The 71,081-nt window shown below is 42.3% G+C and overlaps 3 protein-coding genes across 4 annotated transcripts in view; 2 read left to right on the top strand and 1 right to left on the bottom strand.

Moving 5' to 3' along the window:
* Positions 1 to 18,742: 18,742 nt before the first annotated feature.
* LOC139412447 (ankyrin repeat and death domain containing 1A) lies at positions 18,743 to 37,502 on the top strand. The gene is made up of 15 exons (XM_071159236.1): positions 18,743 to 18,935; positions 19,942 to 20,045; positions 21,745 to 21,843; positions 28,034 to 28,132; positions 29,543 to 29,650; positions 30,335 to 30,433; positions 30,635 to 30,733; positions 31,058 to 31,156; positions 31,681 to 31,779; positions 32,870 to 32,968; positions 34,032 to 34,130; positions 35,427 to 35,522; positions 35,720 to 35,921; positions 36,322 to 36,453; positions 37,429 to 37,502. The coding sequence occupies exons 1-15, from the start codon at positions 18,743 to 18,745 to the stop codon at positions 37,488 to 37,490; spliced, it is 1,689 nt and encodes a 562-aa protein (XP_071015337.1). The 3' UTR covers positions 37,491 to 37,502.
* A 7,687-nt stretch (positions 37,503 to 45,189) lies between these two features.
* Positions 45,190 to 52,313, bottom strand: LOC139411664 (SPG21 abhydrolase domain containing, maspardin). Its single transcript, XM_071158283.1, has 9 exons — positions 52,181 to 52,313; positions 51,721 to 51,785; positions 51,248 to 51,409; positions 50,184 to 50,264; positions 49,558 to 49,703; positions 48,926 to 49,034; positions 48,549 to 48,656; positions 48,192 to 48,332; positions 45,190 to 45,974 (listed from the first exon to the last, which is right to left on the bottom strand). Exons 2-9 carry the CDS (start codon positions 51,781 to 51,783, stop codon positions 45,858 to 45,860), a joined length of 927 nt encoding a protein of 308 aa, XP_071014384.1. The 5' UTR covers positions 51,784 to 51,785; positions 52,181 to 52,313; the 3' UTR covers positions 45,190 to 45,857.
* A 5,927-nt stretch (positions 52,314 to 58,240) lies between these two features.
* LOC139411654 (caseinolytic mitochondrial matrix peptidase chaperone subunit Xa) overlaps positions 58,241 to 71,081 on the top strand; it is a 19,359-nt gene continuing 6,518 nt past the window's right edge. The window contains exons 1-11 of one of the 2 annotated variants that reach the window (XM_071158262.1): positions 58,241 to 58,522; positions 58,783 to 59,042; positions 59,568 to 59,722; positions 60,220 to 60,340; positions 61,021 to 61,175; positions 62,909 to 63,071; positions 64,820 to 64,993; positions 65,818 to 65,982; positions 66,811 to 66,899; positions 67,574 to 67,738; positions 70,904 to 71,081. The exon at positions 70,904 to 71,081 is cut by the window's right edge and continues 125 nt beyond it. In XM_071158262.1, coding sequence (XP_071014363.1) covers positions 58,991 to 59,042; positions 59,568 to 59,722; positions 60,220 to 60,340; positions 61,021 to 61,175; positions 62,909 to 63,071; positions 64,820 to 64,993; positions 65,818 to 65,982; positions 66,811 to 66,899; positions 67,574 to 67,738; positions 70,904 to 71,081 — 1,417 coding nt within the window. In that variant the 5' untranslated portion in view covers positions 58,241 to 58,522; positions 58,783 to 58,990. Of the gene's footprint in view, positions 58,632 to 58,707; positions 59,043 to 59,567; positions 59,723 to 60,219; positions 60,341 to 61,020; positions 61,176 to 62,908; positions 63,072 to 64,819; positions 64,994 to 65,817; positions 65,983 to 66,810; positions 66,900 to 67,573; positions 67,739 to 70,903 lie in introns of both variants that reach the window. The other variant, XM_071158263.1, reaches the window with a different exon arrangement.

Genomic DNA, 71,081 nt, shown 5'->3' with positions numbered 1-71,081 from the left:
TACACAAACAGCACATAGCGCAACAGAGAGAGCTGACCTCTACACAAACAGCACATAGCGCAACAGAGAGAGCTGACCTCTATACAAACAGCACATAGCGCAACAGAGAGAGCTGACCTCTATACAAACAGCACACAGCGCAACAGAGAGAGCTGACCTCTATACAAACAGCACACAGCGCAACAGAGAGAGCTGACCTCTACACAAACAGCACATAGCGCAACAGAGAGAGCTGACCTCTACACAAACAGCACATAGCGCAACAGAGAGAGCTGACCTCTACACAAACAGCACATAGCGCAACAGAGAGAGCTGACCTCTACACAAACAGCACATAGCGCAACAGAGAGAGCTGACCTCTACACAAACAGCACATAGCGCAACAGAGAGAGCTGACCTCTATACAAACAGCACATAGCGCAACAGAGAGAGCTGACCTCTATACAAACAGCACACAGCGCAACAGAGAGAGCTGACCTCTATACAAACAGCACATAGCGCAACAGAGAGAGCTGACCTCTACACAAACAGCACATAGCGCAACAGAGAGAGCTGACCTCTATACAAACAGCACACAGCGCAACAGAGAGAGCTGACCTCTATACAAACAGCACACAGCGCAACAGAGAGAGCTGACCTCTATACAAACAGCACATAGCGCAACAGAGAGAGCTGACCTCTATACAAACAGCACATAGCGCAACAGAGAGAGCTGACCTCTATACAAACAGCACACAGCGCAACAGAGAGAGCTGACCTCTATACAAACAGCACACAGCGCAACAGAGAGAGCTGACCTCTATACAAACAGCACACAGCGCAACAGAGAGAGCTGACCTCTATACAAACAGCACACAGCGCAACAGAGAGAGCTGACCTCTATACAAACAGCACACAGCGCAACAGAGAGAGCTGACCTCTACACAAACAGCACACAGCGCAACAGAGAGAGCTGACCTCTATACAAACAGCACACAGCGCAACAGAGAGAGCAAGAAGAAAAGGGACGTGTTTCATGGCTTGAATGGTAAAACATTACTTCATTATGTGGTTGAGAGATCTGGGGAATATATATCGTTTACTGCATGTCGTTCTGGTGGGGGAGTTTCTCCACACAGCTTTTATAGACATTTATCATGGGACTTCTAGTTTGCACAGCCTTGTATTCCAAATGTAATGCTCGCTAGTTCATATCTGTATACAGCTGTCCACTGACAGAACGTTAAACAACCAGCTTGAACTCATGAAAGGGATGAAGGCTCTCAGACTGAAACCTTACCTCTGGACTAGAGAGAATACTGACTGGGCTTGTGGTTTAGTTCCAGAGGAGGACAGTGATGTGACTCACAGTGTGTGTGTGTGTGTGTGTGTGTGTGTGTGTGTGTGTGTGTGTGTGTGTGTGTGTGTGTGTGTGTGTGTGTGTGTGTGTGTGTGTGTGTGTGTGTGTGTGTGTGTGTGTGTGTGTGTGTGTCCTGAGGAGAGGGGAGATAAACTCTTCAGGCCATATTTTGCTCACCTACATAATGTGTGATGATGTCATTTCATGATGTGTGCAGCAAATGTCTGATGTAAAGTTGGTTGTTTACTGTGTGAGTGTAAACAGAGGATGTCTGGTGTTTACTGTGTGAGTGTAAACAGAGGATGTCTGGTGTAAAGTTGGTTGTTTACTGTGTGAGTGTAAACAGAGGATGTCTGGTGTTTACTGTGTGAGTGTAAACAGAGGATGTCTGGTGTAAAGGTGGGGTGTTCACTGTGTGAGTGTAAACAGGATGTCTGGTGTTTACTGTGTGAGTGTAAACAGAGGATGTCTGGTGTAAAGTTGGTTGTTTACTGTGTGAGTGTAAACAGACGATGTCTGGTGTAAAGTTGGTTGTTTACTGTGTGAGTGTAAACAGAGGATGTCTGGTGTTTACTGTGTGAGTGTAAACTGAGGATGTCTGATGTTTACTGTGTGAGTTTAATTAAACAGAGGATGTCTGGTGTAAAGTTGGTTGTTTACTGTGTGAGTGTAAACAGAGGATGTCTGGTGTTTACTGTGTGAGTGTAAACAGAGGATGTCTGGTGTAAAGGTGGGGTGTTCACTGTGTGAGTGTAAACAGAGGATGTCTGGTGTTTACTGTGTGAGTGTAAACAGAGGATGTCTGGTGTAAAGTTGGTTGTTTACTGTGTGAGTGTAAACAGAGGATGTCTGGTGTTTACTGTGTGATTGTAAACAGAGGATGTCTGGTGTAAAGGTGGGGTGTTCACTGTGTGAGTGTAAACAGGATGCCTGGTGTTTACTGTGTGAGTGTAAACAGATGATGTCTGGTGTAAAGTTGGTTGTTTACTGTGTGAGTGTAAACAGAGGATGTCTGGTGGTACAGTAACCAGATTAAAGAGAACAGGGTACCAGAGAGACAGGGCTCTATATAGTACAGTAACTAGATTAAAGAGAACAGGGTACCAGAGAGACAGGGCTCTATATAGTACAGTAACTAGATTAAAGAGAACAGGGTACCAGAGAGACAGGGCTCTATATAGTACAGTAACCTGATTAAAGAGAACAGGGTACCAGAGAGACAGGGCTCTATATAGTACAGTAACCAGATTAAAGAGAACAGGGTACCAGAGAGACAGGGCTCTATATAGTACAGTAACCAGATTAAAGAGAACAGGGTACCAGAGAGACAGGGCTCTATATAGTACAGTAACTAGATTAAAGAGAACAGGGTACCAGAGAGACAGGGCTCTATATAGTACAGTAACTAGATTAAAGAGAACAGGGTACCAGAGAGACAGGGCTCTATATAGTACAGTAACAAGATTAAAGAGAACAGGGTACCAGAGAGACAGGGCTCTATATAGTACAGTAACCAGATTAAAGAGAACAGGGTACCAGAGAGACAGGGCTCTATATAGTACAGTAACCAGATTAAAGAGAACAGGGTACCAGAGAGACAGGGCTCTATATAGTACAGTAACTAGATAACAGGGTACCAGAGAGACAGGGCTATATAGTACAGTAACTAGATTGTAGAGAACAGGGTACCAGAGAGACAGGGCTCTATATAGTACAGTAACTAGATTGTAGAGAACAGGGTACCAGAGAGACAGGGCTCTATATAGTACAGTAACTAGATTAAAGAGAACAGGGTGCCAGAGAGACAGGGCTCTATATAGTACAGTAACTAGATTAAAGAGAACAGGGTACCAGAGAGACAGGGCTCTATATAGTACAGTAACTAGATTAAAGAGAACAGGGTACCAGAGAGACAGGGCTCTATATAGTACAGTAACTAGATTAAAGAGAACAGGGTACCAGAGAGACAGGGCTCTATATAGTACAGTAACCAGATTAAAGAGAACAGGGTACCAGAGAGACAGGGCTCTATATAGTACAGTAACTAGATTAAAGAGAACAGGGTACCAGAGAGACAGGGCTCTATATAGTACAGTAACCAGATTAAAGAGAACAGGGTACCAGAGAGACAGGGCTCTATATAGTACAGTAACTAGATTAAAGAGAACAGGGTACCAGAGAGACAGGGCTCTATATAGTACAGTAACTAGATTAAAGAGAACAGGGTACCAGAGAGACAGGGCTCTATATAGTACAGTAACTAGATTATAGAGAACAGGGTACCAGAGAGACAGGGCTCTATATAGTACAGTAACTAGATTATAGAGAACAGGGTACCAGAGAGACAGGGCTCTATATAGTACAGTAACTAGATTAGATTAGAGAACAGGGTACCAGAGAGACAGGGCTCTATATAGTACAGTAACCAGATTAAAGAGAACAGGGTACCAGAGAGACAGGGCTCTATATAGTACAGTAACCTGATTAAAGAGAACAGGGTACCAGAGAGACAGGGCTCTATATAGTACAGTAACTAGATTAAAGAGAACAGGGTACCAGAGAGACAGGGCTCTATATAGTACAGTAACCAGATTAAAGAGAACAGGGTACCAGAGAGACAGGGCTCTATATAGTACAGTAACCAGATTAAAGAGAACAGGGTACCAGAGAGACAGGGCTCTATATAGTACAGTAACTAGATTAAAGAGAACAGGGTACCAGAGAGACAGGGCTCTATATAGTACAGTAACTAGATTAAAGAGAACAGGGTACCAGAGAGACAGGGCTCTATATAGTACAGTAACCAGATTAAAGAGAACAGGGTACCAGAGAGACAGGGCTCTATATCGTACAGTAACCAGATTAAAGAGAACAGGGTACCAGAGAGACGGGGCTCTATATAGTACAGTAACTAGATTATAGAGAACAGGGTACCAGAGAGACAGGGCTCTATATAGTACAGTAACTAGATTAAAGAGAACAGGGTACCAGAGAGACAGGGCTCTATATAGTACAGTAACTAGATTAAAGAGAACAGGGTACCAGAGAGACAGGGCTCTATATAGTACAGTAACCAGATTAAAGAGAACAGGGTACCAGAGAGACAGGGCTCTATATAGTACAGTAACCAGATTAAAGAGAACAGGGTACCAGAGAGACAGGGCTCTATATAGTACAGTAACTAGATTAAAGAGAACAGGGTACCAGAGAGACAGGGCTCTAAATAGTACAGTAACTAGATTAAAGAGAACAGGGTACCAGAGAGACAGGGCTCTATATTGTACAGTAACCAGATTAAAGAGAACAGGGTACCAGAGAGACAGGGCTCTATATAGTACAGTAACTAGATTAAAGAGAACAGGGTACCAGAGAGACAGGGCTCTATATAGTACAGTAACTAGATTAAAGAGAACAGGGTACCAGAGAGACAGGGCTCTATATAATACAGTAACCTGATTAAAGAGAACAGGGTACCAGAGAGACAGGGCTCTATATAGTACAGTAACTAGATTAAAGAGAACAGGGTACCAGAGAGACAGGGCTCTATATAGTACAGTAACTAGATTAAAGAGAACAGGGTACCAGAGAGACAGGGCTCTATATAGTACAGTAACTAGATTAAAGAGAACAGGGTACCAGAGAGACAGGGCTCTATATAGTACAGTAACCAGATTAAAGAGAACAGGGTACCAGAGAGACAGGGCTCTATATAGTACAGTGACTAGATTAAAGAGAACAGGGTACCAGAGAGACAGGGCTCTAAATAGTACAGTAACTAGATTAAAGAGAACAGGGTACCAGAGAGACAGGGCTCTATATAGTACAGTAACCTGATTAAAGAGAACAGGGTACCAGAGAGACAGGGCTCTATATAGTACAGTAACCAGATTAAAGAGAACAGGGTACCAGAGAGACAGGGCTCTATATAGTACAGTAACTAGATTAATGAGAACAGGGTACCAGAGAGACAGGGCTCTATATAGTACAGTAACCAGATTAAAGAGAACAGGGTACCAGAGAGACAGGGCTCTATATAGTACAGTAACCAGATTAAAGAGAACAGGGTACCAGAGAGACAGGGCTCTATATAGTACAGTAACTAGATTAAAGAGAACAGGGTACCAGAGAGACAGGGCTCTATATAGTACAGTAACTAGATTAAAGAGAACAGGGTACCAGAGAGACAGGGCTCTATATAGTACAGTAACTAGATTAAAGAGAACAGGGTACCAGAGAGACAGGGCTCTATATAGTACAGTAACCAGATTAAAGAGAACAGGGTACCAGAGAGACAGGGCTCTATATAGTACAGTAACCAGATTAAAGAGAACAGGGTACCAGAGAGACAGGGCTCTATATAGTACAGTAACTAGATTATAGAGAACAGGGTACCAGAGAGACAGGGCTCTATATAGTACAGTAACCAGATTAAAGAGAACAGGGTACCAGAGAGACAGGGCTCTATATAGTACAGTAACTAGATTAAAGAGAACAGGGTACCAGAGAGACAGGGCTCTAAATAGTACAGTAACTAGATTAAAGAGAACAGGGTACCAGAGAGACAGGGCTCTAAATAGTACAGTAACTAGATTAAAGAGAACAGGGTACCAGAGAGACAGGGCTCTATATAGTACAGTAACCAGATTAAAGAGAACAGGGTACCAGAGAGACAGGGCTCTATATAGTACAGTAACTAGATTAAAGAGAACAGGGTACCAGAGAGACAGGGCTCTATATCGTACAGTAACCAGATTAAAGAGAACAGGGTACCAGAGAGACAGGGCTCTATATAGTACAGTAACCAGATTAAAGAGAACAGGGTACCAGAGAGACAGGGCTCTATATAGTACAGTAACCAGATTAAAGAGAACAGGGTACCAGAGAGACAGGGCTCTATATAGTACAGTAACCAGATTAAAGAGAACAGGGTACCAGAGAGACAGGGCTCTATATAGTACAGTAACTAGATTATAGAGAACAGGGTACCAGAGAGACAGGGCTCTATATAGTACAGTAACCAGATTAAAGAGAACAGGGTACCAGAGAGACAGGGCTCTATATAGTACAGTAACTAGATTAAAGAGAACAGGGTACCAGAGAGACAGGGCTCTATATAGTACAGTAACTAGATTAAAGAGAACAGGGTACCAGAGAGACAGGGCTCTATATTGTACAGTAACCAGATTAAAGAGAACAGGGTACCAGAGAGAGAGGAACTGATATCATCATGCTCAACAGCCCACTCATCGTATGGCCCCTCATCTCCTTCCCAACAAACCAATATTGAATACCAAATGTAAATCCCTAACAGCACCCTATTCCTTATGTCATGCACTCCTTCTAGTCAGAGGTAGTGCACTATATAGGGAATAGGGGGTCATTTGGGGCGCAGAACCAAGCCCAATGAGACTACTGGGAACAATCACTGCCCACTGCATAACAGTGATGTTACCGTACAGTCCGTGTGAAGTAAGACTTGGCACAGAGAAACCTAATTCTTGAGAGTTATGGCATGGAAGGGATTCAGAAAAAGTTTGTGAATTTAGAGAGAAAAAATTACCCTTACTGTCCTAAAATTACACATATCGTTTAATAGGTGACTGGCTGGTCATTAGACTACATGGGCTTGTGGTTTATTTACTGAGAAGGAGAGGTGTGTGTGTGTGTGTGTGTGTGTGTGTGTGTGTGTGTGTGTGTGTGTGTGTGTGTGTGTGTGTGTGTTTCTATCCAAACAAATCCCTGAAACTTAGCTCCTAGTCAGGTGTGAACCGTGCACTCTCAAACCACCATGACATACAGTTGAAGTCAGAAGTTTCCATACACTTAGGTTGGAGTCATTAAAACTCATTTTTCAACCACTCCACAAATTTCTTGTTAACAAACTATAGTTTTGGCAAGTCGGTTAGGACATCTACTTTGTGCATGACACAAGTAGTTTTTCCAACAATTGTTTACAGACAGATTATTTCACTTAATTTCCCTGTATCACAAATCCAGTGGGTCAGAAGTTTACATACACTAAGTTGACTGTGCCTTTAAACAGCTTGGAAATTCCAGAAAAGGATGTCATGGCTTTAGAAGTTCTGAAAGGCTAATTTACATAATTTGAGTAAATTGGAGGTGTACCTGTGGATGTATTTCAAGGCCTACCTTCAAACTCAGTGCCTCTTTGCTTGACATCATGGGAAAATCAAATGAAATCAGCCAAGACCTCAGTAAAAAATTGTAGACCTCCACAAGTCTGGTTCATCCTTGGGAGCAATTTCCAAACACCTGAAGGAACCACGTTCATCTGTACAAACAATAGGACGTAAGTATAAATACCATGGGACCAGGCAGCCGTCATACCGCTCAGGAAGGAGATGTATCTATATCCACAGTAAAACGAGTCCTGTAACAACATAACCTGAAAGGCCGCTCAGCAAGGAAGAAGCCACTGCTCCAAAACTGCCATAAAAAAGCCAGACTACGGTTTGCAATTGCACATGGGGACAAAGGTTGTACTTTTTGGAGAAATGTCCTCTGGTCTGATGAAACAAAAATAGAACTGTTTGGCCATAATGACCATCGTTATGTTTGGAGGAAAAAGGGGGAGGCTTGCAAGCCGAAGAACACCATCCCAACCGTGAAGCACGGGGGTGGCAGCATCATGTTGTGGGGGTGCTTTGCTGCAGGAGGGACTGGTGCACTTCACAAAATAGATGAAATCATGAGGATGGAAAATTATGTGGATATACTGAAGCAACATCTCAAGACATCAGTCAGGAAGTTAAAGCTTGGTCTCAAATGGGTCTTCCAAATGGACAATGACCCCAAGCATACTTCCAAAGTTGTGGCAAAATGGCTTAAGGACAACAAAGTCAAGGTATTGGAGTGGCCATCACAAAGCCCTGACCTCAATCCTATAGAACATTTGTGGGCAGAACTGAAAAAGAGTGTGGGAGCAAGGAGGCCTACAAACCTGACTCAGTTACACCAGCTCTGTCAGGAGGAATGGGCTAAAATTCACCCAACTTATTGTGGGAAGCTTGTGGAAGGCTACCCGAAACATTTGACCCAAATTAAACAATTTAAAGGGAATGCTACCAAATACTAATTGAGTGTATGTAAACTTCTAACCCACTGGAAATGTGAAAGAAATAAAAGCTGAAATCAATCATTCTCTCTACTATTATTCTGATATTTCATATTCTTACAATAAAGTGGTGATCCTAACTGACCTAAAATAGGGAATTTTTTAAATGTCAGGAATTGTGAGAAACTGAGTTCAAATGTATTTAGCTAAGATGTTAACTTCTGACTTCAACTGTATTTCTCTTCTAAGGGATGAGTATGGACATGGGGAATGTGTGAAGGGTTTTAGATTGATGATCAAACTAATGTGATGCTCTAGTGCTGTGTTGTAGTGATAGAAGAGGAGTCTATCTATGACACGGGGTGGTTACTGGTCTCTGTGTTGTAGTGATAGAAGAGGAGTCTATCTATGACACGGGGTGGTTACTGGTCTCTGTGTTGTAGTGATAGAAGAGGAGTCTATCTATGACACAGGGTGGTTACTGGTCTCTGTGTTGTAGTGATAGAAGATGAATCTATCTATGACACGGGGTGGTTACTGGTCTCTGTGTTGTAGTGATAGAAGAGGAGTCTATCTATGACACAGGGTGGTTACTGGTCTCTGTGTTGTAGTGATAGAAGAGGAGTCTATCTATGACACGGGGTGGTTACTGGTCTCTGTGTTGTAGTGATAGAAGAGGAGTCTATCTATGACACGGGGTGGTTACTGGTCTCTGTGTTGTAGTGATAGAAGAGGAGTCTATCTATGACACGGGGTGGTTACTGGTCTCTGTGTTGTAGTGATAGAAGAGGAGTCTATCTATGACACGGGGTGGTTACTGGTCTCTGTGTTGTAGTGATAGAAGAGGAGTCTATCTATGACACGGGGTGGTTACTGGTCTCTGTGTTGTAGTGATAGAAGAGGAGTCTATCTATGACACAGGGTGGTTACTGGTCTCTGTGTTGTAGTGATAGAAGAGGAGTCTATCTATGACACAGGGTGGTTACTGGTCTCTGTGTTGTAGTGATAGAAGAGGAATCTATCTATGACACGGGGTGGTTACTGGTCTCTGTGTTGTAGTGATAGAAGAGGAATCTATCTATGACACGGGGTGGTTACTGGTCTCTGTGTTGTAGTGATAGAAGAGGAATCTATCTATGACACGGGGTGGTTACTGGTCTCTGTGTTGTAGTGATAGAAGAGGAGTCTATCTATGACACAGGGTGGTTACTGGTCTCTGTGTTGTAGTGATAGAAGAGGAATCTATCTATGACACAGGGTGGTTACTGGTCTCTGTGTTGTAGTGATAGAAGAGGAATCTATCTATGACACAGGGTGGTTACTGGTCTCTGTGTTGTAGTGATAGAAGATGAATCTATCTATGACACGGTGTGGGTACTGGGCTCTCTGTGTTGATCATGTACTAGTCAACCTTTCTGTGTGTGTGTGTGTGTGTGTGTGTGTGTGTGTGTGTGTGTGTGTGTGTGTGTGTGTGTGTGTGTGTGTGTGTGTGTTATTTATAAACCAAACCCTCTTTCAGAAACTCAATCTACTCTGTACAAATGAATCTCACAGCAAAACAAAAATTATGAGGTGAACATTAAATGTGTTGGTTAATAAGGCCAACTTGTTTATTATTTTTCCTATAATTTCTCGCAGTGTGTGGTGGTGGGGAGACTTTATTATTGGAACCTGTATCTGCTTAGTTCCCATAGCAACAGTGTGCATTGGCCAACACCCATAACAGAACTACAGTCTGTCTGGCTAGGACTGAACACTGTTCATCTGTGTGACAGAAGGGAGCAAACTGTGAATACCTCTCACATCGCTTACAAGACGTAGGTGTTTCATCAGAAAACTCAATATTGTTAGTCATTTCAGCTCCAATTTACTGTTCTGTCACGCCTACCTCATGGCCATAAAAACGAATTCACACTATTTGACCAAAACGGACTTGCAGTGAAAGGGGAATGAGCATGGGGAACTCTTACAGGGACCCCTGGTGGCTGATATTAACAGTACACAGAGGACATACAAGAGACTTGTTAGGGGATGTTGGGTGCCAAACACGTATCCCATTAATGATGTGATTGCAGATCTTGGTTAAACACCATCACACAGGCTCCTTGAAGTACAGAGCCCTTGGTTAAACACCATCACACAGGCTCCCTGCAGTCCCTCCGATATAAGACCTTTAAACAGGTCAACATTCACAAGTCCGCAGGGCCAGACGGATTACCAGCATGTCCCTGATTGAGTCTGTAATACCAACATGCTTCAAGCAGACCACCATAGTCCCTGTGCCCAAGAACAGTAAGGCAACCTGCCTAAATGACTACAGGCCCGTAGCACTCACGTCCGTAGCCATGAAGTGCTTTGAAAGGTTGGTAATGGCTCACATCAACACCATTATCCCAGAAACCTTAGACCCACTCCAATTTGCATACCGCCCAAACAGATCCACAGAATATACAATCTCTATTGCACTCCACACTGCCCTTTCCCACCTGGACAAAAGGAACACTTATGTGAGAATGCTATTAATTGACTACAGCTCAGCGTTCAACACCATAGTACCCTCAAAGCTCATCACTAAGCTAAGGATCCTGGGACTAAACACATCCCTCTGCAACTGGATCCTGGACTTCCTGACGGGCCACCCCCAGGTGATGAGGGTAGGTAGCAACACATCCGCCACGGTGATCCTCAACACTGGAGCTCCCCAGGGGTGCGTACTCAGTCCCCTCCTGTACTCCCTGTTCACCCATAACTGCATGGCCAGGCATGACTCCAACACCATCATTAAGTTTGCAGACGACACAACAGTGGTAGGCCTGATCACCGACAACAACGAGACAGCCTATAGGGAGGTCAGAGACCTGGCTGTGTTGTGCCAGGACAACAACCTCTCCCTCAATGTGATCAAGACAAAGGAGATGATTGTGGACTACAGGAAAAAGAGGACTGAACACGCCCCCATTCTCATCGACAGTCATGAAGAGGGCACGACAAAATTGACTCTGTACCAGTACCCCCTGTATATAGCCTCCACATTGACTCTGTACCGGTACCCCTGTATATAGCCTCCACATTGACTCTGTACCGGTACCCCCTGTATACAGCCTCCACATTGACTCTGTACCGGTACCCCCTGTATATAGCCTCCACATTGACTCTGTACCAGTACCCCCTGTATATAGCCTCCACATTGACTCTGTACCAGTACCCCCTGTATATAGCCTCCACATTGACTCTGTACCAGTACCCCCTGTATATAGCCTCCACATTGACTCTGTACCAGTACCCCCTGTATATAGCCTCCACATTGACTCTGTACCAGTACCCCCTGTATATAGCCTCAACATTGACTCTGTACCAGTACCCCCTGTATATAGCCTCCACATTGACTCTGTACCAGTACCCCCTGTATATAGCCTCCACATTGACTCTGTACCAGTACCCCCTGTATATAGCCTCCACATTGACTCTGTACCAGTACCCCCTGTATATAGCCTCCACATTGACTCTGTACCAGTACCCCCTGTATATAGCCTCAACATTGACTCTGTACCAGTACCCCCTGTATATAGCCTCCACATTGACTCTGTACCGGTACCCCCTGTATATAGCCTCCACATTGACTCTGTACCGGTACCCCCTGTATATAGCCTCCACATTGACTCTGTACCAGTACCCCCTGTATATAGCCTCCACATTGACTCTGTACCAGTACCCCCTGTATATGGCCTCAACATTGACTCTGTACCAGTACCCCCTGTATATAGCCTCCACATTGACTCTGTACCAGTACCCCCTGTATATAGCCTCCACATTGACTCTGTACCAGTACCCCCTGTATATAGCCTCCACATTGACTCTGTACCAGTACTAGTACCTCGTTACTTTCTATTTTCTTCTTTATTTATTTGTATTATTTTTATTGTTTACTTCAGTTTATACTTTCTTAAAACGTTTTTAATTAAACCGGCATTGGTAGTTAAGGGCTTGTAAGTAAGCAGGTCTACCTGCATTCGGCGCATATGACAAATAACATTTGATTTGATTTGATTTGACCACACAGGCTCCCTACAGCACAGAGACCTTTGCAGCTTGTGCGCCATCATGCTCCCCATGAAACATCCTCTGAACCACTTCTGTCATACAGAAGTGGTTCAGTGTCCCACCGACTGAACCAAATGTTCCTCCAGCAAAAAACAGGCTTTAAAGGGATAGTTCATGCAAATGACAAAATTACACATTGGTTTTCTTACCCTTTAAGCAGTCTATGGACAATGTATTAAATAATGACAGGAATACATGCTTTTTCTTTACTTGGCCACAGTTTCAAAATGCCAACTTTTTAGCATTTGTGGCACATTCTAATGCAATTCAATGTTACCGATATCAGCATTTTAATTTGGGTGAACTATCCCTTTAACCTAACTCAAAAATAGCCTTTATTCACCAGTGGATCCTGATCACTCAGCTGTATTGGCTAGTGCAGAAATCTCTTAAGTTCCAGATCAAATGAAATGTTATGTTTTGATGCAGGCCTTCAGAATGCAAAACACACTTTCACCAACATACCTCACTTTATTGATACCTATCAAGTAATCTACGGATTCTGAGAGTCAGGGACCAAAATATGGGTTTGTTTACCGACCTTAAGCTTATGCTATAATTGTTTGGCTGCAAAATAAGTTTCAAAGTTTCAACGTTTATTCACCATGTGCCGAGGATACAACAGGTGTAGAACAATACAGTAACATTCTTACCTTGAGAGCTCTTTCCCAACAATGCAGTGATAATAATAATTATAACAATAATAATGACTAATAATAATAATTATTATTATTATTACAATGATAATAATAACAATAATAATAGAAAATATATACATTCCCAGTCCAAAATTCTGGACACACCTACTCATTCCAGGGTTTTACTTTATTTTCAATATTTTCTACTTTGTAGAATAATAGTGAAGACATAAAAATTATGAAATAGCACATGGAATTATGTAGTAATCAAAAAAGTGTTAAACAAATCAAAATATATTTTATATTTGAGATTCTTCAAAGTAGCCACCCTTTGCCTTGATGACAGCTTTGCACACTCTTGGCATCCTCTCAACCAGCTTCACCTCAAATGCTTTTCCAACAGTCTTGAAGGAGTTCCCACATATGCTGAGCACTTGTTGGCTGCTTTTCCTTCACTCTGCGGTCCAACTGGGTTGAGGTCGGGTGATTGTGGAGACAAGGTCATCTGATGCAGCACTCCATCACTCTCCTTCTTGGTCAAATAGCCCTAACACAGCCTGGAGGTGTGTTGGGCCATTGTCCTGTTGAAAAACAAATGATAGTCCCAATAAGTGCAAACCAGATGGGATGGCGTATCGCTGCAGAATGCTGTGGTAGCCATATTGTTTAAGTGTGCCTTGAATTCTAAATAAATCACAGACAGTGTCACCAGCAAAGCACCCCCACACCATCACACCTCCTCCTCCGAGCTTCACGGTGGGAACCACACATGCGGCGATCATACGTTCACCTACTCTGCATCTCACAAAGACACAGAGGTTGGAACCAAAAATATTAAATTTGGACTCATCAGACCAAAGGACAGATTTCCACCAGTCTAATGTCGATTGCTCATGTTTCTTGGCCAAAGCAAGTCTCTTCATCTTATTGGTGTCCTTTAGTAGTGGTTTCTTTGCAGCAATTCAACCATGAAGGCCTGATTCACACAGTCTCCTCTGAACAGTTAATGTTGAGATGTGTCTGTTTCTTGAACTCTGTGAAGCATTTATTTGGGTTGCAATTTCTGAGGCTGGTAACTCTAATGAACTTATCCTCTGCAGCAGAGGTAACTCTGGGTCTTTCTTTCCTGTGGCGGTCCTCATGAGAGCCAGTTTCATCATAGCGCTTGATGGTTTTTGTGACTGCACTTGAAGAAAGTTCAAAGTTCTTCAAATTTTCTGTATTGATTAACCTTCATGTCTTAAAGTAATGATGGAATGTCATTTCTCTTTGCTTATTTGAGCTGTTCTTGCCATAATATGGACTTGGTTTTTTACCAAATAGGGTCATCTTCTCTTTACTAACCCTACCTTGTCACAACACAACTGATTGGCTCAAACGCATTAAGAAGGAAAGAAATTCCACAAATTAACTTTTGACAAGGCACACCTGTTAATTAAAATGCATTCCAAATGACTACCTCATGAAGCTGGTTGAGAGAATGCCAAGAGTGTGCAAAGCTGTCATCAAGGCAAAGGGTGGCTACTTTGAAGAATCAAATGTAAAATATATTTTGATTTGTTTAATACTTGTTTTACTAAATGATTCCATATGTGTTATTTCATAGTTTAGATGCCTTTACTATTATTCTACAATGTACAATACAAAACAATAAAGAAAAAACCCTGGAATGAGTAACTGTGTCCAAACTTTTGACTGGTACTGTATATAAACATTAGAATACAAAAACACAGTCATGGGAAGCACAAATAAAACATCACAAATCAGGTGTCTATACTTCAACACCAAAGTTAGATGAGATGATACAAGATGCAGTAATGAGTATCAAAACTGTTACCTGTAATGAAACGAAGGGCACTATGGTAGATGGCATCCAAAGGTTTAAGAGTAGTAGCAGTTGCACTTTGATAAATACTATCACCATAATCAACAACAGATAAATACGATGGGAGTTAAAGAAACATGAGAATGCAAGTATAGTGTGATAAGAGATACATACTGGCTACTTCAAACGGCAGATACCTACATCGTAAGGAATTGCTTAGAGATGTCTCCCTCTTGTGGAATACATGATGACTGGCAAAGATTTTTCTTTAGTTTCAGTATTGTCAGCTATGAGCAAACAGTCTGGGGTTTCTTATTGACTGTTCTCTCTCTCTGGCCCCATTGATACAGAAGGCGGAGATGTGTTTGCCATAAGATGAGAGAGTAGATTTCCCAAGAAATGTGATTGTGTCAGCTATGAGCAAACAGTGCAGGGTTTCAACATTTTTTCTCAATTAAATTATATTCGGTTAAACTTTCTATGAAGTACCTACCTATAATGCTTTATCATAACATACTTTATGTGTTAAGACACTGACTATATGCGTCCATAACCACTCATAAGTGGTTATTAAAGTCTGTATGATGTTTTATAGATCATGAACTATAATGACTTGTAAGAATATATACTGCGTAATAAATAACAACCAAGCTGGTTTAAAACACAAAAAAATATAGTTATTGGGCTACACACATTAGGCGCCATAATACAGTATTATAAGGCTTTATGTGAGGCAGAAAGCCTAGTTTACATCTATGCGCAGCATTACAGGCTAAATATTATTGCGATCTGAGATGATAGATCGTTCCAGTTGTTCTCTCTCATATCTAAATGATAGGCAATGAATGTGGGCTGGTCCCTCTGCGCTCAACACTCAACACCCGGATGTGTGCGGCACTTTGACTGCATAGTAGAATCGCTGGATCCAGATAATCGACTATTTGATGGGAATCAGATCGCGGATTACGACAAAAAAATGAAATCAACTGAATCAGTGCCGTTTTGGAATCACTGACAGAATGGAGGACGATCTGGTTTCAGAGGATGATATCTGTAAGAATTTGTAATTCTCTCATTACTAACGGAATAGCTGTATGTATTGGTTTTTGTTATGCCTACTCTGCTCATCTGGCCTATATACTGTACTAGTCTAGGCAGCCTGCCTTTAGCAGGTTATTGCACGCGCGGACACTGTATCAGAACAGATTTAGTCAGAATTACTGATTAATTGATAAGAGCTACCATGAACTGAAGAAAGTTCAAATACTAGGCTATGTTATATTGCAATGTGATGGTTGTCGGCCTGCATGACAGGGCTCATATGGTTCCTCCTTATAGGATGAAACCATAGCCTTTTGATTTGCATTACTTCTGAAATATTATATTGTAGTAGTGCTTGACTTGGGCATCAGATCGCTGGAGCTGAATACCAGCACCTCAAATGTTCTACTGCTTGAGCTCCTGCACCACTTATAGAATATTAGCAGGACCTAGTTTGGGAACCCTGGTCTAGTGGTGAGGTGTTTAGCTGTTGTTTTTGCGCTAGTTTATCATTGCACTTATAAGAGGTTGGTGGAGCATTAATTGGGGAGGACAGACTCGTGATGGCTGGAGCGGAATGGGTGGAATGGTACCAAATACATCCAACACATTGTTTCCATGTGTTTAGTGCCGTTCCATTTACTCCGTTTCAGCCATTTTTATGAGCCGTCCTCTCCTCAGCAGCCTCCACTGGTTGCACTAGTTTTCTGACTTGTAATGCTCAATGTACCGTTTGATGTAGGCCTGGCAATGTTGTCCATAGTACAAGCATATAACCTCCGGGATAGACCGATCTAGGTCAGTCTCAACCAGTCTGTCAATGTTGTCTCATAAGAGAAACCAGCGTCTGTAGTCATAAAGAGTCTCAGAGTAAGAGTTCTGATCTAGGACCAGTTCCCCCCTTTCCATATAATCATATTAATTGTGATTAAAGGACTAAACTGATTCTAGATCAGCACTAAGCCACTTCATGAATACAGTAGGAAGACTACACAGACCAAATCACAGTTATCAATATAGAAACAGTTCAGTTGCCCTCACATGTTTGCCATATCCAGTATGTTGTGTAGGCAAAGTGGGAATGTAGTGAGAGTTCTACATTGATGTTTTCCCCAATGTTGATTTAACCATTAAAAAGTTCCTGGGAGGTGAAACGACGGGCAGCTATGGCTCTTATAGGCACATACATACTGCAGTTGTACCAGTGATGGACAACCCATCGGGCACAACGCTGATGCAACAACATAGAGTCTTTTCTGCGCCCTAAAAAATTATGGCACAATGGTTGTATGAACGTTTTTGTGTAGACAAACTGTCTGTTGTATCACAAAATAAATATCATCTGTATCACAACCACTGTGTCAAATGTGTTTCAGGCTACATCAGTTGCCAACCTGAGTGAGAACAGGGCCTTAGGGACCTGCTGATGGCCGTTCATTCATCCAGGCTATGGCTGCTTCTCAAATGTCACCCGTATAGTGCATTACTTATAGGCCCTGGTCAAAGGTAGTGCACTACGTAGAGAATAGGGTTCAATTTGGAATTCAGCCTATGATTGGAATTCAATCTGTTGGCCCTACAGTATTACCACAGTCTATAGAAAGACAGACATCAGGCCTCCCGAGTGGTGCTGTCACGCCCTGACCTTAGTTATCTTTGTTTTCTTTATATTTATTATTTATTATTATTATGGTTAGGTCAGGGTGTGACGAGGGTGGTTTGTTTAGTTTTTGTATTGTCTAGGGTTTTTTGTATGTCTAGGGTTTTTTGTATTGTCTAGGGTTTTTTGTATGTCTAGGGTTTTTTGTATGTCTAGGGTTTTTTGTATGTCTAGGGTTTTTTGTAAGTCTAGGTGTTTATATGTCTGTGGTTACCTAGATTGGTTCTCAATCAGAGGCAGCTATTTATCGTTGTCTCTGATTGGGGACCATATTTAGGTAGCCATATTCCTTGGGTAGTTTGTGGGTTCTTAGTCTATGTTTAGTTGCCTGTCTGCACTAGCCATATCAGCTTCACGGTTCGTTTTTGTTGTTTTGTTCAGTGTTTGTTCTTCCATTAAAATAAGTATGTACGCTTACCACACTGCGCCTTGGTCTCCTCCATACAATGAGTGTGACAGAAGAACCCACCAAAAAAGGACCAAGCAGTGTGCTAAAGAGGAGTGGACATCCTGGACCCGGGAGAAAGAGGAGTGGAAGACATGGTCCTGGGAGGAAGTAATGGCTGGGGACAAGACTCTGCCATGGAAGCAGGTGGAGATAGCACAGGAGGAACGACGACGATACGAGGGGACACGGCTAGCACGGAAGCCCGAGAGGCAGCCCCAAGATTTTATTGGGTGGGGCACACGAGGAGATTGCCTAAGTCAGGTTGGAGACCTGAGCCAACTCCTCGTGCTTACTGTGGGGAGCATGAGACTGGTCACGTACCGTGTTATGCAGAGATGCGCACGGTGTCTCCATTTCGCGTTCATAGCCCTGTGCGCTCTATTCCAGCTCCTCGCATTGGCCGGGCTAGAATGGGCATCCAGCCAGGAAGGAAGGTGCCGGCACAGCGCTCCTGGTCTCCAGTATACCTCCTTGGACCAGGATATCCTGTGCCGGCTCTGCGCACTATGTCTCTGGTGAGTCTGCACAGACCAGTGCACCCTGTGCCAGCGCCCTGTGCCAGCGCCCTGTGCCAGCGCCCTGCATTTTCAGGCTGAAAATAAACATCCAACCAGGATGGGTTGTCAGCTCTACACTCCAGACCTCCAGTGCGCCTGCACAGTCCAGTACGTCCTGTTCCTCCTCCCCGCACTCGCCCTGAGGTGCGTGTCCCCAGCCCGGTACCACCAGTGCCGGCACCAGGCCTACAGTGCGCCTTGGCAGTGCAGAGCGTCCGATGACAGTACCCAGTCCGGAGCGTCCGGCGACGGTACCCAGTCCGGAGCCTCCGGCAACGGTCCCCAGTCCACGCTGATCCACGCAGCGAGGGTCCGTTTAGTTTTTGTATTGTCTAGGGGTTTTTGTAAGTCTAGGTGTTTATATGTCTGTGGTTGCCTAGATTGGTTCTCAATCAGAGGCAGCTGTTTATCGTTGTCTCTGATTGGGGACCATATTTAGGGAGCCATATTCCTTGGGTAGTTTGTGGGTTATTAGTCTATGTTTAGTTGCCTGTCTGCTCTAGCCATAACAGCTTCACGGTTTGTTTTTGTTGTTTTGTATTAGTTTTGTTCAGTGTTTGTTCTTCCATTAAAATAAGTATGTACGCTTACCACACTGCGCCTTGGTCTCCTCCATACAACGACCGTGACAGGTGCAGTGCTAGAGGCGTCACTACAGACCTGGGTTCGATCCCAGGTCCAGCGTCGTCCGGGTTAGGGGAGGGTTTTGGCTGTGGGGGGGGGGCTTTACTTGGCTCATCGCGCTCTAGCGACTCCTGCAGGCTGACCTCGGTCGTCAGTTGAACGGTGTTTCCTCTGACACATTGGTGTGGCTGGCTTCTGGGTTAAGCGTGTGGGTGTTAAGAAGTGCGGTTGATTTGGAGGACGCGTGACTCTGAGGTTTAGAGGACGCAAGGGGAAGAAAAGGGGGGGTAAGAAAAAAGACAGGCATCAACATGAAAGCAAATAAATACATTTGACAGATCAATCCATGGCTGAGGCAGTGATCCATACATCACAAAATCCATTGGATAGATATTTAAGAGATAAGATTTACAATGGCAGCCTGGGATCAGTATGTTAACTACCTTGTTCAGGGACAGAATGACAGATATTTGCCTTGTCACCTCTTGGATTTGATATCGCAACCTTTCGGTTACTGGCCCCCCCCAACGCTCTAACCACTAGGCTACCTGCCCCCTCCTTGTGAACAGAGAGAGCCTGACGCTTGTTCCTGTTTCTCCCATCCTCCTTTCCATGGCCCATGTCTGTTCACAGTGCTCCGGTCGGAGAAGGAGTTCCACGATGCAGCAAAGAGGAATGACACGGACAAAATGCGGGAGCTGATGAAGAAAGGAGTGGACATCAAGGCCAAAAACAAAGTGAGTGCATGTACGGGATTGGAGAGCATACACACACAGTCACAGTCGTTGGCAGATACACACACATATGCACGCATGCACACACACTTACACACAATAGTTTACCACTGTCAATTGAATACGGGATGCTATGCATGTTTTTCATGATAATGACTATTGTTGTCTTGAAACCTGACTGAAAGTGAGTTCACAAGAACTTCTACTAATTCCACAAAACGTATACTAAGCTGTACTAATTCCCATTAGTAAACCACAGTGCAAATACCCAGGAAGGATTTGATCTGACAGAGTCAATGCCAGTCAGTCAGTGCCACACTGCCACTGCCAACGCTTTAGCAGCTGTAGCTTTGTTCCTGCCGTTTGTGCTTTGAAGAAAAGGAAACCAGCATCTTGTTGTCCCGGGAAAAGGATATGACCCGGATTTCACCTCACTGTGGTGAAATAACACCATCCGACTTGTTTCTCTTGGCTAGCATGGCCCAAGGTTTCACCGCTAGGTCGTTAACTGTTTCTCACTCAATGTTCTTGCAAATAAGTTGCATAATAAAAGTGTTTGGGGTTTTTTGCAGTAAAATATAGCATGCAACTTATGTTTTCTTCTCTGTGTTGTGATGAACTGAATTACCCTGCAGGGATCATGAAAGTATGAAGCTGTCTATGTGGTTATATAGTGGAAGTATCTTAACCTAGACTTTACATAACCTTTCAGAGCTGTTACTGTATCTGTTCCAGTGGAAAGGGAGAGAGCTTCTGTCTACCTCAAGCTTCTTTATCTGCATGCTCACGTCCACTGCAGATAAACCACCTTTCATGCCTACATTATTGTTGTGTTTTATTTCATTCTGATTCAGAACACTTTATTGTCCTACATTGGGCGATTTGGTTTGCGGCTGTAAAACAATAATATGAAAGAACAGCTACACACTAAAAACACATCAAAAGCATTTCACATTCAAATGTATTTCGCCATCCCCTCGATATGTTCTGCTGTTGTTACTCTCTCCTCTCTATCGTGTTTCTCTCCTCTATCGTGTTGTTTCTCTCTCCTCTCTCTCTCCTCTCTATCGTGTTGTTTCTCTCTCCTCTCTATCGTGTTGTTTCTCTCTCCTCTCTATCGTGTTGTTTCTCTCTCCTCGCTATCGTGTTGTTTCTCTCTCCTCTCTATCGTGTTGTTTCTCTCTCCTCTCTATCGTGTTGTTTCTCTCTCCTCTCTATCGTGTTGTTTCTCTCTCCTCTCTATCATGTTGTTTCTCTCTCCTCTCTATCGTGTTGTTTCTCTCTCCTCTCTATCGTGTTGTTTCTCTCTCCTCTCTATCGTGCTGTTTCTCTCTCCTCTCTATCGTGCTGTTTCTCTCTCCTCTCTATCGTGTTGTTACTCTCTCCTCTCTATCGTGTTGTTTCTCTCTCCTCTCTATCGTGTTGTTTCTCTATCGTGTTGTTTCTCTCTCCTCTCTATCGTGTTGTTTCTCTCTCCTCTCTATCGTGTTTCTCTATCGTGTTGTTTCTCTCTCCTCTTTATCGCGTTGTTTCTCTCTCCTCTCTATCACGTTGTTTCTCTCTCTCTCTCTATCGCGTTGTTTCTCTCTCTCTCTCCTCTATCGTGTTGTTTCTCTCTCCTCTCTATCGTGTTGTTTCTCTCTCCTCCTCTCTCACCATTCTCATTATGTTTTCTCTCTCTTCCTCCTCTCGCTCTCCACAGAAAGGCCGTACAGCGCTGCACTGGGCGGCAGGGGCTGGGAACGAGCAGGCTCTACGTCTGTTACTAGACCATAATAATGAGGTGGATGTGGAGGACAGTGTAGGTACACACACACGCTCACACTCACACTCATGCTTACACTCACACTCACAAACACACACTCATACAGACAGTATTTTATTGTGGGCTATGGCCTCACAAAGTTTATTGCAGTTACTCAGCCATGATCTGCATTTTCTAATGAACTGTGCATAAAATTGCTCATAACATCCCACCTTTGTTTATGAGCCCTTGAGACAACTCTGTCTCTGTAATGCAGTTAATTTGGGTGTATAATGAGGTAACAGTTAGAGACCCCTTCATATTCATCAGCGTAGATGTGGGGGGTCGTAGAAATGACCTTACTCAGTGTTTCTTGTCTGGTTCTCTGCACAGACACACACAAAAGTGCATGCTCGCACACACCCGCACACACACACACACACACGTATGCGCGCACACACACACGTATGCACACACACAGTAAACACCCTTTGTCTCAGGACACTGGCATTATAATGACTGTGATGAATATTTCACCAAACACAAGTAAGACACAGACAGGCAGTCTAAATGGTGATTTCATGTGTTTTGCCACTGCAATGTGTTGACTGTGTCCTGCTTGTGCTGCTGCAATGTTCTTAATTACAACAGACAAGGTTGTAGCCTACATTCTAAATGAACCTACAAAATATTCAGACCCGTTGACTTTTTAAACATTTCATTACGTTACTGCCTTATTCTAAAATGGATGAAACTGTTTTAATTCCTTTTCAATCTACACAAAATAGCCTGTAATAACAAAGAATAAACAGGTTTCTTTACATTTTGAAATAAACTGAAATATCACATTTACATAAGTATTCAGACCCTTTACTCAGTACTTTGTTGGAGCACATTTGGCAGCGATTACAGCCTTGAGACTTCTTGGGTAGGACGCTACAAGCTCGGCACACCTATATTTGGGGAGTTTCTCCCATTTTTCTCTGCAGATCCTCTCAATATCTGTAAGGTTGGATGGGGAGCGTCGCTGCACAGCTATTTTCAGGTCTCTCCAGAGATGTTAGATTAGGTTCAAGCCTAAGCTCTGGCTTGGCCACCCAAGGACATTCAGAGATTTGCCCGAAGCCACTCCTGCGTTGTCTTGACTATGTGCTTGGAGTCGATGACCTGTTGGAAGGTGAACCTTCACCCCAGTCTGAGGTCCTGAGCGCTCTAGAGCGCTCTTCATCAAGGATCTCTCTGTACTTTGCTCCGTTATTCTTTCTCTTGATCCTGACTAGTCTCCCAGTCCCTGCCGCTGAAAACATCCCCACAGCATGATGCTGCCTCCACCATGCTTCACCGTAGGGATGGTGCCATGTTTCCTCCAGACGTGAAGCTTGGCATTCAGGTCAAAGAGTTCAATCTTGTTTTCATCAGACCACAGAATCTTGTTTCTCATGGTCTGAGAGTCCTTTAGGTGCCTTTTTGCAAACTCTAAGTTAACTGTCTTGTGCCTTCTATTGAGGAGTGGCTTCCGTCTGGCCACTCTACCGTAAAGGCCAGATTGTTGGAGTGCTGCAGAGATGTCCTTCTGGAAGGTTCTCCCATCTCTACAGAGCAACTCTGAAGCTCTGTCAGTGACCATCGGGTTCTTGGTCACCTCCCTGACCAAGGCCCTTCTCCCCCGATTGCTCAGTTTGGCTGGGTGGCCAGCTCTAGGAAGAGTCTTGGTGGTTCCAAACTTCTTCCATTTAAGGATGATGGAGGCCACCTTGTTGTTGGGGACCTTCAATGCTGCAGAATTTTTTTGGTGTACCCTTACCCAGATCCGTGCCTCAACACAATCCTGTCTCGGAGGGCTATGGAAAATTTTTGCTCTGACATGCACTGTCAACTGTGGGACCTTACATAGACAGGTGTGTGCCTTTCCAAATCATGTCCAATAAGTTGAATTTACCACAGGTGGACTCCAATCAAGTTGTATGGAAACGGGATGCACCTGAGCTCAATATCGAGTCTCATAGCTTGAAAACAATTCTAAAGCCCATTTTTTTCTTTGTCATTATGGGATATTGTGTGTAGATTGATGAGGGAAAAAGTATTTCATCCATTTTAGAATAAGGCTGTAACATAACAACATTTGGAAAAAGTAAAGTGGTCTGAATACTTTCCGATTGCACTGTATACATTACATTCAAAAGGTATTCCCACCCCTTGACTTTTTCCAAATGTTGTTGTGTTACGGCCTGAATTTAAAATGTATTCAATTGAGATTGTGTCACTGGCCTACTACACACAATACCTCATAATGTCAATGTGTAATTATGTTTTTAGTAGTGTTTACAAATTAATTAAAAAAAATAAAAGCTGAAATGTATTGAGTCAATAAGTATTCAACCGCCAAGCCTAAATAAATTCAGGAGTAAAAATGTGCTGAACAAGTCACATAATCAATTGCATGGTGCAATAATAGTGTTTAACATGATTTCTGAATGACTACCTTCTCTCTTTACCCCACACATACAATTATATGTAAGGTCCCTCAGTCGAGCGGTGAATTTCCAACACAGATTCAATGACAAAGACCAAGGACATGTTCTAATGCCTAGCAAAGAAGGGCTTTGAGAAATAAAATAAAAAAAGCAGACATTGAATATCCTTTTGAGCAGATACAGGCATCTTTCCTAACTCAGTTGCCGAAGAGGATGGAAACCACTCAGGGATTTCACCATGAGGCCAATGGTGACTATAAAACAGTTAGAGTTTAATACCTGCGATAGGAGTAAACTGAGGATGGATCAACAACATTGTAGTTACTCCACAATACTAACCTACATGACAGAGTGAACACAACACAACATGCCTACCACTTTTAAGCTGCAAAATATTTTTTATTGTGAGACAAACAAGAAATAAGACAAAAAAACAGAACTTGAGCGTGCATAACTATTCCCCCTCAAGTCAAAACTTTGTAGAGCCACCTTTTTGCAGAAATTACAGATGCAAGTCTCTTGGGATATGTCTTTATAAGCTTGGCACATCTTGCCACTGGGAGTTTTGCAAAACTGCTCCATCTCCTTCAATTTGGTTGTGTTCCGTTGGTATACAGCAATCTTTAAGTCATACCACAGATTCTCAATTGGATTGAGGTCTGGGCTCTGACTAGGCCATTCCAAGACAATTAAATGTTTCCCCTTAAACCACTCGAGTGTTGCTTTAGCAGTATGCTTAGGGCCATTGTCCTGCTGGATGGTGAACCTCTCAAATCTCTGGAAGACTGAAACAGGTTTCCCTCAAGAATTTCCCTGTATTTAGTGCCATCCATCATTCCTTCAATTCTGACAAGTTTCCCAGTCCCTGCCGATAAAAAAACATGGTTATTTAAAAAATGTTTTAACCAGGTAGGCCAGTTGAGAACAAGTTCTCATTTACAACTGCAACCTGGCCAAGATAAAGCAAAGCAGTGCAACAAAAAATAAGAGTTACACATGGGATAAACAAAAGTACAATCAATAACACAATAGAAATATATATATACAGTGTGTGCAAATGGAGTAAGGAGGTAATGCAATAAATAGGCCATAGTAGTGAAGTAATTACAATTTAGCAAATTAACACTGGAGTGATAGATGTGCAGATGATGATGTGCAAGTAGACATACTGGTGTGCAAAAGAGGTAGTTAGTTGGATTGGCTATTACAGATGGGCTGTGTACAGCTGCAGTGATTGGTAAGCTGCTCAGATAGCTGATGCTTAAAATTATTGAGGGAGACATAAGTTTCCAACTTCAGCGATTTTTGCAATTCGTTCCAGTCATTGGCAGCAGAGACCTGGAAGGAAAGGCGGCCAAAGGAGTTGTTGGCTTTGGGGATGACCAGTGAGATACACCTGCTGGAGCGTGTGCTACGGGTGGGTGTTGTTATGGTGACCAGTGAGCTGAGATGAGGCAGAGCTTTACCTAGCAAAGACTTATAGATGACCTGGAGCCAGTGGGTCAGCCGAATATGTAGCGAGGGCCAGCCGATGAGAGCATACAGGACGCAGTGATGGGTGGTATATGGGGCTTGGTGACAAAACGGATGGCACTGTGATAGACTGCATCCTGTTTGCTGAGTTGGTGTGTTGGAGACTATTTTGTAGATGACATCGCCAAAGTCGAGGATCGGTAGGATAGTCAGTTTTACGAGGGTATGTTTAGCAGCGTGAGTGAAGGAGGCTTTGTTGTGAAATAGATTCTAGATTTAATTTTGGATTGGAGATGCTTAATGAGTCTGGAAGGAGAGTTTACAGTCTAGCCATACACCTAGGTATTTGTAGTTGTCCACATATTCTAAGTCAGAACTGTCCATAGTAATGACGCAAGTCGGGCGAGCGGGTGCGAGCAGCGATCGGTTGAAGAGCATGTATTTAGTTTTACTAGCGTTTAAGAGCAGTTGGAGGCCACAGAAGGAGTGTTGTATGGCATTGAAGCTCGTTTGGAGGTTTGTTAACACAGTGTCCAAAGAAGGGCTAGAAGTATACAGAATGGTGTCGTCTGCGTAGAGGTGGATCAAGGAATCACCCGCAGCAAGAGCGACATCATTGATATATACAGAGAAAAGAGTCGGCCCGAGAATTGAACCCTGTGGTACCCCCATAGACTGCCAGAGGTCTGGACCACAGGCCTTCCGATTTGACACACTGAATTATATCTGAGAAGTAGTTGGTGAACCAGGTGAGGCAGTCATTTGAGAAACCAAGGCTGTTGAGTCTACCGATGAGAATACGGTGAGTGACAGAGTCGAAAGCCTTGGCCAGGGCGATGAAGACGGCTGCACAGTACTGTCTTTTATCGATGGCGGTTATGATATCGTTTAGTATCTCAGAGTGATGAGAGGTGTTGGGTTTGCGCCAGATATAGCGTTTTCCTTGATGGCCAAAAAGCTCAATTTTAGTCTCATCTGACCAGAGTACCTTCTTCCATATGTTTGGGGAGTCGCCCACGTGCCTTTTGGCAAACACCAAACGTGTTTGCTTATTTTTGTTCTTTAAGCAATGGCTTTTTTTGCCAGTTCTGTGGAGTGTACTGCTTGAAGTGGTCCTATGGACAGATACTCCTATCGCCGCTGTGGAGCTTTGCAGCTCCTTCCTATCTTTGTTCTCTTTGTTGCCTGTCTGACTAATGCCCTCCTTGCCTGGTCCATGAGTTTTGGTGGGCAGCCCTCTCTTGGCAGGTTTGTTGTGGTGACATATTCTTTCCATTTTTTAATAATGGATTTAATGGTGCTCTGTGGGATGTTCAAAGTTTCAGATAGTTTTGTATAACCCAACCTTGATCTATACTTCTCCACAACTTTGTCCCTGACCTGTTTGGCGAGCTCCTTGGTCTTCATGGTGCCGCTTGCTTAGTGTAGTTGCAGACTCTGGGGTCTTTCAGAACAGGTGTATATATACTGAGATCACGTGACAGATCATGTGACACTTAGATTGCACACAGGTGGACTTTATTTAACTAGTTATGTGACTTCTGAAGGTAATTGGTTGCACCAGATCATATTTACGACACGCAGGTGCGCGTAACGATGGTGACAGGTGTGCGCCATAACGAGCAGCCTGATGACCTAGAGGCCTGAGAGGGAGCACACTTGACACAGAGACAAATTCCCCTTTCAGCAGGACAATAACCTAAAACACAAGGCCAAATATACACTGGAGTTGCTTCCCAAGACAACATTGAATGTTCCTGAGTGGCCTACTGTAGTTACAGCTTTGACTTAAAACGGCTTGAAAATCTATGGAAAGACTTGAAACTGGCTGTCTAGCAATGATCAACAATCAACTTGACAGAGCTTGAAGAATCTTTCAAATAATAATGTGCAAATATTGTACAATCCATGTGTTCTCAGGTGTGATTCTAACATGTATTGACTCATGGGTGTGAACACCTATGTACATTTGATATTTTTGTATTTAATTAACAATAAATTAGCAACACTTTCTAAAAACATGTTTTCACTTTGTCGTTATGGGGTATTGTGTTAAGATGGGTGAAAAAAGCAACAATTTTATCCATGTTGAATATCAGGCTTTAAAACAACATTTGGAATAAGTCAAGGGGAAAATACTTTCTGAAGGCACATATTATATATGAGGCAGAGATGTAGGCTACATAATCATGGAGATCAAATCGGCTGCGAGTCCAGAAGAGGGTGAGTAAAGTGAACAGCAGCAGATACTTAGAAAATGTGTGTTCATTCTATTTCTACAACATGCTGTCCCTTCTCAGTTTGGTATGAATCCTCTGCTGCTGGCAGCCTGGTTCGGTCGCCTCAAGATCCTACAGATCCTCGTGGCCTCTGGCGCAAAGCTCAACTGTGAAAACAAAGTAAGTTATACAATTAATTACATGAATTGACCCAATTCAATGGAACGGATCCTACCCCCAATGATGTAAAAACGCGGATAGAACTACATCATGCAATTACCTTCATGTTTTAGTCTTTTAATTGTGTCTATTCTACAATTGTGTCTAATTGTAACTAGTCATAGCTTGTGTAATTCAGGCAAACAATATGCTGTTTGTATTCACACCTATGCACACAAAAGAAAAGCCAACTTAACCAATTGCTTAATCAGGGGTACTCTGTGTTGGCTGGACTTCAAAATGACAAGAAGTTGAGCTGATGTGTTCAAGTTTGTTCACTCAACAAATACTGCTCGAAGTTAGCTGAATTTGAACAAGCTTGTTGAGTAAAATTACAAATTCATGTTTGCTCAAAACCAATCATCTTCATATTTCCCTGCAGGTTTGTTCTCAGAATTGTTGATTAATCTTATGCTACATTTTTCTGAACTAACCCAATCTGTTAGTAGTTGGACTTATTGCACCAGTTACTGAGATGGCTGTTCCAGTTTAGATGATTTAGGTCTCATTAATCAAACTTCTCTACCCCAGCAGTCAATTTTGGACATCCTTACTCTGGCTGGATTCTTCAAAAAATTACACATCACTTTGCAAGCCAGCATACTGTGTTTTGCAGGGTTGTGTCAGACCAGTGTGTTATGGTGTAATTAGACCCTCAAAGAATGATACATTGTCATAAAGAGTTTAATTTGAAAAATAACATTCACAAACATTTTAGCATCCAGGCAATGGCGGAACAATTTCTACATATTACGCCTTTAAAGCTTGCAAATATAGTGCTCTGTAAGTTAATTTATGTCATAATAATTTACTGACTGACTTGACTTAAGCCTTTGGCTCCTATGAGGAGCATAGGCCATTGACAAATGTACTCCATCTTACTAGGTTTGGGGCAAGTGTCACGTCCTGACCTTAGAGACGTTTTATTTCTCTATTTGGTTAGGTCAGGGTGTGATTTGGGTGGGCATTCTATGTTTTCTATTTCTTTGTTTTTGGCCAAGTGTGGTTCCCAATCAGAGGCAGCTGTCTATCATTGTCTCTGATAGGGAATCATACTTAGGCAGCCTTTTCCCACTTAATGTTGTGGGTAATTATTTATTTTCTGTGTGTGTTTGTGTGCTCCACGGTTGCGTCACGTTCGGTTTCTGTTTACCTGTTTTTTGTTGTGAAGGTTTCACTTTATTAAAGATGTGGAATTACATGCACGCTGCTCCTTGGCTCATCTATGACAGGGAGTTTGAAGACAGTGAACGTGACAGCAAGTCTTCCAGATCACACCACTTGAGGCGGCTTTCAGTCATTTCTGTCTTACAATTCATTTTTGTATTATAATAAGACTTATAATATGTTATGTATCCGTCTCTCTGTCAGAATGGTCTGGGCCTGCTGCACTGTGCCGCCCAGCGGGGTCATAGCAGAGTGCTGGAGTTCATCATGGAGGACCTAGTAGAGGATGTACTGCTGGACAGGGTGGACAATGTGACTGCCCCACACCACATTACCGGTTCTTCACTAGCACGCTTTCTGCACTTTCCTAGTTCTTCCAAAGACCTTTCATAGCAAATTCCTTGAACTTGTATTTTCCTGGGAGTGCTTTCCTTTCCCAGTACTTTCCCAGTACTGTCCTAGGGCTTTCCTTATACTCTCCCTGTGTGTGCTTTAGTCTCAACCCTGCCTGGTTACAGGATTTACAAGGGAAATTGATGACACAATTTAAAAAATCTTGTTTACTTTAAGAATTTGATTGATGCAGTATCACCACCCTCTGTGCACAACAGATACCTTGAGGGTTTACTATGCTTCCTATTATTTATCCTGTGCCATGTTGGATGTGTTTACTAGGATGTCAAACCTGCTTGTCGCATGTTGGCTGGACATCAGTGACATCAAGCCCCACCCCCAACAGCCAACTGTCGCTTACAGAGTGACAGACTAGTCCCTTGCTCTGTTGGCTAAAACAGTTGGCTTGTGTGTTTGTGCAGGAGGTTATTAGTTTGAGCCCTGCTTGGGGCAGAACAGAAGACACTGTTATTCCATACTGTCAATACTTTCATACTGTAATTTGGTCATATTGTCATTAGTGTCATTTGGTCATGCTGTGATGTTGTCATTACTGTTACTGTCTTCTTCTAGTTAATCCCTCACTCCCTGTTTTACTGTCAGTCTGGGAAGACAGCGTTTCACCTGGCTGCAGAACATGGACAACTAGAGGTGGTTGAGTTCCTCATCGGTATGGGCTGCACTCACGGCCTCAAGGATAAGGTAGGTTCAGACGTTGACACACGTGCACACATACACACTTATAGGTTAATACATGATTAGGCTAGTGTTACAGTAGTGAGAGAGTAAACATCAACTTTAAACACCTTTGGAAAATGCGTTTACATTACTTTTCGTGTGTGTTTGTAACATGTTATCATGTAAATATAGCATGATGTCTTTGTGTTTTTATATATTGTATAGGATGAAAACATGGCCATCCATCTAGCAGCCAAGCATGGACATAACGAGGTCCTGCAGAAGTTAGTTGAGACAGGAGTGGACATTGACGAGAGAAACATAGTGAGTAAAGAACATATTGTCACTGTCAGGTGTGGTGTAGGGTTAAAAGCAGCCCAGAAACTACATTTTATATTCAATGCCTTTTAGCTGTCGTGGTTCCTGCTTCACTTTATATGGATAATGATGAGAAAAAATAGTTTACTATTAATTTATGTTTTGCTTCTAAACCTTTATTTTGCCAGGAAATAACTAATTCTATTTCACTATAATAACAATTAGGGTTACTGCTACTTGTTCTATTTTATATGGTTGATTATTCCCTATTCTGTTGATAGAATGTAAAGCTGATGGAGGCCTGTTGTGACGTGATATTTGGTTCTCCAGGACGGACTGACACCTCTGCACCTGTCCTCTGATGGAGGTCACTATGAATGTGTCAAACTACTGCTGGAGGCCTGCTGTAATGTCAACGCGCTGACAAACGTAAGGGTCAACTTTCAATTAACTATAACTCATAAAGGCTTTATAGAGCATTCATCTATATATTCATATAGCTGTAAACGTATGGACAGAGGACCACCTAGAAGTGTGTGCTTCCTATGCACTGACTGGGACCTTCTCTTCCAAGACAATGATGTTAAAACCCTTGCAGAGACAGGCATGGATGATAATACATGATTTCTAAAGCATCTAAATATGTCAAAGAGTTTATAAAGACTTTAAGTCAATTGTAATTAGTTTAAAGTAGTACCTGATTATCACACTTACATTTAAGACTGAATCTGAGATGGATGGATAGATAATTGGATGGATAGATAATTGGATGGATAGATAATTGGATGGATAGATAATTGGATGGATAGATAATTGGATGGATAGATAATTGGATAGATAGATAATTGGATGGATAGATGTATAATGTCAAAGTGCCAACTAATGTGTAAGACTGAGAGGTACGTTAGTGAGTCTGAACTGTGACCTGTCCCACTATGTTGTTGTCTGTGCAGAAGAATATGAATGCCCTCCACTACGTGGCCCAGCACGGCTTTGAGAGGGAAACCAGTCTGCTGCTGGAGGCGGGCGTCAACACAGACACGGTGGATGGCGTGAGTATGCAACCAACCTTTAACCATACTGTACATGCTACACTAGTTTGTGCATCGGTTAGCTCCCCTGTAGGAATAGTTGGTAGCACTTATTGCAACTTGGTTAGCTCCTCTTTCAAATTACAATAGTGAACAGCCAGGTCTTTTAGTTAAGCCCAACAGCTCAGAATACACCAGTAGGGTTCAGCATCTGCACCATGTCTTCTCCACTTTCTCTTTTTCCTAACTTTTTCCTACTCAGAGAATTGGTGCCACATTTGTTGTATAATTTAGTGCATGTCCTATATTGATGTTTTCAGTAAGTGTTTTATTTATTTTATTTTTTAAGGAGTAGGACAGTCCCACTCGTCTCATATGTTTGTTGTATTGGATAGAGAGAGTCAATAAACAGGTGTTCTGACATGCTAGTTGTAAACCCATGCTGCAGCAGTAGGGTCCTGGAGGCAGCAGCTTAGACCACTGGATCCGCCCAAGACACAAAAGGTGTTTTTTCAGTGCCTCAGTGCAGAATAGGTTCTCTCCATAGATCTTTGTTTTAGTTTGTGTCTGAAACAAGACCACAAGCTACAGTACAACAGGCCTTTTCCTCCCACGTACCACTAATCAAAAGAGAACCATCGCACTCCCCCAGAAGCTTGGCTGGTGTGTAAAACCTGCCAATTCAGACAAACAAAGAGGTGTAATGGGTTCTTACTGAATACCTGTCTGTGTAAGTTATCCCTGATGCAGTGACCATTATAAAACACAGTGAATAATGAAATAAGATTTATGCAACGTCTTTTTGAGTGCGAACTCATTACACCTCCTTGTTCCTCAGACTGTTGGTGCATTTAAAGCAGGCCTTAAGACTCATCTCTGTCGGCTGGACTAGCCTCGTTCCTAGACTCCTATTGTTGTTTTCATGATATTGTTATATATTTTTTAAATGTCTTTACTGTATTTCCTAGTTTATATTTCATTTTATGCACTTTGAGATTATTCTTGCATAATGAAAAGCGCTCTACAAGTATAACTTATTATTATTATTTACGTGGCATCTGTATGTGGTAACCATCAATGTGTATCTAATTTTACCTTGTGTTTTGAACAGCAACACACATCCCCTCTTCACACCGCCGTGCTCCACAATCACACCGAGGTGGTACGGCTGCTAATAGACGCTGAATGTGATCTGGACATATCTGACAATGTGAGTAATGTTTCCACTCTCTGGGCGTTACAGTAAACACCTTACTGTATGGAAACATTCTATACAATGCATTCAATGATTTGTTAGGTCAATGGTGCATCGTGTACCTTAGTGTCTGTATCGATTCTGAGTCATCGTGTACCTTAGTGTCTGTATCGATTCTGAGTCATCGTGTACCTTAGTGTCTGTATCGATTCTGAGTCATCGTGTACCTTAGTGTCTGTATCGATTCTGAGTCATCGTGTACCTTAGTGTCTGTATCGATTCTGAGTCATCGTGTACCTTAGTGTCTGTATCGATTCTGAGTCATCGTGTACCTTAGTGTCTGTATCGATTCTGAGTCATCGTGTACCTTAGTGTCTGTATCGATTCTGAGTCATCGTGTACCTTAGTGTCTGTATCGATTCTGAGTCATCGTGTACCTTAGTGTCTGTATCGATTCTGAGTCATCGTGTACCTTAGTGTCTGTATCGATTCTGAGTCATCGTGTACCTTAGTGTCTGTATCGATTCTGAGTCATCGTGTACCTTAGTGTCTGTATCGATTCTGAGTCATCGTGTACCTTAGTGTCTGTATCGATTCTGAGTCATCGTGTACCTTAGTGTCTGTATCGATTCTGAGTCATCGTGTACCTTAGTGTCTGTATCGATTCTGAGTCATCGTGTACCTTAGTGTCTGTATCGATTCTGAGTCATCGTGTACCTTAGTGTCTGTATCGATTCTGAGTCATCGTGTACCTTAGTGTCTGTATCGATTCTGAGTCATCGTGTACCTTAGTGTCTGTATCGATTCTGAGTCATCGTGTACCTTAGTGTCTGTATCGATTCTGAGTCATCGTGTTGCTTAGTGTCTGTATCGATTCTGAGTCATCGTGTTGCGTGATCTGTGTTTGAAGTTGTGCACATTATCATTGAGGTAAAGACCATAGAACAGAAGGCTTCTGTACAGTATACTGCCATAACACTTGTAACACTAATGACCTAATTCATCTCTTTTTTTCCCCTCTTTTTCTGTCTCACTCTCTCGTTCTTTCTCCCTTCCCTCTCTACCTCCTTCATTACAGAGGCTCCAGACAGCCCTGCACATCGCAGCAGAGCATGGAAGACAGGACATCGCTGAGATGATCCTCATAGCTGGGGTTAACCTCAAACTACTGGATAAGGTATTTGATTTAATCTAATTTTAAAGGGTAATTTTTTTATCTGGTTTTTTATTTACCTTTAGAAGTGAAGTGATCCATTAAAACATGGCGCAGCAAACAAGAACGCCTGTATGTGGGAGTTGTAATGGATTGTTAATAACGCGTGGATAAAACGCATTTCAAGAGGTTATCTAAATTCCAATGTGGTTGGACAACTCATTGAGGGTATCAATCACTGAAGATATGGTATCTAAATCGTATCAATACAGATAACGTGTTTCACTGACAGTCACACTTGCAATAAAAATTCAATAATGTCAACTTTATTTTCCTTGATGGTAAAATTGCATTGGAAACAATGCTGTGTATTAAAATAACTCATATCATATAATACAAACATTTAACATCAGAATTCCCAACACACTTAAACACAATTTCTAAGAAAGCTTCCATTTTCATATCTCATCAGTCTGGCACAGCAGATGCTTCCTCCTGTGAGTAATAGTCCTGAGACTAGGTTAACATCTCATGGGCTCACTGGATTAATGAAATAATTTCCCCTATTCCCGTTAAAGTGTGTTTAAAGGGCTCAAGCATTATTTAATTCCAGTCTGAAGACTATGCCAGGATCCTGTTAATCAGAGCACACCGGAGAAAAGCATTTTGCAACAGAAAACAACAACAAGTATTGCTTATTAGATACGTTTAGGTAGTACCTCTCATTTCACTGTTTCTCCCCGAATTAGTGCTAATGAACTGGACCCACGACCCAGGTGAATTGGTGCTAATGAACTGGACCCGGGTGAAGTAGTGCTAATGAACTGGACCCGGGTGAAGTAGTGCTAATGAACTGGACCCGGGTGAATTAGTGCTAATGAACTGGACCCGGGTGAAGTAGTGCTAATGAACTGGACCCAGGTGAAGTAGTGCTAATGAACTGGACCCAGGTGAATTAGTGCTAATGAACTGGACCCGGGTGAATTAGTGCTAATGAACTGGACCCGGGTGAAGTAGTGCTAATGAACTGGACCCAGGTGAAGTAGTGCTAACGGACAGGACCCAGGTGAATTAGTGCTAACGGACAGGACCCAGGTGAACTGGACCCAGGTGAATTAGTGCTAATGAACTGGACCCAGGTGAAGTAGTGCTAATGATCTGGACCCAGGTGAAGTAGTGCTAATGAACTGGACCCAGGTGAAGTAGTGCTAATGATCTGGACCCAGGTGAAGTAGTGCTAATGAACTGGACACACGGCCCAGGTGATGTACTGTATGTCATATTGAATCCAGTGTTGTGGCTGTGTGTTGGTACTCTCAGCAGGGGAAGACTTCTCTGGAGGTGGCAGCCAGAGGAAACCATGTCATCTTAGTGGACATGATCATCAAAGCAGACCGGTTTTACAAGTGGGAAAAGGTAGGTTCATATTTAAACGCGCCTGCAGCTCTACTTTGTTCATGTTGAGATCGACTACTTTAGGTCTTCGCAGCTGTACCAGATCATCACGATTCCGGAATGAGTGTTTTGGAATTTCAGAATTAAATATCAGTCTGCTTCGCAGCTCAACTGCAATGCAGTCAATCTCAAACACACACCCTTTATTTGTGTACCAGGACAACGTGATCAGCGATGATGATTCGTGGCTGGGGAAGCAGCTGAGCTTTAAGCAGGACCACCAGGTGGAGACCCAGCACCTGCGCTCTGTCACGTGGAGGCTGGCCACCAAAGACCTGTCCCGCGGGGAGTGGAAGAGTCTCGCACAACACTGGGGCTTCACGGATGCCCACATACGCTCCATAGAGCAGCAGTGGACAGGTGAAGTGTTGGCTTGGTCTAGAAATAACCCCCAGAGCCTAGCTCGTTGTTTTCAGATCTGAAGCAATCACATAGGTCTAAGTGAAAATTCAACTTTCCATCTAGCTTTCTATCTGATTTTAAGGGCGTTTCCGCCATATTGCTTACATTCATATGATTCCTTCAGATCTGTAAACACCAAAGAGCCTAAGGAGTTAGCAGCCTGGGCGGACAGGTAGCCTTTAGGTGAGAGGCTGACCAGTAGCCAGAGGGTTGCTGGTTCAACCTAGAGGGTTAATTGACAGATCCCAGGTACCATATCCTGCCCTTGTGCCCTTGAGCAAGGCACTTAAGCCCAGAACTGTCCTTATTGTAGCCCACCTATTTTATATAAGTCTCTTATGACATTCACATATGTTAGGTACAAAGAGCTTCAAGGAGCATGGGCACCGTATGTTGCTGATCTGGCTGCATGGAGTAGTCATCGCAGGGGAGAACCCAATCAAAGGCTTGTATGAGGGACTGACGGGGATCTCCAGGACCGACCTAGCTGGTGAGTCAATGGAACGGGGGACGGGAGTCAACACCCATCAGGTATTCGAACCTGAGCACCAGGGCACAATGGGCGAATAGCATTTTTTTAAATAAAAACAACAATGGATGTTCTTATCGGACTGTACTGTCCAATCATTGTCAGTCATTTCATGCCTACTGAACACTGCCCAGCTTCCCTCTAGACCACACTGCTGTCTAGCCTGGGGGAGGTAGTTGTCCAAAAGCTTTGAGCATATTATGTAGTGGTGTAAAGTAACTAAGTAAAAATACTTAGAGTAGTTTAAGTAGTACTTCAATCTTTTGGTATTTGTTTCATTAGCCCATTGTTGATATAGTCCAAAAATGTTTTGCATGTCAGCAATGAAGTTTTCATGATATATAAGTAGAGAAATACAGCCGGTAAGATGCATTTTGCATCATAAGAGGATGCATCACACTGGCTGTATTTCTGTACTTTGAAAGGGTATCTGAACTTTACTTTATTATTTATATTGTTGACAACTTTTAGTTTTATTCTAAAACAGTCCTAAAGCAAATATGTACTTTTTACTCCCATACATTTCCCTGTCACCCAAAAGCACTGGTCACATTTTGAGTGCTCAGGTAGGACAGCAATATAATCCAATTCAATTACCAATATAACAGGTTTTCATCCCTACTGCCACTTTTCTGGCGAACTCACTATTATGTCTGAGTTTTGGAGTGTGCCCCTGGCTCTCCGTAAATTTAAAAAACAAGGAAATTGTATCGTGTGGTTTGCTTAATATAAGGAATTTGATGTATAGTATTTACTTGTACTTTTCTCAAGAATGACAATTTAGTACTTTTTCCACCACTGATATTGTGCTTATTAATTACATAAGTACATTAAATGCTGGTTTGACCATCTTTTATCATCTCTACCAGTAATGGTCCGTAGCCCGTAGGTCAACTTGAATGAACAAAGAAGTTTCCTTTTTCTTTCTTTCAACAGAAAGCATCAGACAGAAGGCAAATGCAGACACAAGCTCTCCCAAGAAATGCACCGCCATGTGAACAAGTCCATCCTGAAACACACTGTTGTACTGCAGGAATAAATGCCCATTTCAGGGTTCAAAACTAAAAATAGTGTCTGAATAAAGTTAACACACTGAACAAAATATAAATGCAACATGTAAAGTGTTGGTCCCATGTTTCATGACCTGAAATAAATGATCTCAAATGGTGCATTTGCACAAAAAGATTATTTCTCTCAAATTTTGTGCACAAATTTGTTTACATCCCTGTTAGTGAGCATATCTCTTTTGCCAAGATAATCCATCTGCCTGACAGGTGTGGCATATCAAGAAGCTGATTTAACAGCATGATCATTATACAGGTGTACCTTGTGCTGGGAACGATAGAAGGCAACTCCAAAATGTACAGATTTGTCACACAACACAATGCAACAGATGTCTCATGTTTTGAGGGAGCATGAAATTGGAATGCTGACTGCATGAATTTCCACCAGAGCTGTTGCCAGAGAATTTAATGTCCATAAGCCTCAAGTCATTTGAGAGAATTTGGCAGTACGTCCAACCGGCCTCACAACCACAGACCACAGGTATGGCGTTATGTGAGCGAGCGGTTTGCTGCTGTCAACGTTGTGGACAGAAAGCCCCATGGTGGCGGTGGGGTTATGGTATGGGCAGGCATAAGCTACAGACAACGAACACAACTGCATTTTATCGATGGCAATTTGAATGCACAGAGATACCGTGACAAGATTCTGAGGCACATTGTCATGCCATTCATCCGTCGCCATCACCTCATGTTTCATCATGATAATGTACGGCCCCCATGTCGCAAGGATCTGTACACAATTCCTGGAGGCTGAACATTTCCCAGTTCTTTCATGTCCTGCGTACTCACCAGACATGTCACCTGTTGAGCATGTTTGGGATGCTCTGGATCTACGTGTATGACAGTGTGTTCCAGTTCCTGCCAATATCCAGCAACTTTGCACAGCCATTGAAGAGGAGTGGGACAACATTCCATAGCCTTATCAACTCTATGTGAAGGAGATGTGTCGCGCTGCATGAGGCAAATGGTGGTGAAACCAGAGACTGACTGGTTTTCTGATCCAAGGTATCTGTGACCAACAGATGCATATCTGTATTCCCAGTCATGTGAAATCCATAGATTAGGACCTAATTCATTCATTTCAATTGACTGCTGTCCTGATATAAACTGTAACTCAGTAAAATCTTAGAAATTGTTGCATGTTGTGTTTATATTTTTGATCTGTATATATTTAATGCTTATGGAGGCACCCATGTAAATATATCTAATATGTTATGGTGCCCCGCAACCTGTAATTCGACCCCTGGATCAGTCAAGGATCCATGTATGTCTGTCATACAGAGAACTATAGCAGTCAGTGTTTTTCTCTAAGTTCAACTGAATTAAATGTTAAGAGTTTTTTTGTGTGTGGGTGGTGCACTGTAAATGTGAAAAATATTTGCTCTACTGGTGCAGGTGCAATGAAAATAAATGTTCTACTGAGCCATTATATTTCCATATTCAAGGCACGGCCGAACTATCTAGGCACCATGCATTTAAGACCACTTGTTGTTTAGCCTAAAAGGCAGAGGGCATAATAAATTAACAATCACCATCTTTTTCATGCCTGAAAATAAAACAAACATTCTACCATTTAATGTTTTCATACCTGAGAAATAAAACATGTTTTCTCTCTACATCTGCCATATTAATAGAATGCTTTTTTCAATGTTTTACTAGCGAGACCACTTGTTTTATACTGCTTTCAGCTGTGTGGTGAAGTATTCCACATTGCTCTCTTCTGTACCGGACTGCAATGCCAACTCAGTCTACTAAATTACAACTGTTCATGACTATGCAGCTCAATAACTAAAATAGGTGGTGGTTCTACCACATGGTAGATTTTTACCATAAAATGCCATACATATTGTGTAAAGATCAGTTTTTAACAAATTCTTAATTGTTTTCTATTTTCTTGTATTGATGGACAATGCACTGGGATGGACTGTTATTTAGTTGATCACTGTTTGGCTTGTACATTTAGGTCAATTAAACAATTGATGATCAACAACTGATGAGGTATGAATTTGTTAATTGACTTTCTATACAGAAACATTTTAGTGAAACTTTCTTTAAAAGTATATATTTTAAGTGTATTTTGAAGATATATTGACGTATTAAAACAGATGAAATAGATGACAGGGATATAGTGGAGAGTGAGTGGTGGAACAGGGGATCAAACTGCTGCCTTCACTGTCATGTGATCCAGGGGGCAGCAGAACTACCACTAGACCAAGGTTCCCCAACTGGCAGCCTGCGGGCCAAATTCTGTGCTTTTCTTTGGCATCCCAAGTTTTCTGAACACCAAGAAATCAGCTTCAATTCATTTTAATTTGGTAAATCTGTTCCCAATTATTTCCACGAATAATAGAGACATGTGATAAGCAAGGTTTGAAAGTACGTTATATTCCAATATATCTGTTTGGGCTTCTTGCAGTTCATTTGCAGTTGACAAATTATTTGTAAATACACTACCGTTCAAAAGTTTGGGGTCGCTTAGAAATGTCCTTGTTTTTGAAAGAAAAGCACATTTTTTTTGTCCATTTAAAATAGCATCAAATTGATCAGAAATACAGTGTAGACATTGTTAATGAGGCGACTCCGGAATGCTGAACTTTTAGGCAGAGTTGCAAAGGAAAAGCCATATCTCAGACTGGCCAATAAAAAATTAAACAAATATTAAGATGGGCAAAAGAACACAGACACTGGACAGAAGAACTCTGCCTAGAAGGCCAGCATCCCAGAGTCGCCTCTTCACTGTTGACGTTGAGACTAGTGTTTTGAGGGTACTATTTAATGAAGCTGCCAGTTGAGGACTTGTGAGGCGTCTGTTTCTCAAACTAGACACTAATGTACTTGTCCTCTTGCTCAGTTGTGCACCGGGGCCCCCCACTCTTCTTTCTATTCTGGTTAGAGCCAGTTTGCGCTGTTCTGTGAAGGGAGTAGTACACAGCGTTGTACCAGCTCTTCAGTTCCTTGGCAATTTCTCGCATGGAATAGCCTTAATTTCTTAGAATAGACTGACAAGTTTCAGAAGAAAGTTCTTTGTTTCTGGCCATTTTGAGCCTGTAATCGAACCCACAAATGCTGATGCTCCAGACACTCAACTAGTCTAAAGGGCAGTTTTATTGCTTCTTAAATCAGAACAACAGTTTTCAACTGTGCTAACATAATTGCAAAAGGGTTTTCTAATGATCAATTAGCCTTTTAAAATTATAAACTTGGATTAGCTAACAGGAGGAACACAGGAGTGATGGTTGCTGATAATGGGCCTCTGTACACCTATGTAGATAAAAACATTAAAATAAAAAAAATCAGCAGTTTCCAGCTACAAAAGTCATTTACAACATTAACAATGTCTACAGTGTATTTCTGATCAATTTGATGTTATTTTAATGGACACAAAAAAAGTGCTTTTTTCAAAAACATGGACATTTCTAATTTTTATTTTTTAATTTTTTATTTCAACTGTATTTAACCAGGTAGGCTAGCTGAACAAGTTCTCATTTGCAACTGCGACCTGGCCAAGATAAAGCAAAGCAGTGTGACACAGACAACAACACAGAGTTACACATGGAGTAAACAATAAACAAGCCAATAACACAAACAAATCAATGACACAGTAGAAAAAAGAAAGTCTATATACAGTGTGTGCAAAAGGCATGAGGAGGTAGGCAATAAATAGGCCATAGGAGTGAATAATTACAATTTATAAGATTAACACTGGAGTGATAAATGAGCAGACGATGATGTGCAAGTAGAGATACTGGTGTGCAAAAGAGCAGAAAAGTAAATCAAATAAAAACAGTATGGGGATGAGGTAGGTAGATTGGGTGGGCTATTTAGAGATGGACTATGTACAGCTGCAGCGATCGGTTAGCTGCTCAGTCAGATAGTTGATGTTTAAAGTTGGTGAGGGAAATAAAAGTCTCCAACTTCAGCGATTTTTGCAAATCATTCCAGTCAATGGCAGCAGAGAACTGGAAGGAAAGGCAGCCAAATGAGGTGTTGGCTTTGGGGATGATCAGTGAGATATACAGTGCCTTGCGAAAGTATTCGGCCCCCTTGAACTTTGCGACCTTTTGCCACATTTCAGGCTTCAAACATAAATATATAAAACTGTATTTTTTTGTGAAGAATCAACAACAAGTGGGACACAATCATGAAGTGGAACGACATTTATTGGATATTTCAAACTTTTTTAACAAATCAAAAACTGAAAAATTGGGCGTGCAAAATTATTCAGCCCCCTTAAGTGAATACTTTGTAGCGCCACCTTTTGCTGCGATTACAGCTGTAAGTCACTTGGGGTATGTCTCTATCAGTTTTGCACATCGAGAGACTGAAATTTTTCCCATTCCTCCTTGCAAAACAGCTCGAGCTCAGTGAGGTTGGATGGAGAGCATTTGTGAACAGCAGTTTTCAGTTCTTTCCACAGATTCTCGATTGGATTCAGGTCTGGACTTTGACTTGGCCATTCTAACACCTGGATATGTTTATTTTTGAACCATTCCATTGTAGATTTTGCTTTATGTTTTGGATCATTGTCTTGTTGGAAGACAAATCTCCGTCCCAGTCTCAGGTCTTTTGCAGACTCCATCAGGTTTTCTTCCAGAATGGTCCTGTATTTGGCTCCATCCATCTTCCCATCAATTTTAACCATCTTCCCTGTCCCTGGTGAAGAAAAGCAGGCCCAAACCATGATGCTGCCACCACCATGTTTGACAGTGGGGATGGTGTGTTCAGCTGTGTTGCTTTTACGCCAAACATAACGTTTTGCATTGTTGCCAAAAAGTTCAATTTTGGTTTCATCTGACCAGAGCACCTTCTTCCACATGTTTGGTGTGTCTCCCAGGTGGCTTGTGGCAAACTTGAAACAACACTTTTTATGGATATCTTTAAGAAATGGCTTTCTTCTTGCCACTCTTCCATAAAGGCCAGATTTGTGCAATATACGACTGATTGTTGTCCTATGGACAGAGTCTCCCACCTCAGCTGTAGATCTCTGCAGTTCATCCAGAGTGATCATGGGCCTCTTGGCTGCATCTCTGATCAGTCTTCTCCTTGTATGAGCTGAAAGTTTAGAGGGACGGCCAGGTCTTGGTAGATTTGCAGTGGTCTGATACTCCTTCCATTTCAATATTATCGCTTGCACAGTGCTCCTTGGGATGTTTAAAGCTTGGGAAATCTTTTTGTATCCAAATCCGGCTTTAAACTTCTTCACAACAGTATCTCGGACCTGCCTGGTGTGTTCCTTGTTCTTCGTGATGCTCTCTGCGCTTTTAACGGACCTCTGAGACTATCACAGTGCAGGTGCATTTATACGGAGAATTGATTACACACAGATGGATTGTATTTATCATCATTAGTCATTTAGGTCAACATTGGATCATTCAGAGATCCTCACTGAACTTCTGGAGAGAGTTTGCTGCACTGAAAGTAAAGGGGCTGAATAATTTAGCACGCCCAATTTTTCAGTTTTTGATTTGTTAAAAAAGTTTGAAATATCCAATAAATGTCGTTCCACTTCATGATTGTGTCCCACTTGTTGTTGATTCTTCACAAAAAAATACAGTTTTATATCTTTATGTTTGAAGCCTGAAATGTGGCAAAAGGTCGCAAAGTTCAAGGGGGCCGAATACTTTCGCAAGGCACTGTACCTGCTGGAACGTGTGCTACGGGTGGGTGTTGTTATCGTGACCAGTGAACTGAGATAAGGCGGAGCTTTACCTACCATAGACTTATAGATGACCTGGAACCAGTGGGTCTGGCCACGAATATGTAGCGAGGGCCAGCCAACTAGAGCTTACAGGTCACAGTGGTGGGTGGTATAAGGTGATTTGGTAACAAAACGGATGGCACTGTGATAGACTGCATCCAGTTTGCTGAGTAGAGTGTTGGAAGCTATTTTGTAGATGACATAGTCGAGGATCGGTAGGATAGTCAGTTTTACGAGGGTGAGTTTGGCGGTGTGAGTGAAGGAGGCTTTGTTGCGAAATAGAAAGCTGATTCTAGATTTGATTTTTGATTGGAGATGTTTAATATGAGTCTGGAAGGAGAGTTTACAGTCTAGCCAGACACCTAGGTATTTATAGTTGTCCACATATTCTAGGTCGGAACCATTCAGGGTGGTGATGCTAGTCGGGCTGGCGGGTGCGGGCAGCGAACGGTTGAAAAGCATGCATTTGGTTTTACTAGCGTTTAAGAGCAGTTGGAGGCCACGGAAGGAGTGTTGTATGGCATTGAAGCTCGTTTGGAGGTTAGTTAGCACAGTGTCCAAGGAAGGGCCAGAAGTATAAAGAATGGTGTCATCTGACACACTGAACTCTGTCTGCAAAGTAGTTGGTGAAACAGGCAAGGCAGTCATTTGAGAAACCATGGCTATTGAGTCTGCCGATAAGAATACGGTGATTGACAGAGTCGAAAGCCTTGGCCAGGTCGATGAAGACGGCTGCACAGTACTGTCTTTTATCGATGGCGGTTATGATATCGTTTAGTACCTTGAGCGTGGCTGAGGTGCACCCATGACCGGCTCGGAAGCCGGAAGTTACGGTGGGATTCGAAATGGTCAGTGATCTGTTTTTTAACTTGGCTTTCGAAGACTTTAGATAGGCAGGGCAGGATGGATATAGGTCTGTAACAGTTTGGGTCTAGGGTGTCACCCCATTTGAAGAGGGGGATGACCGCAGCAGCTTTCCAATCTTTAGGGATCTCGGACGATACGAAAAAGAGGTTGAACAGGCTGGTAATAGGGGTTGCAACAATGGCGGCGGATCGTTTTAGAAAGACAGGGTCCAGATTGTCTAGCCCAGCTTATTTGTACGGGTCCAGGTTTTGCAGCTCTTTCAGAACATCTGGATTTGGGTGAAGGAGAAGCTGGGAAGTTTGGGCGAGTAGCTGCGGGGGGGGGGGCTGTTGGCTGGGGTTGGAGTAGCCAGGAGGAAGGCATGTTGAGAAATGCTTATTGAAATTTTTGATTATCATGGATTTATCAGTGGTGACAGTGTTTCCTCGTCTCAGTGCAGTGGGCAGCTGGGAGGAGGTGCTCTTATTCTCCATGGACTTTACAGTGTCCAAAACTTTTTGGAGTTAGAGCTACAGGATGCGAATTTCTGCTTGAAAAAGCTAGACTTTGCTTTCCTGACTGACTGCGTGTATTGGTTCCTGACTTCCCTGAACAGTTGCATATCGTGGGGACTATTTGATGCTATTGCAGTCCACAATAAAAAAGTGGCCCCAAACCTTTGAACAGTAGTGTATGTTCCGACCCCATGACCATCCGCTCGAGAAAAATAAAAACCATCCCATGGCTGATTGTAGTTGATGATCCCTGCAATAGGCCATGGCTGATTGTAGTTGATGATCCCTGCAATAGGCCATGGCTGAATGTAGTTGATGATCCCTGCAATAGGCCATGGCTGATTGTAGTTGATGATCCCTGCAATAGGCCATGGCTGAATGTAGTTAATGATCCCTGCAATAGACCAACCCCCAGCATTATGGAAAATGTTCTATCAACATGACATCTTGCATTTATTGTGCTTTACATCATTCCAGCACAAATAGGATTTAGGCATTCATAACAGTGTATAACAACCTATGGAAATGCATAGAAAGTTGGTTGAAATTACACAAAACCCCACATGGCAGGGCATGTTTTCAAGAAGGCTTTATTAAATTACAAATTAAATTTAACATTATACATCATTTCTTCCGACTAACATCCTCAGCTGTATATCTAATCAGTGCAGGTTTTCTAGCTTAACAAGTATCGCCACGGTTGGCAGAGTTAACCATGAACATAGAAGGAAAAACATGGAATTCAAAAGTGCAACATCAATTAAATGCATGAGATTTATATCACATAAGGCAAAAGGTTCATAACATGGCATCGTATGGCGTTTCTTCTCTCAAAGCAACGTAGCCAATTACGCTCTATTTACAGTAACAGTGATAATTTAAATATATATTTTTAACTGTAAAGTAAAAATAGTATCAGTTCAACTTGTGGATTGATTGTATTCAATATCGTAGAAAAAACAGAAAGAAGATCAGGTGAAGAGATGACCTTTTTTAACAAGTGGATCCATAGATCCGTGTGACCAGTCGTGGTGACTGGGTGATGATGGTTGAGATCATAGAAATACAGAAATAGAATTGAGTCATTCTAATTTCTATGGTTGACATTTTCTTGGCTGTTTTGCTGGTCAGGGAAACGTAGTTCCCATAGTTCTGCCCCACAGAATCAGCCAATCCGGTTCTATGGTTCTGGCCTGTCGGTCAGAGCTGGGAGAGAGGAGAAGGTGCTGGGTAACAGTCTCGTCATTGGTCGTTGGCGCTATTCACCAGGTGGCTCTTCTGCACCTCCAGCTCCTCGGCGCTCACCATGTCCGAGTTGATGGCGGCGTACCGCGTCCCGTGGAACTGCCGCAGGTGAATCTGAGGAGAGGGGTCGAGACAGAGGGAACATGTTCAGAAATAGTCTATATGAAGTTACATGCAGGAAGCCTCATATGACCATCCTTACAGAATGTAAGCTTGAGATCAGGATGTTGGTACAAGGCTAACTTGCAGGTACAATAAGTAAGGTCATGACAGAAAGAGCGGTAACCCCACACTGTTGAACGTTCTAACAATTCTCAGACTCGTACATCTAGTAGTGTAGCCTCGTTAATGTATTAAACATGTGAGTTTGTGATGAATCCAGCAGTGCAGGCTCCTGCACATTTCTTATTGCCGTTTCATTGTGTTACTACTATGGTGCTATTTCTACTGAAACAACCTTAAACGGTCATAGACCACAAGCATCACTTTGTACCATTTGGTACCAGATAGTTACCAATTGTGCTGACTTCTTTGATGCAAGTCAAGTATCCATTGTTGGTACATAGTTACTACTGTAGTTAGTTAATACCAATGTACATACCAAGTACTAGCTGGAAATAAAGATTTTTGGCTGCATCTCCAAACAGACAATCTTGTTGAAAAGCACCACTTAAAACAGTCAAACACTTAACACTAGGGATTAACAAGGGATGTCAGTGATCAAAACCTCTTTTGTAGCACAGATGCAGCTGGTTGGGTTAGCCTGCAGAGGAAGCTGTGGAATCAAGTGTCTGACTATGTTTAGTGGTGCTATTCAAGATTGTGGTCTATCTGGTGGTTGTAGATACCTACAGCCTGATTTCCAGCTAGTACTTGGTATGTACATTGGTATTAACTAACTACAGTAGTAACTATGTACCAACAATGGATACTTGACTTGCATCTCAGAAGTCAGCACAATTGGTAACTATCTGGTACCAAATGGTACATAGTGATGCTTGTGGTCTATGACCGTTTAAGGTTGTTTCAGTAGAAATAGCACCATAGTAGTAACACAATGAAACGGCAATAAGAAATGTGCAGGAGCCTGCACTGCTGGATTCATCACAAACTCACATGTTTAATACATTAACGAGGCTACACTACTAGATGTACGAGTCTGAGAATTGTTAGAACGTTCAACAGTGTGGGGTTACCACTCTTCCTGTCATTGACTTTAATGACCTGCCAAGTTAAATACAATTTTAAAAATAAACACCGGTAGCCGGGATCAACACCTCACATTTCCCAAGAAAATAAAATGACAAGACCTGAGAAATTACAACAATGTCGCACTAAAGCAATTCCGCAAATATTGGCATAAAATAGCACATTATCCAAACAGGTTTTCACATGGAAACCTTGAGCATAATTGACACCGCCGGACTGCACAGGAGACCCGAATGCAGTTTAGAGTTCTCATCAGAACTGAAATTCGATCCCGGTCTGACCGAAGACCGGTGAGCTGAAGCCCGAGCCCAGGCCTGACATCACAGAAATTAAGTGCCAAAAAAATGAATAAAAAGATTTCTAGAAAAGTGTACATTGAAATAAAGTGGTGTTGAGAACAACATGGCGGAGGCGGACGACAGCAGAGTGAGGAGAGGAGGAAACAGCCATTGGATCTAGAAAAAGCGCAGATAGAGGAAAACTCACCTTAGTTATGATGCACTGAATGATGACAATATTTGAATAAAGTATGCTAATGCAATTGAAGGCATGTATCAAATTCTTGCTTATACTGAAACTCCCAAAGTCATATCCAGCCGTTATACTAATTTAAAGCAATAGTCGTGTGGTCACCTAGATTATAATTTCAGCACTGTTTTGATTGGGACAGCGACATCTCGCTGCTTTGAGACAAGCGTGGGGGACTCCTCGAGATAAATCAATCTATGTCAGATGTTAGTATTCACTGAATCTCCATTTGGATATTTGGTAACAATTAGGCTGGGAAATGTTAGCCACATTGAGGTGAGAGCGGTATGAGAGTAGAACAGTTGACACTATCATCATCAGCTGAGTCTGAAATATACAAGATAAACATACTAAAGTGGTGAGATAATACCACAGCTTCCTCTCCAGGCTAACCCAACCAGCCGCATCTGTGCTACAAGATACATTTTGATGACAGACATCACTTCACTTTCTTATAAACTTCTGTTCCTAATACAATGTAAGGGGAAAGTCACATCATATCCCCACATGAAATATATTGTGTAATATTTATCATATCAGTTTGGTGGTTTAAATGGTACAGTGTGTCTTTTCTACCAACTCTGATGTGCTCACCTGTATGTATAGGTTGACCTCAGCACTCCTACACAGGTAGGGGAAGTTTCCACCCGTTTTGAGGTGAGCCCGTCTGGCATTTGGATACAGCTTATACATTTCCTCTTTCGCCTCGTGTGACAGAGCACTCTGGTCGAACACCTTTAAACCAAATGAAACGCGCACACAAACAAGTAGCACACACACAGTTATACACAGTCGCATACATATGCATAAGCACAGAACACATCCAGGTTACAGCTCCAATGACCCACCCACAAGCCACAAAACAGCCAATCCCTACTGATATGTGAAGTGAGATGTACAGTAAACAAGAATGGAAATAAAATGCTGCAAATGAACAGCAGTTCCTCCTACATCCATAATGGTGACTGCCAGGTCCTTTATCTTGTGAGGCTCCACGTAGGAGTTCTGACAGTTGAGTGTTAGTCTGGAGGCTAGCTCACCCTGGTTCAGGCTCTCCAGCTAGGGAGGGGGGAGAGAGAAAGAGGTGGAGAGAGACAGAGAAGGGGGTTGAGAGAAAGAGAGAGATGAAAGAGAGAAATGGGTAGAGAGAGAGAGAAGGGGGGGGGGGGGAGAGAGAGAGAGAGAGAGGTGGTAACTGTCATACCTCATCAAAACCCAAAATATGCATCTCTGCTGTGAATTTGAGTGGTTACATTTCTCTAGACAATCCCTCAGCTGTTTACCAAAACAATTTCAGATTACCCCTTTAATAGAGGTCTGGAACTTACTCTGTCGACCATAAAGTCGATTGCGTCGGCCATCTTGGGGTCGACAGGTCCTTTAGCGAAGTTCCCCAGGACAATCTTCTTCAACATGAAGGCGGGCATCAACCAAAAGCTGGAAGGCAAGAAATAACATGGCGTCCCTGTATGAATGACTCAGAACAGGGATCTACAGGTAGAGAATAGAGAAACTTATGTGGCTCAAAGCTAAATGGTAAGGCTAAACCAAAAAAGACAAGACTGGCAAACATGTAACTTTAATGAACTACGGAGGCCTACACGGTACACAGATGACATTTGTAATGACAGACCATAAACAAAGGCTATGTTTTGCGTTTTGACAAACACCTGGGTCGCGTTCAACAGGGTAAAATGTTGCCTTTCTGACATGTAGAGAAAGGAATCATGTCAGCTCTATTCATGGCATTTCTATCTGCACCGCTCCACAACGTCTGTCCACTGAACACGACCCTGTTCTTCCTCCACAGCACGGTAAGGGTAAAACAGGGTCTTATTCATTAGGCACCAAATCGAACAAAACAGACAAACAGGGCAGGACTACTTGGACTTGTCCAATAAGAAATGCTTGTTTTAATTTTGCTACAGTGTTCCTTAAGGAATACAACCCAGGACTGTACCTGTTGGCTGTCAATGTCTGGTTGAAGATGGTGGTGTCACTGAAGGAGTTGCACAGGATCAGAGAGTGGACTCTGGGAGACTTGTGTGTGTGCTCGGCAAACTTCTGGGCCAGGAAGCCGCCCAGAGAAGCACCAAATAGATGGACCTATAACAATAGAAATAGTCTGACACTTTACTTAAAGCCTTAATGCATTATGATGCACTTAGAATACATGCTTATGACACGCCTTATAATGGAAGTCCATAATGATCATGACTATATTGAACATTTGCTACATAAATTATAATAAGACAATTATAACGGCTCATACATGTTTATAACAAGTAATAATGTATTATGTAATAATACCATTAATATAGTAATAATATGGTCCTGTATGGCTCAGTTGGTAGAGCATGGTGCTTGCCCCGCCAGGGTTGTGGGTTTAATTCTCAGGGACACCCATACGTAAAATGTATGCAGTATAGACGCATGACTAAGTCACTTTGGAGAAAAGCGTCTGCTATATGGCATATATTATTATATTAAAAACGCATTATAGCTGTTGGTTTTGCATAATTCCAGGTCATACCATTGTAAAACCATAAAAGACTAGCGTTACAAGTTTTCCATGGTAATACAAACCTTGTCCAAATGCAAGTGATCGAGAAGCTTCCGAAATCCATCACAGAACTCCAAGAGATCCCAATAAACAGGATACTGCAGCTAAGAGAGACAGAGAGAAAAGTCATTTTCAGAAACCTTAACTTGTAGAATATATCCAGTCTAGGAACCCCTGGGGCTAGTTTAAAACACATTTAATCCAGATCAAAACGGTCCTGTGTTGGGTAAACTTATTCTGCTTCGGATGTGTTTTATCCTTGTTTGCATACAGTTCTAAAACAAAACAAAGCCAAATCTCTAACAGCTAAAAGCACTAGATGAACCTAGCAGCTACAGAGAACCGGAATCAACTCTATGCCACTCAGTGTGATGTTAACGTCATGACATTCAATGGTGCCTGGCTCAAATAAAAATCACTTGGAATATAGCCTAGTGAAAGACTTCTACTCCTACATCAGAATAGACTTCTATTGTACCCTGGCTGGTCTAGAGGTAAAGCCTCCAGCACGCGTCTTTAGTATCGGCATGTGATCAAATCCAGCCTACTGCCCTTTCACACAACCTCGCTCTAACCTTCCCCACTGTCATTCTCTCTCACTATTTGGTCAATAAAAATCTGAAAACACCTTTATGAACCTATAGCGCAATTAAAAGTATACCAGCTTCATAAAGATGCTTATAAAAGCATTAGACTTAATTACACTCCTCAATTTTGCCTGTCTTACTGTTATATTAGTTATATTAACTGTGTAGGTCAAATATCAAAATACCAGCATTCATCCATTACTGATCCATTCTAAATTCTCACCATACAGTCCGAATACAGTTTTTCCAAAGTTCTTCATATAAAAGGCTTTTTATTTTAAATTCTAAACACAGAGGATGGCCTAACAGTCAAAATGTTTGATTTGCACTGGTTGCCTCTACACTGAATAAATAAGCTTCACATAACCTGTAGAGTGGACCCAGTCTAGTGTATCTAATATTCCAAAAGGAGTGCCTTGGTCATTTGATTGTGGATGATGAATATCTTAATGAATTGAAGATATTACAAGCCATAAAGGTGTTCTTTCACAGTGACTCACTGAGATGACTCTGTAGCCCCAGCCTGTCAGGGCTAAGACCTGCTGGAAGAACACCTCTGCTGTCCCACTCACAGGGGGAAGGAATATGATGGGACACCTGATGCTCTTTGGGCCTGCGTCATACAAGGACCACACCTTGCTGTCATCGTCGTCCACTATAATCTAGAGAGATGATACAGAGGTGAAACATGAATGTACAACCCATAAATGCAAAACATTCCATGTAATATTATAGCAAATTCTATAACAAAGAACTGTGTTTCTAGATGGGATCACGTCAATGAAAGGAATATTTAAGAAGACTGGTGTTGGACTCGTCAATGTCAACAAACTGAAGATATATAGTATAACTGTTCAATTAAATATTATTGTATTGAGTTCATACGGGCTATGTGAATGGCCAGCAACTGAAACAAATGTAGTGATAAAGCTAGCTAGGCTATTGTGGAGTGCGATATGGTGTTTTTGCTTACTTTTTTAAGTGGCACTGTGCTTCTGAACCAGTTGTAATCAGGAGATATTCTTATCTCCTCCATTTCTGTGGAAACAAGAAGACGAAGGCTAGTATGCAGCTAATAGGCTGGTATTAAGTATCCTCCTGTTAAAGGAAGGAAGGAAGTATGATGATTCTGAAACTGATTAGCCATCCTTCAGCGTGTGCTTGTTTCTCTCTTTAGTAACTAAAGAGGGGGGTTGATGAGAACCGTCAGCTAACACCAGTTTGCATTTATTTTATTTGGCTAGTTTGTCGCATGTCTCTGTCTAGTTCACGTTAGCCATCCTAGCTAACGTTAGTCACCACTCGTGACGAATACTTAAGCTGTAACGTTAGCTAACGACTGTACGATTTTCTCTCTAACAAAGTTATTACCTGCAAACCGATGATCAATGACAAAAACAAAAATATGTCAAAATACATAGGGTCAATATTACCGTGTTTGCTTTGGATATCATTCACCGTTAAGGTCCACTTTTATCCACAGATTAGCAACATTTTATTTCTCGTTCTGAACAAGTCATATGACATTACTTGCACGCACTTCCGTGATGCTCAGGGGCGTGTTTCAACATTGTTAAATGACTTCCTTCCTCTCTTCGTCTCCTTTACTTCATGATTATTGGTCTCCTAAAACCACAGACTTCTATTAAAAACCTAAAGCCTAAAACCTTTGTCTATACATTAGAGAAAAGATGGTCATGAGACCAATGTATACATTTTGTTCACCAAGATTTTACAATAGGACATGGTGTGTTCCCTTTTAGGCTCATATATCTACAGCGAATAGTCAAGGGGCCAGACCAAAAATGTGTCCACTTTGAGGTGTCAAAGGTTTGATGGCATTCAATTGTTCTATGTTTTTCACATCTTTATATATTTTGTTGTATGGGAGTCTATTCAATAGAATGTTCGCAGGCTGATAAAGGAATTTTTAGACAACTTGGAATGTTCATATGTTCATTGAAAATGACTATCAAACAAACAACATTCTATTGGATCTCTTAAAAACCATGGGATTAGGTACATTTTTGCCTTCAGATCTAATGATTTACTTAGACTGACTCATCATTGAAACAACAATGTAACAAACTACATATTTGTTGTAGGGAAATTGGTTATAATGGGAAATTCTACAAGTCCAAGAGATCCAAAGTTGGTAGCGTATTTGTTTATAGTTTTATATAGCCACCTGTAATAGTCTGTTGTACACTGAGTGTACAAAACATTAGGAACACCTTCCTAATATTGAGTTGCACCCCCTTTTGCCCTCAGAACAGCCCAAATTTGTCGGGGCATGGACTCTACGAGGTGACAAAAGCATTCCACAGGGATGCAGGCCCATGTTCACTCCAATGCTTCCCACTATTGTGTCAAGTTGGCTGGATGTCCTTTGGTTGGTGGAACATTCTTGATACACACGGGAAACTGGTGAGCATGAAAAACCCAGCAGCTGTGCAGTTCTTTACACATTCAAACTGGTGCGCCTGGCACCTACTACCATACAAAGGCACTTACATGTTTTGTCTTGCCCATTCACCCTCTGAATGGCACGCATACACAATCTATATCTCAATTGTCTCAAGGCTTAAAAATCCTTCTCTAAGTCCCCTTCATCTACACTGATTGAAGTGGATTTAGGTGAAATTAATAAGGGATCATAACTTTCACCTGGATTCACCTAGTCAGTGTATGTCATGAAAAGAGCAGTTGTTCCTAATGTTTTGTACACTCAGTGTGTAGAGGTGGAGTTGTCGGACCAGGCTATGATAAAGCCTGACAGTATGCTCTCGATGGTGCTCCTGTAGAACACTGTGAGGGCCCTCGGGGACAGGCCACATTTCTTCAGCCTCCTGAGGTTGAAGAGTCGCTGTCGTTCCTTCTTCACCATAGTGTCCGTGTGGTTTGACCATTTTAGCTCCTTGGAGATGTGTACCAGGGGAACTGTCTCAATGGCGGCCCCGTTGATGAGGATGGGGGCATGCCCAGCCTGGTTCCTCCTGAAGTCCACGATCAATTCCTTTGTTTTGCTGACGTTGAGGGAGAGGTTGTTTACCTGGCACCACACCGTCAGAGGGCCTACCTCCTCCCTGTAGGCCATCTCATCGTTGTTGGTAATCAGGCCTACTACTGTTGTGTCGTCAGCAAATTTGATGATGGAGTTGGAACTGTGTGAGGTCACACAGTCGTGGGTATACAGGGTATACTCCATGTTTATTGGATTTATTTTATTTCACCTTTATTTAACCAGGTAGGCCAGTTGAGAACAAGTTCTCATTTACAACTGTGACCTGGCCAAGATAAAGCAAAGCAGGGCGAAGGAGGAGGGAGGAGGTTAGAAACAGCGTCAGCAAAACCAAGGAAACGTCAGCAAAACCAAGGAGACGATCGTGGACTACAGGAAACAGGGGGAGGAGCATGCACCTATTGTCATTGACAGGGCTGCTGGGGGAGGGTAAAAACCTTACAGTTCCTCTGTGTGCACATCACAGAGATCCAGACATGGCCCAATCATACCACCATCGTGGTGAAAAAGATGCAGCAGCACCTCTTCAACCCTAGGTGCCTGAAGAAATTTGGCATGGGCCATTGAATCCTAAATAAGTTATATAGCTGCACAATCAAGAACATCTTGACTGGCTGCATCACCGCCTGGAACGACAACTGCACCACCGCCTGGAACGGCAACTGCATCACCGCCTGGAACGGCAACTGCACCACCGCCTAGAACGGCAACTGCACCACCGCCTGGAACGGCAACTGCATCACCGCCTGGAACGGCAACTGCATCACCGCCTGGAACGGCAACTGCACCACCGCCTGGAACGGCAACTGCACGGCCCTCAACCGGAAGGCCCCACAGAGAGTGGTGCAGCCGGCCCACTGCATAACTGGGGGAGAGCTCCCTGCCCTCCGGGACAAATCAAATCAAATGTTATTTGTCACATACACATGGTTAGCAGATGTTAATGTGAGTGTAGCGAAATGCTTGTGCTTCTAGTTCCGACCATGCAGTAATATCTAACAAGTAATCTAACCAAACAATTTCACAACAACGACCTTATACACACAAGTGTAAAGGAATGAATAAGAATTTGTACATACAAATATATGAATGAGTGATGGCAGGACGGCATAGGCAAGATGCAGTAGATGGTATAGAGTACAGTATATACAGTACATATGAGATGAGTAATGTAGGGTATGTAAACATTATATAGAGTGGCATTGTTTAGAGTGGCTAGTGATACATTTATTACATCAATTTTTCCATTATTTAAGTGGCTAGAGTTGAGTCAGTATGTTGGCAGCAGCCACTCAATGTTAGTGATGGCTGTTTAACAGTCTGATGGCCTTGAGATAGAAGCTGTTTTTCAGTCTCTCGGTCCCCGCTTTGATGCACCTGTACTGACCTCGCCTTCTGGATGATAGCGGGGTGAACGGGCAGTGGCTCAAGTGGTTGTTGTCCTTGATGATCTTTTTGGCCTTTCTGTGACATCGGGTGGTGTAGGTGTCCTGGAGGGCAGGTAGTTTGTCCCTGGTGATGCGTTGTGCAGACCTCACTGCCCTCTGGAGATCCTTACGGTTGTGGGCGGAGCAGTTGCCATACCAGGCGGTGATACAGCCCAACAGGATGCTCTCGATTGTGCATCTGTAAAAGTCTGTGAGTGTTTTTGGTGACAAGCCGAATTTCTTCAGCCTCCTGAGATTGAAGAGGGACTGCTGCACCTTCTTCACCACGCTGTCTGTGTGGGTGGACCATTTCAGTTTGTTCGTGATGTATATGCCGAGGAACTTAAAACTTTCCACTTTCTCCACTACTGTCCCCTCGATGTGCATAGGGGGCTGCTCCCTCTGCTATTTCCTGAAGTCCACGATCATCTCTTTTGTTTTGTTGACATTGTGTGTGAGGTTATTTTCCTGACACCACACTCCGAGGGCCCTCACCTCCTCCCTGTAGGCCGTCTTGTCGTTGTTGGTAATCAAGCCTACCACTGTAGTGTCGTCTGCAAACTTGAGGATTGAGTTGGAGGCGTGCATGGCCACGCAGTCATGGGTGAACAGGGAGTACAGGAGAGGGCTGAGAACGCACCCTTGTGGGGCCCCAGTGTTGAGGATCTTCGGGGTGGAGATGTTGTTACCTATGTTACCACCTGGGGGCGGCCCATCCGGAAGTCCAGGACCCACTTTCACAGGGCGGGATCGAGACCCAGGGTCTCGAGCTTAATGACGAGTTTGGAAGGTACTATGGTGTTAAATGCTGAGCTGTAGTCGATGAACAGCATTCTTACATAGGTATTCCTCTTGTCCAGATGGGTTAGTGTAGTGTGTAGTGTGATCGCGATTGCGTCGTCTGTGGACCTATTGGGGCAGTAAGCAATGACATCTACACCAGGCGTGTCTGAGGGAGGCCCGAAAGATCGTCAAGGACTTCAGTCACCCGAGCCAGAAACTGTTCACTCTGTTACCATCTGGGAAATGGTATCAGAGTATCGGGTCACGGACCAACAGGATCTGAGACAGCTTCTACTACCAGGCCATCAGATTTCTGAAAAGCTAAACTTAGCTGTCTCCCTGCACAGACCTGCAGCTTAGAGACTATTTACACCGGAGAGACTATATGTATCTTAGAAATTGTTTGCACTGACTACCCACACATACAACCCTTATACACAAACCTACACACACACACGCACGCACGCACGCACACCCCCACCCACCCACACACACACACACACACACACACACACACACACACACACACACACACACACACACACACACACACACACACACACACACACACACACACACACACACACACACACACACACACAGTCAACCCTCCTGTTCTAATATATACTATTGATTCCACTACCAGCTTTATACTTGTAAATAGAGTCCATTATTACGATGCACACTACCTCTTCTATTACTTCTACTACTTGTTATTTTTGGCTCAACTCTTTTCAGTGTTATTAATGATTAATGTACTGCATTGTTGAGGGAGCTAGCACAAAAGCATTTAGCTGCAAACTGTGTAAGTGACGAATACATTTTCTTAACTCTTATTTTTCTTTAAACTGCATTGTTGGTTTAAGGGCTTATAAGTAAACATTTCACAGTATGGTCTAAACCTGTTGTAAACCTGTTGTGACAAATACAATTGGATTTGATTTTGATTATATACATATAACTGACATATTTGGGTTGTCCTCATTGTAGCACACATTTTAAGTCATTATTGGTCTATTACACTAATCATTTATTCAGTTATGCAAAATCAATGTAGTCAGAGAGGAAGAGGCAAAGCAAGAGGATTTACTACACCCAAAATCTGTCCTTGGGAGATTTTCTTATTTAACTTATTTAATTCTTATTTAATTTATTTTCTTATTTCTTATTTATTTTCTTCTTTTCTTATTTAACCTTTATTTAATTTGGCAAGTCAGTTAAGGACAAATTCTTATTTACAATGACGGCCGACACCGGCCAAACCTGGACGACGCTGGGCGAGTTGTGCGCAGCCCTATGGGACTCCCAATCAGAGATAAGCCCTTTTTTGTATGGAGGTCTATGAGAGCGTGTCGAATAACATGGCTTGTTTGATCTAATAGAAGTTTCGTAATGTTTAGACTGTTACAAATGTACTGATATAAGTGGATGCATGTGGCATTCCGCCAACTTTGGAAGAAAAAAACGACTTAGTTGTGCCAGTTGTTCAGAGCACAGCTGCCCTGGTGCCCTCTCATTGGCTAGAAGGGTCCCACCTGATCGCGCCTCGTTGAGGACATGTATTTCCATTGTTGGAGCAGTCACTCTAATGTCTTGATAATAGATCATCTTTGATGCAGTTCCTCCCCGGCCATCTTGAAAATGGGCGCAGCGGTCTGAGGCACTGCATCTCAGTGCTAGAGGCGTCATTACATACACCCTGTTTCGGTTTGTATCACAACCCGCGGTGATTGGGAGTCCCATAGGGCGGCGCACAACTGGCCCAGCGTCGTCCGGGTTTGGCCGGTGTAGGCCTTCATTGTAAATAATAATTTGTTCTTACCTGACTTGCCTAGTTAAATAAAGGTAAAAAAATAAAAAACGTATTGTTCTGTGTGAAATTTGGTCTATAATCGCTTAGCGGGCTAACGATTAGAGCACACTATAAGGAGTGTAATGACACCAAGATGTTGTCTGACTGTATTATGTACCATTCACAGATCATAGTGTAGGTCTAAAAGAGACCTAAAATAGCCACTTTCATCAAGATACATATTTTTTTATTAAATAAATTGTGATACAAATGTAAAAAGCAAGTCAAACGTACTTCCTCCCAGTGAAGTTTCTATGTGAGAATTGCCAGAAAAATCTGAGATAACCTAAATATTTTTTGTTTGTCCTGGCGTGGAATCGCCCTTGAGCTCAAGCCAATAATAATAGCTGTACGGGGAAGTGTATTCTGTTCATCCTCTCTTGAAGTATAAATATTGGTTGTCCAGATTATTCGAATCCAGAGTCATATTTAATACTGCTCTTATTCTGGTTGTTCTAGATCTACAATCTACAATATACTGTACAAAGGGTATACGTTTTTTCTGCTCTCTTCTGAATGGCCCATCATAACACCATTCATTGGTTACATCACTCAAGAACACACTGTCACATAAGAAAACACACGAGGGTTGTGTAACTCGCACCCTCTGTGGTATTGACAGCATGACAGTGTCACTTGATTTACATTTCATCGATGATTGTATTTGTTTGGCTTTCAAGCCAGCATAATCGTAAGTATATGTTTAGACTACTTTATTGGCAAGCTAGCAAGAACGTTAAGCTACTTGATACTTGTTCTGCCACACTAGTCTCTGCTCTCTAACTAGATGTAGTCTCCAGGTATAATAACACATTCATATTATGGGTATTGTTCTGTCACACTAGTCTCCGCTCTCTAACTAGATGTAGTCTCCAGGTATAATAACACATTCATATTATGGGTATTGTTCTGCATTATAATTACATTCTATTTTCAACTCCTTTTCTACAGGTTCGGACCAGACACACAGACTGGATACGTTAATGCTGGCTAAACTAAACAGTGTGCGCTATTTACCAACGCTACTGCTGGTTCGTTAGCCAGCTAAGCTAGCTAGCTAGCCTGCCAGTCAACATATACTTTGGCTAGTTATTTTTTATTACTCTGTGATATTCCCCACATTCCTATTTCTATCTTTTCTGTCGACTTAAATAAAAGAATGTCATGCACATGCAGATCAGCGGCGAGATTGTTCATAACTTCTCAAAAAGGTAAGCATATTTTGCTAGCTAGCTAACTTGCTGGCTAGCTAGCTAACGTTAGTCTTCTAGCCAGTCAGCTTGCAAGTTGCACAATCATATAATGTTCAAATACAGAACAAATAATGATTATGAGGTGTTGAGAAAAGCAAACTAATGTGAAATGGGGTAACATAGTTGTTTTGCAAAGTTGTAACCTGTAACATCTACCTGCTAGCCTTGTAGCTAAAGCTAGCTAAGCTGATGTGAACTTGACTTACAGTGTTGTTACGCAAGAAAGAACCATACAGTGGTGGTGCATGCATTACAGTTAGTTATTTATCCAAAGACTTTGTCAACATTTTCATGTTATGAATACATGTATGTTGAGGGGAACTTTCAGCGACGTGCCCCCTTATGCATTCATATTTGACACGTATGAGGAAATGTAGGTGTTTTTATCTATTGATTAGTAATATGCTCAACGTTTGCTTTGCTGATTTAGAAAATGTACATTAACAGTATGTCAGTTGATTGAATCTGCTTGTACGTTCACAGGTATCTCTTCCACCAGAGTCCAGTTATTTTCTATTAGCAGACCAGGAACACCTGAAGTCCGATTAACCAGAAGAGTTCCTGTGAGATCCTTCTCCGAATCATCTGTATGTTTTTCATCAAAAGATGTCAAAGATGGGTCCGGTGATGGAGGAAAGGTATGTCAAAATCAGGCCTTATTAACATGTTGTTACTATTAATAAGACATTATAAGGAGGTTACACATGCTTATGATGACAATTCTTACAATGAATTGCAATCACATCATAATGCATTGGGGCGGCAAGTAGCCTAGGCAGGTAGCCGAGTGGTAGCCTAGGCAGGTAGCCTAGTGGTTAGAGCATTGGACTAGTAACCGAAAGGCTGCAAGATTGAATCTCCAAGCTGACAAGGTAAACATCTGTCATTCTTCCCCTGAACAAGGAAGTTATCCCACTGTTCCTAGGCTGTCATTGAAGATTATAATTTGTTCCTAACTGACTTACCTAGTTAAATAAATGTCAAATAAAATAATAATGTAAAAAATATCTGTTGGCTATAAGTAAAGTTCATTGAATGTTATAATATCTTCATGACTTCCTTCATGGTGAATGATCTAGTCCCAGTAGGAGCTACAGTACCTAATCTACATTCTCTGCTTTTCCACTCTTGACAGAAGTCAGTTGGTGATGCAGGAAGTGGGAAAAGAGGAGCTTCTGGTGGCTCCGGAAAAGGAGGCAGCCAGCTACGCTGTCCTAAGTGTGGAGATGCCTGCACACATGTAGAAACCTTTGTGTGTACGTGTTTTACTTTTCTTCTAGAGGAATTGACAAGAGAGGTTAGGATTTGTGTACGGTCAAGCTTGGCACAGGAGCAAATCTCAATTATGAGAAATTGAGTGCTTTGAAAAGTGCTTTGAAACAAACAGCAAACTGTTAGCCTGGTCCCAGGTCTGTTTGTGCTGTATGGCCAACTCCTATATGGTCGTTGTTATACCAAAAATATGCCAATTGACCATACGAGTAGGCAAGACAGCACAAACAGATTGGGAACCCAGGCTAGCAAACTGTGCAGTGACCTTGACACTTACTTTCTTTTAATTTATTTGAATTAATTGAACATATGGTGTATAACATGTACAAGTACCAGTACCAGTCTGAATGACATGCACATCATGTGGAAGGGACAGCATTTAAGAGAATATGGTGTTACTCCAGCTTTCAACTGATCTGCTTTACCTAGTATCTACTGGCTCAGTGCAGCTCACACATCTATAGGGAATGCCAGACTACTGGGCAACAGCTGTCAGACATATTGCGTGTTACTAACAAATAAAGTCCTTATGTAACAAATGGGCCATAGTCACAGAGCAGCTAAGTGTAACACAGGTCTAGTTTGTGTGCTTATGCCCCCACTAGCAATATCATGATCCGGCTTAGTTGGTGCCATAACATCCTTCCCCCCTCCCTCTTCCTAGCTTCAACCCGCTTTGTGAAATGTGAGAAATGTCATCACTTCTTTGTGGTGCTGTCAGAGACCGACTCCAGCAAGAGTCTCAATAAGGAGCAGGAAGCAGCCAACGAGGCCGTCAAACTGGCCTTCCAGCAGAAACCTCCCCCTCCTCCTAAAAAGGTACAGTGGACAAGTCTTACAATGCATTATACCTGCAGGCTTTAAGTAAAGTGTTAACAAGTGGGACAAGAAGAAAAGTAGGATGGTCTGGTGGTCTAATCCGCTGCCTCAGGTGCACACATACCGCTGCAGCATGGGTTCTAATCCACTGCCTCAGGTGCACACATACCGCTGCAGCATGGGTTCTAATCCACTGCCTCAGGTGCACACATACCGCTGCAGCATGGGTTCTAATCCACTGCCTCAGGTGCACACATACCACTGCAGCATGGGTTCTAATCCGCTGCCTCAGGTGCACACATACCACTGCAGCATGGGTTCTAATCCACTGCCTCAGGTGCACACATACCACTGCAGCATGGGTTCTAATCCACTGCCTCAGGTGCACACATACCGCTGCAGCATGGGTTCTAATCCACTGCCTCAGGTGCACACATACCACTGCAGCATGGGTTCTAATCCGCTGCCTCAGGTGCACACATACCGCTGCAGCATGGGTTCTAATCCGCTGCCTCAGGTGCACACATACCGCTGCAGCATGGGTTCTAATCCGCTGCCTCAGGTGCACACATACCACTGCAGCATGGGTTCTAATCCGCTGTTCTAATCCGCTGCCTCAGGTGCACACATACCGCTGCAGCATGGGTTCAGGTGCACACATACCACTGCAGCATGGGTTCTAATCCACTGCCTCAGGTGCACACATACCACTGCAGCATGGGTTCTAATCCGCTGCCTCAGGTGCACACATACCGCTGCAGCATGGGTTCTAATCCACTGCCTCAGGTGCACACATACCGCTGCAGCATGGGTTCTAATCCGGTCCACTGCTATTTCAGGACACTCCTCTATCTTTCACCTGTATCTCTCTCTATCCAATAAACATACAGACTTTTAAAAAGTATATGGTAATCAGGATGATTATTAGACATTATAAGGGGGTCATATAAGTTTATGACAGGTCTTGATGCATTATAACTGCATTATACTTGCAGGCTTTAAGTAGTGTTACCAAAATAATCACAATAATGTGAAATCAGGCTGATACATCTCATTCAAACTGCATTCAACCCTTCCAGCTACTGTCTGTCCTCTTGCAATGTCCCAACACATCCACTTGTTGTGTCTGCCAGACAACGGGTGGTTCAGTCATCCATGTTAAGTTATAGCTTACCGGGCTTTGTAACATCCGCCATACCACTGAAAGAAGAACAAGTAGAGATTGTACGACAAAAGCACCAAAGAGGGACATGTGTCTATAAACTGTCTGCAGGACTTATTGGTAACATTTTACATAACACTTTACTCACTGGGGCAATCTGGGATTCAAACAACAACAATGCGGCCATCCTGCCACTTTTTTGTGTAAACAGCTATGGTTGGGGAATGGGGCTGGAGAAATGTAGACACTCTCAAATTCAAAATCCCAAAACGTATGTACAAATCAACGATTGGCCCTTTAAAGCCTGTAGATATAATGCTTTATATCTTGTTATTGGCTTGTATGAGCCTTTATAATGAATGTATTATTATAAGGCTTATAATATGTTTTTTTCACTGTATGTGGGACATTTTCAACTGACTCAAAATGGCTGTTCTTTTAGGATCATTATAAGATTATTATAATGTGACATTGTAAGGAGAGTCATTGATGCTTATGATAAGTCTTGTAATGCATTATAACAGCATCATGCATTATGCTTTATGTAAAGTGTTACCAAATTGTCTTTCAGATCTATGCCTACCTGGATAAGTACGTTGTTGGACAGTCCTATGCAAAGAAAGTGCTGGCGGTGGCTGTTTACAACCACTACAAGCGCATCTACAATAACCTTCCGGGAGCGGACACCAAGCCACAGGCGGAGGTGGAGAAGCAGGCCTCCCTTACTCCACGAGGTTGGTACTGTCCCTGAGCTGTCTATCTCCAGTTTGACTCTGTATTTCATTTGTCTGAAATGGCCTTCTCCCTTCCTCGCTACTTATTTCCTCCATCTGCACCTATGTGAATGACTTGACAGGTGAAAGGAACTATTGAGTAGCTATCCTATGTCTTCAAATCAGTGCAGAAGAAGAAGAGGAGATTAGAGGAAGCGACTTTATACTATCGAGATGCATACTATGTGCAGTGGCAGTTTTTTTCTACTGTGCACCTTGAAATGTAACAGCATGCCATTCACTCAGGTTAACAAAATGCCTTAGCCATTTGTAATGTAAAACAGAATCACAGCTGAATGGAATGAATGGTAGGATGAAGTGTTCTCTTGCAGGCTCCTCTGCAATGGTTTGGCATGTGTACAATGGCTTCTTGCAGTCCTTCCTCGTCCATGGATTTAAAGTAACGACCCAGGGTTTCCAGATTTCTATAAAATATGACCAATAATTAATTACAATATAAGTGAAATAGTTTTCCTTCCCAAAAATGGTCATTAAGTATGTTAAGAGGGGTGTGGGCGTACCCAAACAACAGAATGGCGTATACCGGTCATAAGAAATGTTCATGTGGGTAGACAGCTGATTGGTCAGCTTGATGAAATCCTCCTCTATAAGGAAATAGCAGCATTTTTTAAATGGCTTGTTTGAGATAAAAGTTTGAGGTGATTTTAAGTGTTTTTTCTCCAATTTATGCTTTGGCCACTAATACGAGTGAGTATATGATGAGTCAACAACATTATTTGGGTATGAGTTAACAATATGAACTTTTAAAAGAGAGCTTTTCACTGGACAGTTACTTTAAGGTTTTCCCAGTTTTTTTAACCTTTATTTAACTAGGCAGGTCAGTTAAGAACAAATTCTTATTTTAAATGACGGCCTAGGAACAGTGGGTTAACTGCCTTGTTCAGGGCCAGAACGACAGATTTTTTCCTTGTCAGTTCAGGGATTTGATCTTGCAACCTTTCGGTTATTAGTCCAACGCACTAACCACTAGGCTTCCTGTCACCCCATTAGCCCAAAGTCCTGTTTGAACAGGACTTTGGGATAATGACAATGTCAGATAACACTACTAGTGACAGTGTCAGATGATAACTTTCACTCTCGTTCTGTGGAGCTAGAGAAGACAAGAGGATGAACACAGATTGACAAGTAAGTGGTACAGTAACTCGTACAGAATATCAGTTACATGCAGCCAGAGGCTTTCAGCACTTCTCTCACCAAAATGGTCTCTAGCTCGCTAATAGTCTCTTTCCCATGTTACCTCTCTCAGACATCTACAGTAAGTCAGTCAGTCAGTCAGTCAGTCAGTCAGTCAGTCAGTCAGTCAGTCAGTCAGACAGACAGACAGACAGACAGACAGACAGACAGACAGACAGACAGACAGACAGACAGACAGACAGACAGACAGACAGACAGACAGACAGACAGAGAGAGAGATATGGTGGCCAAATACAGACAGACAAAGACAATCAAGCAGAAATACAGACAGACAGATAGTGGCCTAGTTGTTAATCATGCACATGGTATATATATCTCTCCACACAGTAACAATACACTGTGCCTTAGTCCAATATTTATTCACTCTCACAGTATCTCTACACAACACCCTTATTCCCTATATAGCGCACTACATTCCTCGCTGACCTCTCTCTCTCCCCTATTGCCTCTCCATTCCCTCCCTTTCTTTACCTTCTCTCTGTCTGTTCTTTCAGAGTTGCTGCAGATCGCTGGGATCAATCCCCATGGCAATGCGCTGGGTGCGTCAGTGCAGCAGCAGAGCCAGCAGCCTGCCCAGGAGAAGAGGGGGGGCGAGGTGCTCGACTCTCACCACGCCAACATCAAACTGGAGAAGAGCAACATCGTGCTGCTGGGACCCACCGGATCAGGTGAGCTTTGGAAGAATTGGAGCACGTGCCAATCTATAAGGGAAGTATTTTTCTACTATAGTGTACTACTTTGAGTAGAGTCTCCTCTGTCACTCTGTGATTAAACAGTTTGTCATTGGGTCAGCTCTTTAATTGGCCCTACACTGTCATAAGGCCTACGTAGGGTAGTAATGACATACAGTAGCAGTTGTCATAAATGCTCATAAGGGTAGATGGAAACTGACTTTACACAGTTATGACACGGACAGTAAGAGTTGTGCCAAGGGCCTGAATTCACCCTGCACTGCTCTGCATAAGGTGACACAGTTATGGCATTACAGATGGCATTACTGTCACGATTTCTGACATGAATCTAAAGTCAATTGCTATACGCTAACATCTAGTTTTACAACCATGAATGCCATCTGTTGCGTAGTCGTACGTAGTCTTACGCGTTCCCAAGAGGGGTCTAACAAAACACATACAAAATAAGTTGTAATCGGATTCTTGGCTTTGATATCTATATTACAGGAAACACAAATTGTGTTAAAGCAATAGTACACTCAGTTTTTGCTCTGTACTGAAAGGGCTCTAGAATAGCTGACTGCTGACATGCACAGTTTGTTGTGATTGCGCTAGTTAGCAACTTCCTTCAAACTGCACGCAGAGACATAAAAATGGTATCCATGAGTTCATCTCTCTGGGGAAGTAGATAAAGGGCCAAGATCCTGAAGTATCTCTTTAACACAAAGCTTTTTTAGTGTAGTATTCCTTTAAACAAAAGTTGTAAAATGGATGCGTTGGTGTTTCCTATTGCCTGACATTGATTGACATCCATATTGCAGGTAAAACCCTCTTGGCCCAGACACTGGCTAGGTGCCTGGATGTGCCCTTCGCCATCTGTGACTGCACCACGCTAACCCAGGCAGGCTATGTGGGCGAAGACATTGAGTCTGTGGTGGCCAAGCTCCTCCAAGACGCCAACAACTCTGTTGAGAAAGCACAACAAGGTATATGCTACAATGTGTTACTTACTTGCTTGTGTATGTGAATGCCTGTGGTTGTGTGTGACATGTGACATCAGTATGACTATCTTATCAAGTAGTGTACTTTAAGCACATCAACTTCATTCCTTGTCCTAAGAGTTGGTAGAGTTTTGATGCTGAATGATTTCATTGGATAAAGAAAAGTTTATGAAACTGAATCTGTCCGACTAGCTTATCAGTTACTGTACTTGTAGCACATCAACTTCTCTAAATGCCCTAAGAGTGGATGTTTTTGAAAGTAAATAACTGAATTAAAGGCACAGTAGGCAGCTGTTTTGATGACCCGACCAAATGCACATAGAAATGTTATAGATCTGTCATTCTCATTGAAAGTATGTCTGAGAAGCGGTAGATCCATTCTATGTGTGCTATTTTTCTGTGCTTCCCGTTTTTGCTCGTTTTACTTTGAGTTTTGTATACCATCTTCAAACATCTGAAAACAATATATTTTTAGTTATTGAAAATATATTTCTTAGTGGTTTAGATGGTACAATGATGCTCTACACTATTCAATACTTATTTTGTCGCATACACTGAAATTAAGCGAACCATTAGAACTTTAGTAACCAGGAAATGGTGCAGTGATTTCTTCCTATTGTACCTTTAAAGATAGAAAAGTGAGACAGTGTAGGCCCACATTTTTCATGACTGCTGTGCAACATATATATTGCATGTGTGACGAACCAAGGTGAGGCAAAATATTATTGTGTGGTACAAATGTTGATATACTGTATGCTAACTCGCTCTGAATGGTGATTTGTTCTCGTTCTCTTCACTGATTGGCCCTCGCAGGCATCGTGTTCCTGGATGAGGTGGATAAGATTGGCAGTGTGCCCGGAATCCACCAGTTACGAGACGTGGGGGGTGAGGGAGTACAGCAGGTCAGTGTATACTGTGTATAGATAGATATTATAGTGGTTTGATTATTTATAGATATGTAGATCTGTCACTGTCAGGCAGTACAGTCCTGCCATGAACACTGTTTGCCCTGTCGGTTATAAAACCTGTAGATCCGGTCGCTTCATAACAGATTTCCTTGACCTTTCACCGCATTGTCTGTAAAAAAACACACTTGTTGACTTGTTGATCTCCCATAAGGATTACAACATGGGATCATACATACCTGTTACAGTGGTTTCCCATCCAAACTTTACTTGGCGATACTTCCTTAATTGTCTATTTGGAAAGCTCCTGTGTCTTATAACTTTCATTGTCTAGTTGCCCTTGAAACTCAGACAATCCAAAAATGCTCTGAGTTAAATCAAAAGTAAAAAATAAATAAAACATGTTAACACCATGTGATAAATTCCCTCATTACCCTTCCACCATCTTGGCTGTTTCCTCCCTTCGCAATATTTGCTCTAGACGCATGTTTGATTGCCCAGAAATGACTAGGGCAAAGATGTTCAAGTATGGGGAGAGGTAATGAGAGAATTTCTCCTGGTGCAAAAACATTTATAGGTTTGGAAGAGGTTGAGAAGCGGTTTAGGAAACACTGGGTTATTGTACATTGTGTGTGTCTTATAATGTCCTCTGTTTGGTGGTCGTTTGGTAGGGTCTACTCAAACTCCTGGAGGGTACTATCATCAACGTCCCAGAGAAGAACTCCAGGAAGCTGAGAGGTGAGACGGTCCAGGTGGACACCACCAACATCCTGTTTGTGGCCTCCGGTGCCTTCAACGGCCTGGACCGGATCATCAGCATGAGGAAGTGTGAAAAGGTAAACATTTCAATGTCAACATTTTAATTACGAATTTTATTTAAATTGAATTTAAAATTTTTAATAACTACATTTTCTGTAAAGGAATTTCTTGTGGAGTGGTTCATACAATAAACAAACTGTACACAAATAACAGTCAATACAGAATGAAACTAGGCTGCCGTCCCTGTGTGGCTCTGGCCAAATGTACTAGACTAGATAAGGAGGCTGATATTTCAAACATACCCTTCATTTTGTGGCAAGGTTGCATTTGTAAGTGCAGGGATCAGTGTATCCTGGACACTGAAGCTATTTGATCAAGTGCCTTCAGAAAGTATTCATACCCCTTGATTTAATCCACATTTTGTTGTTACAGCCTGAATTCAAAATGGATTAAATATATATATTTTTTTATCTCACCCATCTGCACACAATGCCCCATAATGAAAAAAAAAAGTGAAAAAAGTGTTTATTAGAAATGTTAGCAAATTGTATTTACAATTAAATACAGAAATATCTAATTTACATAAGTATTCACACCTCTGAGTCAATACTTTGTAGAAGCACCTTCCACACTTGGATTATGCAACATTTGGTTAGGTCAGGGTGTGACGAGGGTAGCTTGTGTCGTTTTTGTATCGTTGTCTCTGATTGGGGACCATATTTAGGTAGCCATATTCCTAGGGTATGTTGTGGGTTATTGTCTATGTGTAGCATAGTGGCATTGACGTTTTGTATGTTTATTCAGTGTTTATTCTTCATTCAAAGAAGTATGTATTCTTATCACGCTGCGCCTTGGTCTTCTCGTTATGACGAACGTGACAATAGGTGCTCTTTGCAAGGCATTTGTAAACCTGCTCTTTGTGGTTGAATCTGTTTAAAATTCACTTCTTGGGACCTTACAGTTAATTGTATGTGTGGGTCACAGAGATGAGGTAGTCGTTCAAAACACTATTATTGCACACAGTGAGTCCATGAAAATGATTGTGACTTGTTAAGCAAATCTTTGCTCCTGAACTTAAGGCTTGCTATAACAAAGTGGTTGAATACTTATTGACTCAAGACATTTCAGCTTTACATTTTTTTATTAATTTGTAAACATTTCTAAAAACATAATTCCTCTTTGACATTATGGGGTATTGTGTTTAGGCCAGTGACCCCAAATAGTATATTTAATCCATTTAAATTCAGGCAGTAACACAGTGAAATGTGTAAAAAGTAAAGGGATGTGAATACTTTCTGAAGGCACTGTATCGCCATGACATTACAAGGTAAATGAGGAGAACTTTAGTTGTGTTTACAACGCTCTCAACCTGATACAGTCCAGTTACTGTGAACCAATCCTAACTTGAAATTGGTGTGTGTAAAAATGTCCTTTCACGATTTGCGTGAAAATCCAAGCTATTTGTGCATAGGCCTATCTCAAGTTAGGATTCAGCCTTGGGTCAGAAAAGACTGCAAATGTGGGTGGGATTAGTAAGGTTCAAGGGGCGGTCAAGAAGATTTGGGTATTCGTAGCAGATTCACCTGTGTGTGTGTATATACAGTGCCTTCGGAAACTTTTTCCACATTTTGTTTCGTTACAGCCTTATACTAATATTGATTAAATAGTTTTTTCCCCTTAAATCTATGCCCCATGATGACAAAGAAAAATAGTTTTTTAGAAATATTTGCAATTTTTTTTAAATAAAAAACTGAAATATCACTTACATAAGTATTCAGACCCTTTACTCAGTACTTTGTTGATGCATCGAGACTTCTTGGGTATGACATTACAAGCTTGGTACACCTGTATTTGGGGAGTTTCTCCCATTCTTCTCTGCAGATCCTCTCAACCTCTGTCAGATTAGATGGGGAGCATTGCTACACAGCTGTTTTCAGGTTTCTCAAGAGATGTTTGATTGGGTTCCACTCAGGAACATTCAGAGACATGCCCCGAAGCCACTCCTGGGTTGTCTTGGCTGTGTGCTTAGGGTCGTTGTCCTGTTGGAAGGTGAACCTTCGCCCCAGTCTGAGATCCTGAGCGCTGTGGAGCAGGTTTTTATCAATGACCTCTCTGTACTTTGCTCTGTTCACCTTTGCCTCGATCCTAACTAGTCTCCCAGTCCCTGAAAAACATCCACACAGCATGATGCTGCCAACACCATGCTTCACCTTAGGGATGGTGCCAGGTTTCCTCCAGACGTGACACTTGGAATTCAGGCCAAAGAGTTCAATCTTGGTTTCATCAGAGCACAGAATCTTGTTTCTCATGGTCTGAGAGTCTTTAGGTGTCTTTTGACAAACTCCAAGCAAACTGTCATGTGCCTTTTACCGGCTTCGGTCTGGCCACTCTACCATAAAGGCCTGATTGGTGGAGTGCTGCAGAGATGGTTGTCCTTCTGGAAGTTTCTCCCATCTCCACAGAGAAACTCTAGAGCTCTGTCAGAGTGACTATCAGGTTCTTGGTCACCTCCCTGACCAAGGCCCTTCTCCTCTGATTGTTCAGTTTGGCCAGGTGGCCAGCTCTAGGAAGAGTCTTGGTGGTTCCAAACTTCTTCCATTTAAGAATGATAGAGGCCACTGTGTTCTTGGGGACCTTCAATGCTGAAGAAATGTTTTTGTACCCTTCCTCAGATCTGTGCCTCGACACAATCCTGTCTCGGAGCTTTATGGACAATTCCTTTGACCTTATGGCTTGGTTTTTGCTGTGACATGCACTGTCAACTGTGGGACCTTATATAGACAGGTGTGTGCCTTTCTAAATCATGTCCAATCAATTAAATTGACCACAGGGTGACTCCAATCAACTTGTAGATATATCTCAATGGATGCACCTGCGCTCAACTGCGATTTTCATAGCAAAGGGTCTGAATACTTATGTAAATAAGGTATTTCTGTTTTTTATTTTTAATACATTTGCTAAAATTTCTAACAACCTGTTTTCACTTTCTCATTATGGGATATTGTGTTAAGATTGCTGAGGATTTTTTATTTAATACATTTTAGAATCAGGCTGTAACGTAACAATGTGGAAAATGTCAAGGGGTCTGAATACTTTCCGAATGCACTATATTTTTTGTTATTATGGAGAAAAGTTTAAAAAATAACAAAATAGACAATGCAATATAAGTACAAAATCAGCCAACATCAGCCTATAGTAGCAGAACTGTCCCTCTTTACCTGAATCCCTCCTCCTCTCTGCAGTATCTTGGCTTCGGAACGCCGTCCAATATGGGACAGGGGCGTCGGGCGGCTGCGGCCGCAGACCTGGCCAACAGCAGCGGAGCGGAGATGGACGCCGTGCTGGAGATCAAGGAGAAGGACCGACTCTTGAAGCACGTGGAGGCCCGGGACCTCATAGAGTTTGGGATGATCCCCGAGT

The sequence above is a fragment of the Oncorhynchus clarkii genome, chromosome 6 (assembly GCF_045791955.1).
Source record: "Oncorhynchus clarkii lewisi isolate Uvic-CL-2024 chromosome 6, UVic_Ocla_1.0, whole genome shotgun sequence".
Classification (NCBI taxonomy): Eukaryota; Metazoa; Chordata; class Actinopteri; order Salmoniformes; family Salmonidae; genus Oncorhynchus; species Oncorhynchus clarkii.
The sequence above is the reverse complement of the archived record's forward strand: the minus strand, read 5'-3'. Positions and strand labels throughout refer to the sequence as shown.

Bases quoted from the DNA above. Each gene is read 5' to 3' on its own strand.
- LOC139412447 (XM_071159236.1), top strand. From the start codon at position 18,743: ATGGGTTGTCAGCTCTACACTCCAGACCTCCAGTGCGCCTGCACAGTC. The intron at 29,651-30,334 runs GTGACTGCCCCA...TTTTACTGTCAG, and splicing joins TGCTGGACAGGGTGGACAAT to TCTGGGAAGACAGCGTTTCA. The intron at 30,734-31,057 runs GTGAGTAAAGAA...TTGGTTCTCCAG, and splicing joins ACATTGACGAGAGAAACATA to GACGGACTGACACCTCTGCA.
- LOC139411664 (XM_071158283.1), bottom strand. From the start codon at position 51,783: ATGGAGGAGATAAGAATATCTCCTGATTACAACTGGTTCAGAAGCACA. The intron at 49,035-49,557 runs GTACAGTCCTGG...CTTGCCTTCCAG, and splicing joins CAGACATTGACAGCCAACAG to CTTTTGGTTGATGCCCGCCT. The intron at 48,657-48,925 runs GTAAGTTCCAGA...CCCCCTCCCTAG, and splicing joins TCGACTTTATGGTCGACAGA to CTGGAGAGCCTGAACCAGGG.